Source organism: Barbus barbus (genome assembly GCF_936440315.1).
Source record: "Barbus barbus genome assembly, chromosome: 38".
Lineage (NCBI taxonomy): Eukaryota > Metazoa > Chordata > Actinopteri > Cypriniformes > Cyprinidae > Barbus > Barbus barbus.
The window spans coordinates 20,449,437-20,521,525 of record NC_136716.1 but is presented as its reverse complement, the minus strand read 5'-3'; the positions used below and the strand labels follow the sequence as shown (position 1 = coordinate 20,521,525).

Genomic DNA, 72,089 nt, shown 5'->3' with positions numbered 1-72,089 from the left:
CTTGCTCACGCCCGTATCAAAAGAACCCACACAATCAAAGTTTGATATTCTGCTCCCTCCACCAGTCAAAATCAAAAGTCACCTTACTTAGACAAGTAGCAGCGTATATGTTATATCATAACACATAACATAAGGTTCAGTGAATCTTGTGCAAACAGTTTTATAACACAGTGATCACAACACTTTCTGGGAGACAGAAAACAGCAGATCATACTGCAGTATATCAAGGAGATTCAAATTAAACAATCATAACCTTTGCAAAATGGAAATGTAACCATTTGGGAATGTTACTGTTTTAATAGCACTATCACAATTGAGGAATCTCCTGTGGCTTCACTGTCTCCATGGAAACACTTTCCTCAAAACCTGAAAGGACTGTTCAGGTTAAAGGGCTTTGTTGATGTAAATACATTTTAACCCCCATTTTCCAAAAGAAGAGGACAAATGTGCCCATATGTAAAAAAATTACCTGTTTCCATGTGATACATAGGAAAAATAGTGAAGGTCTTGCTCTTCACAGTTTGACGACCTGGTATACAGTATAATAATTTATTATATTAATTTTTTTGTGATTTTCATTTTATTTATTATATTTAGAATTTTTCATGACTATGTATTTTTTAAATGTATTTTTGGTGTCTTTTTGGTGCACACAAATAAATTAGGAATGTGAACTAGCTTTTATGCTTTTCCTCTTTCAGGCTGTCAGTATCGGTTCTGTTTGCTCCAAGCCAAGTCAGAGTGAAAACCCTGTTACGCTGCAAGTCTAAATCAATGACCGTTATCTCTTGGCATGAATCGAATGGCAAATTCGATTCAAATGAGGAACAATTTAAGATCCAGATGTGGGCTCCCTGATGAACATCTTTGCATGTGAGCTTTGCCTCTATTTCTTCATTTACTGGTGGCAATAAACCTTTATGAGTGCAGTCAGGACTGCCGTGGCTTTAATGGCATGTGGCATCCTCTAAAATGGGCATCTGTTAATTTAGAAACGACGGAGGGGACTGCGTGGGTTGCTTCGGCCCATAATAAGCACACCTTTAGAAGCCTTCGTTGTATTGCCTGATCCATTTCACTGCTGGTTATACTCTGTATAATTGTGTATGTGACGAATAAAAATCTTGAATCTTGAATCCATTATTTTCTTCACTATTTTAATTTTGCTCTTAATGATTTTCTAGAACCCCTTTTCCAATTTTAGCATGCTGAGAGTCATAATGGATTTGAACAAGGTGTGTTTGGTGCGCGCTAATCATCCTGAGCCATTTTCGATGGGTCTGTCGCCAGGTGTGGTGTCAGAATGTGCTGACCTTCCACTAACGACCCGTTCGTGATGTAATTATAACACCAACTGTCCATGCCACCACTTGTTACTTTCATTCTGAGCCTCCTTGTCCCAGCAGGTTACTGCTTGGTCTGTTCATTCCCACTCTGAATTGAACAATTCTAATCCTGTTCTGCTCGCCAGCAGTGTGGAAAGCACTGGATCATTACACCTGTTTAGAACAAACGTGCGATGTGGGCTGGGTGACCTGATGTAGTCTGTTTCTCCAACTCTTTCTTTCAAAAGTAACATTATCGCAATGAGGGTGGTGGGTATTTTCTTTTCTCGTCTTTGCTTTGCACAAAGATCCAGCATTGGGCAGGTGACTTCAGTGGAGAATTACATCTTGATAGCCCCTCTAGGTGGTCGGTTTTGTAGTAGTAGACATCAACAGGTATGCACATGCATGCACTGACCACACACACATTTTGTTATCAACTGAGTACAAACCCCAAGGGATAAACACACACATATTGTGGTGTTGGGGGTGGGGGGTTGGGTTGGTGTGAAGCTCCAATGGAAAAAAATGCCTTTTGAAGGACCTAGCGAGGACACCTTTGGAAAGACACGATCTACTTAATTTTGGCTCTTTTAATTGATGATCTGGATTCTTGAGTAAACAACGCTTTGATTTACAGCTGTTTTTGAAAAATGTCTGATGACAGTGGAGCCAGAGGGTTGTAAACTGTTCTGAAGTTCTGAAGAAATTCTAACCCCCCCCCCCTATCAGACAATCAATCAGGAACAGCGGGCATGCCGAAGGAGGCTGGCAGCAAAGCCCTAAGCAACCGTCTTGCGCATTCAGAAACTCATACGATAGACCCCCCACACCTCCCCCTTGAGTTTCAGCCAAAACCATGCTGGCGAGAATCAAAACTTTCAGTTATTGACTTTTGCCATGGTTTGTTGAATATGTACATATACACCCACCTCACACAAATTTCCATGGAAGTCATACGTTTTCGTAAAATAAGCAGCCTGAACCCTGAACCTATGCAAATAGGCATGTAAAAAGCACTAACTTTGCCGATCTATGCGCGAGTTAGATATCAGAAGAAAATGACAATTGCAAACGGCTACGTGAGTTTTTTCACAAGGCCGTTTTGGCCTGCAGCGTAATGTGAGAGATGATATGCACAGGAGGCCGTGAAAGGTCTCTGTGTGCTCCGTTTATGCAGGGCGCATAACGATTGATTTGCAGTATGTTTGGAGTTTCTAAATCTGCAACATGGTGTGTTTTATAACCCATGGAATGAGCAGTGAGACTACTCTGAACCGAGGAACTTACTGTATTACGAAAAATTGATGAAACTCCGAATTTCATATGGAAATGTGCTAACTTGGCTGATTGATTTCTTTATAGATCCATTAGAGGTGATGATTTATGATCATCTTGGAAGATCTCACAAATTTAAAAAAATGTAGCCATGGACAACTGATAAATTGATATTCAAAGTAATAAAACAACAACAAATAATGTTTATTTAATATTGGCAACCTGATGGAATCAAATAACAAGTGTCAAGGTTGTCCTGCGGGACAGCTGTGTACTATTCCGGGTAAAGTGAATTGAAATTAACACGCAGTGCTGGGCTCTTGCTCAAGGCGACTATTCTCCTTCAGCAGCACTGTAGATGACAAACAGAAGGAAGTAGTATCAGGAGCAGACATTGTCAATGCAAAGAAACCCTGACACTGCCTCCAATCAAAGCGAGAGGAAAAGTCATACTTAGCATGGACGGATTTGTCCCGTTTTCTGCAAATCCCTCGGCAGCGTGGCGTAATTGAAAACAGGGGTGAATAATCAGTGAAACAACTCTGTTGAAAAGCTAATTGATCTCATATGCAAACAGAATTAAGTTAAAAGCTGTTGGGCTGTGTCTGGTGCTCTGTTACCCTCGATTCTGAGCCTTCACTTTCTCACTTTTCCAGACAGAGAGGGAAGGAAATGTTCAAGATTCTGGACGAGGGACAGAGCGGATGGAGAATGGGAAAGGCTGGATGGATACAAAGGGAGCGAGAGGTAAATCCACCCCAAATGATACATTTATTCAATTCAAGATTTCACAAAGCTTGAAGAAAGGGGGTGTCTCATAATAGAATCACTTCATCAGGAACTCAAGTGCTTGAACGCAGGATCCATCTGTTCGGTGCATCGTCTGATTTCCCACTCCCAGCACCCTCCTCCTTCTCTTTTCCTCCCTCACCTCCCATTTGCACCACGTAGGCCTGATTTATCAAGAATTGGCTCTCAGGTATGTGTGTGTGTGTGTGTGTTTGTGTGTGTGTTTCTTAACAGAACTGAGGGAACGTATAACTGTGTTTCATTACCGCTGTAAGAGACGTTAAGATAATCATTCAAATCGCTCAGAGTCGAACCCCACCCGGCTGCTAATTCAATCTGCCCACAGCAAAACATGCCAAACAACATCCATTATGGTCACACAGTTAATTGGCAGAGGGTGGGTGCTCAGGCTTGAGTCAGGGGGGGAAGCATTGCAGCGGACAAAAGCAATCTTGTCTTTTCACCGATTTGAGATGGCGGAACACAGCAATGCTCTTCCAATGCTTCGTATTGTCATTAGACAACAGACAAAGACACACAGGACAATAATATAAACAGCTGGTGGGATGATGTTAGAAATATGTTTCTGCAGTTCATTATGCTGTTTTTGTACTTGCATCAATATATCAAATAAGTCTTAAATAAGACTGAAAAGGTCCCTACACCGCATTTTTAGAATGACAAATATAGTACTTTTTATATATAAAGGATTTATTTTTAATTATGTTCTACAATTTTATATATTTAAAGGGTTAGTTCACCCAAAAATGAAAATTATGTCATTAATTACTCACCCTGTCATTCCAAACCCGTAAGACCTCCGTTCATCGTCGGAACACAAATTAAAATATTTTTGTTTGAATCTGAGAGCTCTCAGACCCTCCATAGACAGCAATACAACTGAAATGTTCCCATGTCCAGAAACGTAGCAAGGATATTGGTAAAATAATCCATGTAACATCGGGGGTTCAACCGTATTTTTACAAACCCACAAGAATACTTTTTGCGCAAAGAAAACAAAAATAATGATTTTATTCCACATTTTCGTCTCTACTGTTTCTGTTGTGGACGTGTGTTCACGACAGTACATGACTCAAGCGCGAGGTGGCGCAAGCGCTGATCCAGATCCAGCGTGATGACGTTGAACACAATTGTCATCACGCCATGTGTTCAACGTCATCTTGCTGGATCCGGTATCACCCCGCTCTACATGTGTGTTCCTGGATATCTTGTCAAATAAAGACTGTGAATGTGAATCTCCCACGTCTCAGCGCTCCTTTGTCTCCTCGTTCATGCACTTTAGCAGCCGAAACGTGACAGAATACCGGACCTTAACCGAAAGTGAGCGGTGCGTTTTTTCCCCCGTTTTGTTTCCGTTTGTTTTTGAACGTTTTTTTTTTTTTTGTTTCTCTTTTTGTTCTCCTTGCAGCATGTAAACCGCCGCTCGGTTCATCGCCCTAGCCCGTAGAGATCTCCCCTTCGAGTATGCTGGGAATTCTGCGGGCTCACTGCTGGACGACGCCACGCTCAACTCGCTGTTCTGGCACGGGGCCAACTACCATCTCCCCGTGGACTTCCCAGACACCACCGGGGAATGTTCGGTCCTGAGCCAGAACCAGCCCGCCGTCAGTCCCAGCTACAGTTCTTCAGTCAAATTCACAGCCGTTCGCGGTGAAGTCAAGCTCGCCGCCATCCGCGGCTCACTCCAGTCTGCCGACTGTTCCAAAGTCAAGTTCGCCGGCTGTTCATCTGTCCAGCCCACGGCTGCGGCTAACCCAAGCCCGCCGGCTGCCGCTGACTCAAGCCTGCTGGCCACGGCTCACTCCAGCCCAGAGCACGCTCCAGTGCCAGCCCCTCGAAAGCACCTGCCAGAGCGCCCTCCAATGCCTGCTCCTCGAAAGCGCACTCCTATGATGGCTCTAGCCCCTGACCAAAGTCAAGTCACGTCCCCAGAAGTCTTGTCGTGTCCCCAGGAACAGATCTTGTCTGTCTTGTCATGTCTTGTCTGTTGGGGTCCCTCAGAAGCTGACAGCTTCTCTTGTCATGGCGTCATGACCCTCTTCTCTTCTCACGGAGGCCATTCCCAAGCTACTTACTTCTCCAGCTGCCTCAATAGAAGCAGTTCTTGAATTTACCCCTGAAACGGCCCCGGTCACCACGTTCAGCCCAAGGAGGGCAGTTGGTCTTATGTCCGGCCCAGTAGGGACCTCAGATTCCGAGCCTCGCTCTGAGAGGGCTCCTGTTCCTGTGGATAGCCCTGAGAAGGCTCCAGTTCCCAAGTTAAGCCCACGGAGGGCTCCTGTTCCTGTGGATAGCCCTGAGAAGGCTCCAGTTCCCAAGTTAAGCCCACGGAGGGCTCCTGTTCCTGTGGATAGCCCTGAGAAGGCTCCAGTTCCCGAGTATGGCCCACAGAGGGCCTCTGAGCCTTTAATTTCCCCCAAGGTATTTGGGGGGGGGGGGGGTTTAGGGCTCCGGCCGGAGAGGCCAGGCTGAAGGATGAGGCCAAGGCCACGGAGGCCGCCCAGCCAGGGCCTCCTGAGCTCCCTACACCGCCATGGCCTCCTGAACTCCCTGCACCGCCATGGCCTCCTGAACTCCCCGCAACGCCATGGCCTCCTGAACTGCCTGATCCGCCATGGCACCCCAAACTGTCTGTTCCGCCCTGAAGGCCTCCCATTCTGCAAGTCTATCCGTGTCTGTCCTGATGGGCATCCAGAGTGCCCACCCTATTTATGTTGCATGGCGCGAGGACGCGCCTTCTGGAGGGGGGCGTCATGTCAGGCTTGTGTTTGTTGTGTCTTGTGTTTTGTTCCCCTCATGCCCATATTTAGTCCTTCCTGTTTCCTGTCCTTGTTTAGTTTGATTATCAGTTAATTTGGTTCCAGGTGTGTCTAGTCATCCCCTCGTTATGTTCAGTATTTCTAGAAGTCTGTTCTGCCCTGTGTTTCCTGTCCGGTATTGAATTGTCTTCACCCCGCTCTACATGTGTGTTTCTTGCTGTCTTGTCAAATAAAGACTGTGAATGTGAATCTCCCACGTCTCAGCACTCCTTCGTCTCCTCGTTCACGCACTGTAGCAGCCGAAACGTGATAGACAGGACTTAAATTCCATTTAAATTAACTTGTGAACTAACTGTCTAAATTGTATCAATTTAAAACAAGTATATGCAAATTGTTCCCAATATTCATAGTATCAATTTGCTACATTTTATTTGCTTCATGTCTTTTTTTTTCAACCCATTTTTAAAGGCTTGTTTGAACATTAATTCAACTCACCTGTTATGTTTGTTTATTTGACTAAACATTAATTGTAATTGAATGCATGGAGATAGAAGTACCCGTGTTCCTGAAAGTTTGTTCAAAATGGTAAGTAAACCAAAACACCCTTAAACATAAGTTAATCCTTGGTTATTTTTTTAGCATTATTTATTTAATCTGTGTATGTGTGTTTTACACACTCTGACCCTCAAGCACACAGCACATGCTGCAGGTTTCCATCTCTATTTGATCCTGGGCACATGGCCAGCTCTCTCCTAGGTCCACAGCTAAAAACAAACAAACCTCAGTGTGCCATACACAGCTACGAGCAGCCGCCATCACAACCTGTTCGCCTTCCCCACCAGATAGTCTAGTGTGCTCCAGCCCCATCAAAACGTCCTGCTTTTAATGGCCATCCAACACTCTAATTCAATCAGTCTTCTGACTTCTAATTTCTGCTCTTGTTCTCTCTCACTTCCCCACCCTCTCATGTGTCGGAGTGACAGAGGCCTTTGAACGAGGTTCTTAAATGTGAAACACTCCGTCATACAAAGCCAGTGACGATGTGGCAGTGTAATGCAGGTACAGCCGTAACGAGCGGACCGAGGATGACAATTAAGACCAAACAAAAATAAAAATAGCGTCACTGCTGCCATGGTATTAAAAACTGTGACATTTACAGACCTGTATGTAATTACCAGCTCATGCTGTTCGCCAGGTACCCCATTACACCATGTGATAAATCTTTTATAGCTGGAAGTGAATGTGTGTGCGTGTTATTTTGGGTGGTGTTCTACACTGATGAATGTATATAGGCATTGATCAGCTAAATAAATACATGTATAGGAAGAAAGAAAGACAAATATTTGGGTAAGGAGCAGGGAGCCCCTTGAAAGGTGCATGAATGCTAAGAGTGTTTGTTTTTGCATGGTGGTGTGGCCTATTGAGGGACTGTAGCTGGCGGCTATTCACTGTCAGTAGACTTTCTGTAGATACTGCTTTTCAGCACTGTAGTTCTGTTCAATGGAAGTGGGGTGGATCTCGTCTTCACTGTTTTTTGTGCCAGGGCCAAAAGCATGGAGAACATTTTAAGCGTATTCATAGGCTATCATCACCCATATGCTTGTGGTCTTGAATGGCACGAGCATGTCAGCTGCGGCAAGTGCTGGAATTCATTCAAGCTTCTCAGCACTTGCGCATCTTGCTCAGGACAGCAGATGGAAAAAGTATAAACACAAAAATGACATGCATGCATTTCTCTCTCATTCCTGTCATTTTACTAAATGGTGGTTCTAAATTCTTAATAGTTCAGTTCTTTTTAATAAAATATTGTATGTCTGATTTCCACACAGCACCTGAGATGCGTATCCAATGAACAGATGTTTTTGTAAAACATATAAAATTGTGAGATATTTAGTCATAATTATTTGAGAAAATCTCAAATGTATATTTATAAAAATTAAAAAAAACATGTACATCATGTACAGTCATATACTATGGAAGCTGTCTACTATGGAAACTGATAATTGTGACTTTAAAATTAGACATTAAATTACAATTGAGAGATATAAAGTCACAGTTATGAGAAATAAAGCTACAATTACTTTTTTCTGATATAATTACAAGCTTTTTTAACCAAATAAAATCTTTTCAGTGATGTAAAAAACTCATGTGTGTCAAAAAAAACGGCTGTTCATTTCTTTGCATTATTTCTTCTATCACCCTTTTTCCTCATTATTATCTGTTGAATTCTTAGGGAGCGTCCCTCCTGCTGTACCCACCTGCCCCCCTGCAAATGCCGGGAAAATGAGAATAGATTGGCCCATCCATGGATGGTGCCAGGTGGCATTTAGACCCCCGAGAAGATACGAGTGCAGTCTATCTACCTCACAGTGACAGACGCTGGGCGTGGAGAGAGAGGAACAGAAAAGAAAAGCAAGTCGGAAAGGATGAAAACGGAGGAGGGGGAAAGCAGCAAAACCCTAGTAGGTTCAAGCAAATGTGTTGTCCTGCTGAAGGCACGCTTGTTTTCTTGTCATTATCTCAAGCTGCTGTTGCACAGCGAGCCAGATGTACATGTGGGAGTACGCAAACGGGCTAGTGATGATAGGAATGCGCTTTTTTGCATTGCCATGTAATCTTAGCCTTTTCCTTGTTTTGAAACTGTACTTGAGCTGGATTTGAAATCCTGTTATATGGATTAGTGAACACTTAAACATTCCGGAAAATAAAAATCAGGGAGCACAGATGTGATTTTGCAACACACACATGCCTAAAGGAAGATTTCAGATTTAATACAAGTTAAATTCAATCAAGAACATTTGTGGTATAATGTTCATTACCACAAAAAATTGTTTCGACTTCTTCATTTTTTTTTCAACTACATCATTTTCTTTATTAAGAATTTCGGGTTAAATTAAGAATATTTCAGGTTAAGTTCAGTCAACAGCATACATGGTGTAATGTTGGTAATCACAAAAAATACTCAAACTTTTTCTTCTTTTTTTTAAAGCAAAAATCAAGGCTATTGAGGTACTTATAATTGATGTGAAGAGATGTGAAGTATTGCAATTTTATAAAAGCACACACTTTTGTTAACATTTGAGTTTTATTTGAGCTGCAAAACTATTTAGATCATAATTTTTACAGTGATTTTGGGACATTACCTTGTCATGGCAATTGTATATAACTTTACAAAGAAAAGGTTAGTAAGCGATTTTTCCATACTTAAATAGCATTACCATGCATATTGTTCATATCTTGTGGATATACTTTTGAAAGAGCAAATATTTCATTCATGTGTTAAAAAAAAGGAAATACATTTTTGTGGTAATTAACATCATGCCACAATGGCTGTCGCTTGTATCTTGTACTGTACCCAGAATGTTCCTTGAATTTTGATGCTTTGTCAACAGGACAGCATTGGACGTCCTGCTACATTCTGAGCAAGTCAGCTCTTGCAGTGTGTGTTGCAAAAGAATATTAATCATGCAGGGAGGATGGTGAAAGATTGACATGTCATTGTTTCCATTGTTGGGAAATACCTGTTTTTCATGTTCTGCAATCCGTTTTCCTCATTCAGAGCAAAAGCCATGACTTCCTGCCATCTGGGTAAGCAGTTTTTATTGTTTGAGCATGATAACAAGAACTCTAATTATAGCGTCGGGATTATGCTACAGTATGCCAATGACCATGATACCCCTGGCACAGGAATGGAACTGTTTCTACAGGCCCAGAATGACCCTTTAGTGGCTAATGTTATTTGATGGGGCTTTTTCAGTGTGATTAATGAAAAGGATGGGGAGGACAAGAGATGGAGATATAGAAAGCGAGGGAATGGGGGAAGGGTGATCGTGACAAATCGTTTGGGGGTTCTTCAAAACAACACTGGGAGATAGATGGTGGCAGTGTGTGTCTTTCATTATCAGTGACCCCCTGTTCAATCAACGCCAGAGAAAGACGGCCACAGTCCAGAGAACAGGGCTACAGGACAAAGTATCATCCCATCATCACTCAAGTCCCCCTGTCTTAACACATACGCACACACATATCTTCTCAAACACTCGCCTCTACCCCTCAAATGACCCCACACACATTGATGAGATGTGAGGGTTCTGACCCCAGACTGGATATGCCCTCTTACCCCTCAGGACCCAAAGAAAGGGTGCCATCCATGCAGGTGCCATGGTAACACTGTCATGGCAGGTCGAGTCTCATGAACGATGATGCTGGTGATGTCATCAACCCAGTGGGAGGAGCATCCCACCAGTTTTCCCATAATCACCAGCTGCCTCTTTCCATTAGCATTCAATGCAAATCCTATAGCTTTACTTCCTACCGTATTTACCAATTTTTTTTTTTTTTTACCCAACTTTCATCCTCTGCTCTCATCTAAGAGTGAAACCCCTTGTGGCAATTTTGTAGCAATATTTCACTGTACTGTGCTTTAAGAATGCACTGTGAAAAAAATGTTAGTTGCTGCCTTAAATTTTTAAGTAGAATCAAATTGGCTGTACAAATCATTTCAACTTAAATTATGTTAAACTGACTTTAAATATCAAGTGAATTCTCATATAACGTCAAGAAAATTAAGTTGAAATTGGTTAAATTAATTTGAGTTAAAGTAATGGAAAACCTTATGTTGCCATGACTAATTGATCATAGAATTTTTACAGTGTGTCCTTTGTGGTTTAAAACAGTGGTTTTCAAACTGGGGTCCACCAGGGGGCTGCAAGATGGGTTATATTTAAAAGATATATGCATGTTAATTTAAAAGAAAATAATAGTAATAATAACAATAATAAGTGTATTGTTGTCTATTATTATTTTCTGCTTTCTGAAGACTCTGCTTTCAAAAGTCATTATTATCATCACAATTATTTTATTCTTCTGACAAAAAAATAAATACATTTTTAAGGTGAATACATGTAACATTACTCTTACAGTGGGTAGAAAAATTACACTGTCAGCTTAATACAAGATAAATATTCTCCAGATAATATGTTAATATGGATACAATGTTTGCTTTGGCTTCAGAACAGTGACAACATAAAAGCCAACTATTTAATAAGGATCCTTATATCTTGCTTAACATTTATCTCAGAGACAAGATAAATAGGTCTATAATCACTCTCTCTCTCTCTGTGTGTGTATATATGTATATATATATATATATATATATATATCTGTGTGTGTACACATATATGCCCTGGCACCAAAAAGTTTGAAAACCCCTGTTTTAACAAACCAAGATGAGGAGGAACAAGCAATGAAGAGACAAATGTTGATGAAGGTGGAAATGTTGCAGGCCAGAGAGCTTCTCTGATGTCATCACCAGCCTCAATCGACCACATTAAAGCTGATAGGATGGTTGATTTGTAGTCAAATAACTTTCCGCTTGGCTAAATATAAATTAATATTAAGGGAGCTTATATTAGCAATGTACAATAAGTGGAACAAGGGCCAAATAGTGGAAATGGTTTGAGGCAGAAAACGCACACAAACAGGCACGGGAGGAGGAGAACATTTGTGGGCTAGTGCTGACTAGATAGGGTGATAGATTAAGCACTGTGCCACCCTCTGAAGCAGGTATCATTATTCAGAGTGGCAGCCATTCGGTGAGCAATATAGGACTACCTGCTGAGGATCCTGCAGTAATACAGCTGCTCCACATAATCATAATCTACACAACACCGCTAAAACAGCCAAAGAAAAGAATAAAATACATTGAGAACAGCAGACAGAGTTTGTCAGACAAAATGGAACGTCCAGAGAATTAGGTACAACATTTTGCAAACACCAAAATTTTACAGATTTTGCGTAAAGCAAATGCAAGAGGAGGAAATGTACGAGAGTAGAAAGATGGAGCTCTCTTCCTCTCAATCTCTTAGAGAAGCTGTGAAACAGATGCTAGCAGAAGCATTAACAAAAGAGTGGAGTTTCTGACCGCGAGCCCCCGCGCTTGGCAAGTCCTAGAGGTAATAATGGTTAGCAACCTGAAAAATGTTCTTATCTGAAAAAAGCCCCAGACAGTAATAAATGAAATAATTGTACTAAACACATTAATCCATGTCGGCAGCCCCAGGGGGAGGGTCTGTGAGTGTTAGAGGTAGTGAATGGCACTAACCTGCCAACAAAAAGAGTCTCTGTCTCTCATTCTCTCTCCCTCTCCTTCTCGACCCTCTGCAAACAGTGTATTTTTTGCCCTGCCTTTCGGGAGGCAGGGGTCGTTATTAATCTTGCTGGCTTGCTTAGCTTCAGGCATCACAGCAGGGCAGCATCTGGGAGTGTGTGTGCGAGTGTGTGTGTGATGAGAGTGTCTGAGCCAGGATATGGATAATGCATGGGCAAAGACTGTGTATGTGTTTATGTGTGTGTGCCTGCAGTAGTCTGACTCAGAATGAGATCTTAAGTCATGTGTATCTCTTAATGGATGTTTAAATGTAAATTACACCAGTGTGCATGCATTCTCATCAGTGTTATGCTGTGCAAGTCACAGGATCGTGCATGTGTGTGAAAAAGAATACAATTCAGGACATTTGACTATGATGAATCGCAAAACCATCCTTATTGCATGCATACTTGCTTAGGACAGTGGGCAAACTGAGAGAGAATGCATGAATGCATTTGATATAATCGAGTGTTCTGCATCTGCATGCAGCAAGGTCCATTTCCACTGGGTGGACGTGATGTAAAGTCTGGTACCCAGTGGGACCTGGTAAGAAAAGAACACAATCACCACAGCAACCATTGCAGGAAACATCACCTTGCACTATGGACCTTAGGCCTTGCATCCCACCAGCAATGTAAATATAATATTGTAATTTTATTGGAAGCTGAAATGGACTCTATAATGAACAGGCATGTATGGGAAAACTAAGGCCCTCTTTGCATCTGTTAGAAATGGAACAATAGTAAATACAGGTGTGAACAAGTCTAAAATCTTTTGAGGTTCATCCTCTTGCACCTGAAAATGCATGTGACGTTATTGTATTTTTAGTGTAAATTTGTCCTGTGTGTTACTGAAAGACCGTCCTAATGCCACAGTTTGCCAGCTGCTTTGAAAGTAATCATCCAATTGAAACAGTTTGGAAAAGGTCATTCAAATATATCCAAGTATGTTAATAAAAAAAAAAAAAAAAGTACATTAATTGTAGATATTTTAAAGTTTTTGATTTGTTTTTAAAGACTCCTGAAAATGTGAAATTAAATGTTTTATTTTTTTGGACAAGTGCCATCATCCAATGTTTTTGATATTTGTTTGTCACATGGCAAATTCAGATGATTTATGTAAAAACGACATGATTTTTGCCAAAAGAACTGCATGCTTACAGTGTCGTTCACCAGTTGAGCAAGTGCCATTGAGATGCATGGGAATATTAATTGATAGCTTTTCTAGGTATTATATGACCTGAACTACATGCATTTATACTTGGCTGATTTGTGTCTCAGACTGATCAGTGATCAGATTACTATCAGTCTCAAATACATCTTATAGGGCATTTACACTGGTTTGTCAAGTCTGTAAAAAACGCATTCAGTACCCATGTGTAAATACCCCCTAACAGTTATGCACCTTTCTGATTCTGGTCTGATCAAGCTACTTTATATGGCCAACGTGTAATTGCAGGCGCACGTCAGTTTGATGCATTCTATAATGTCCCATCTAATTTGTATGTTGCCAGCAAAATATAACCTGTAACTGGCCGAGAATGAACGGGATGCATGAGACGAGAGCAGCACTGAGGGAGAGAATCTGACTCCAGTAATTCCTTGCAGCACAAGCAGGATGAAATAAAACACCCCGGGCTACACGTGTGGTGTTTCCAGACAGGCAAAGGCGAAAAATATAGAGTTAAATATCATATCTAATAATCATGTTTTTAAAGGAAATCATATTAAGGTTGTTAAGAGGTACGGCACCAAATGTCAGAACCGTGTTAGTTTCACGCGCTCTCTGATAGATGCGAAGCGACGAGCCGAAGGCGCTCGCGCTGACTCCCAACTCGCGCAGGGGTATTTCCGCCGACGGAGAACAAGAGAGGGAGAGAAGTGTGAAGCCAATCACGTGGCGGGGGAGGGGCTTCGCGAAGTCCTTTCAGCCAATGGCAGCTCCTCAACGGTAACGCGGCCCACGTGGGCCAGGAATCTTGTACTTATCAACGAACATGCATTGAATCCGCTCTAGCCAATCATCTGGGTCTGAAGTGTTAATCTCAATACGGATTGGCTGGCAGTTTCATACAGTTCTTTATTCAACTCCGTTGTTAACTCATTCCTGTGACTGCCTCATGAAGCATTTCTCATCCAAGTCCCTTTTTGGGAAGCATTTTCTTGTCAGCAAAATAAATGGCCCGAAGTTTAGGTGCAAATTGTATATAAAACATCCATCCTCTTTTTATAATCTGCATCCATTAGGCCATAAACCATTAGCTTGATTACATTAGGATGAAATTTACATGGGTCCTGTTGATATGGATGTCAATTAGCCCACACACAAAATGAAATGTTCTTAAATAAACTGTCTGATTGAATAGACGGATGTGAGATCTAAAAATACCTCACTACTGAGGGGGAAGCATAGGTCTATTCTAGGTTGTAATAATAAGGCCACAGACCAAATTGTTGAGGGCAATATTTAGCGCCAAGCCTCCCTAGCGTCTTGACTATAAATTCAACAGAGTCGTGGGAAAATGCCTGTTGATTATAAAAGCGTCCGAAATCGTGTTGTAGGCTACACTGATGACTTTTAAAGGTGCATTCAGTTAGTTTACATTTACTTTCAGCATCACACTCAAAAATTAAAAAACATTGAGTGCTTCAAGACTTTATACTGACACCTACTGGTCTGGATGCATGAAGTTTGTTTGCTAAACACGGCTTCATACTCTGTTTTTGTATCTGTAGTTTTGTTGTTTCTTCAGCACTGGATTAGTTCTCGATATAGAGTTAACACAATACTAATAGTTGTAGTAGTAGTAGTAGGCCTAATAGTAATCTGGCCAATTGCATGACACAATATGAAGTGAAGTGAAGTGACATTCAGCCAAGTATGGTGACCCATACTCGGAATTCGTGCTCTGCATTTAACCCATCCAACGTGCACACACACAGCAGTGAACACACACACACCGTGAACACACACCCGGAGCAGTGGGCAGCCATTTTTTTATGCTGCAGCGCCCGGGGAGCAGTTGGGGGTTCGGTGCCTTGCTCAAGGGCACCTCAGTCGTGGTATTGAGGGTGGAGAGAGCGCTGGACATTCACTCCCCCCACCTACAATTCCTGCCGGCCGGAGACTCGAACCCGCAACCTTCGGATTACAAGTCCGACTCTCTAACCATTAGGCCACGACTTCCCCAATATGGTGGCATCCATGAAGAAGCAACCCACTCCATGCAGAATAAAACAGCTTTTTTCTAAATGACTGACATGACTGAAGTCTTCTCATGTGGGTGTACATCATTTTAATGGTATTTCTTTACATGTAAAACTTAGTGCACCTTTAATTGCTGTTAAGATGTAGAAACTGTTTGACTCCGGTTTCATACCTTTCTTTGACTGGAAGGTCCCGTTTGCAGAGGGGGGCTATAAAACAAAGATTAAAAATAGTCAAGTGAGTATAATCCCATCATGCTCACAGTCACAGAGGCACCAAGTCTGACAAACCGAGCATTAATCTCTTATTTTCTTAAGAAGGAACTCTGGTGGGCCCTTCAAGTCAACGTGTAAAGCAATAGTGACACCTAGAGGTCAGCACAAGAACTGCATTTGATGGAAGGTGCTCTTTTCCGTTTACCCCTAATGAATTATGCAGCAGACATACAATTTAGCTGCTCCCGTGGTGGACAAGGAGGTCACCCACAGACGCATGGCTACTGCAGCTGTACTCTAAAGCTCTGGTGGCATCTTCAGCCATCAGCCCTGTGCTGATTTGGTCTAGATTTCTCCATCTTTGTTCAGATGATTCATGCTAAAAGAAGAAGTAGAATACATTAAATTTACATTTAATCATTTAGCACACATTTTCTCCAAAGCGAATTATAAAACAGAATAACAAAGCAGAAGAGCTTAATGCAAGAGAGAAATAAAAATTAAAATGTGTAGATAAACAAAGAAAAATTACATTAAATTTACATTTATTCATTTAAGAGATTTTTTAATGAAAAACATCACAGTAATACAAGCAGAAGCAATTAATTCAATTGAAGAAAAACAAATGCAAGTCATTCTAAAATACCTCATTTCAATGGAGCACTAGTGTAGATAAAAAAAGGGAACAAACTACCTCAGCCACATTTTAACTGAAACATGGTATTGTTGCTCTGATGACAGGATAAAACAAGGTTACAGAGCCAAAGATGCAGAATTCAGAGCTGAGCAGATGAGGGTGGGAAAAAATTGAGCATGGGGTGTGGAAAGGGTGAGATGGAGGAGAGAAGAAGGGGAAGAGAAGATCACAGGTTAAGGGGAGTGCGGGAGACAGGATAAAAATGAAAGGGATGATGAAGAGGCTGGGTAGAGTGAGAGAAAAGAAGAAGGAGAGCAAGAAAGAATGGTGTTACGTATATTGGTGGGATTGGGGATGGCAGGGTTGCTCCCGACAGAGCAGGGGAATAGCAGCATTGCGGTTAATAGGGTAGAAAAAGCTGGGGGGCTGTTAACTCTGAAATGTTCATTTTTAAACTCAAGCTTTTTTCTCCTTCCACCCCCTCCACTCCTTTCTCTCTCTCTCTCTCTCCCTCACAATTGTACTCCCTCCCCAGGCTGCGTAGTAATGATAGCTATTTGACTGCCATCAGAGGAGCTGGGTAATGGTCTCTAAAGAACCATTTCAGACACAACCTGGCAGGGTTGGCCTCCCAAAAACATCTGCTTGCCTATCAAGAGGTACTACCGCACCAGACACACTACACACACGTAAGCACACTCATGCACACACTCATGCGTGGACACGCACAATACTATGTTGCATAGAGTCATGCCTGACTTAGGTAATGGACCACGGGAATACACTTGTGAGCTGAATACCAACAAAAATAAAAGAGGTGGTAATAGTGTTGTTGTGCTTAGAGGTGTTTTCAATGGCGACTGGGGGCTGAAATACTACTGTCAGAATTACTTGTGGTAATTAAATGTAAAAATGACACTAAGGGGCCCAAACAAGGACTTCAGGGGATTAGTAACCAGATATATAATGTTATATACTTTTTGTTCATATTGTTTGGATGGTTCTCTATTGCAGTTAGGACTTCCCAACATGCAAACTTGACTGCATTTTTTGTCCCTGTTGAATATATTGTGGTTAATTCTTACAGGATTATAAGCTTCCTAATTGACCCCGGGAACATTGCAGGAAAGAAAAGCAGACATTCCCATGTTAAAAAAATAAAAAATAAAAATCTGATTACTGTACTAAACCTTATAATGCTAAACTTTCCTCCTGTCTCTGGTAAATTTCTGCTACTCTGCCTCCCTCTGGTGGCACACTCTAGTACTTTCCTTTCATTCAGAGAATTTTGGTTAGATACTCTGAAATGTGCTTTCCAATATAAGGCATATTGTCAACCATTCATTTTTATTTTTCTTCCACTGAAGAAAAGTTTATATATCTGGAAATCTCCTATCTCTTCAGCCATAATTCATATTTTCATTCAGACATGTGGAAAAAGATATGGTCAGTTTGCAGTCAGGAGAATTAACCTGGCTCACAGGTCATGATAGCTTTTCTCTTTGAAAGTGCAAAGCTCCCAAATGTCAGTCAGGCTGTTAAGGGGATTGCTTGCTATTGACTAGCTTTCGGCCCATTGAAGAAAGCCTAAGTAAAGAGAGATTTGATTATGGTGACAAGGTTAAAGATGCTTCCCATCATTACTGAATTTTGATAATATATAAACACTTCTTTTTGTGTGTGATAATTCAGATTTTATTCTGAACCAAATGGGACGTTATTTTTGACTCAGTCTTTATAGTACTCAATTGACAGCACATCAGTTGCAATGAGGTACTGTGTTCTGCTTGACTGGATTTTGCGGTTAAATCCTTAGCTACTCACTGTAACATAATGAATGCAATTTCTTCTACTTTTTGTTTTGTCATGTCAAAGCATCTGACAACAACGTAAAAGTGTAAATTTAAATGCAAGGGTCAGTGCATGTCTAAGGTTAACATCTCTGCTTAAGAGTTTCTCGAACAAATGTAAACAAAGAGTAGATTTGCCAAAGCCAATAATGGTTAATGGATGTCTTATTGTTCCTGTGCTTCGAAGAGTGTGTATATATGTGTGTGTGGTTCAGGCTTACCCGTCCCATACGTGGTCAGTCCCCGACAGATGGAAGGTTCTGTGTCCAAGACACGCCCAAGGAGAGGAGGAGGGGTTTGGGGCTGCTGTGGATTAGATTGGTCTAATAAAAGAGTTGGATCATTGAAAGGCAGATTAGGGGCCTGTGGAGGAGACTGTTTTTCGAACAAACATGCTTGGGATTTGAAATGGATCGACAATATGTGTAGCATTATGCAAACATGAGGCAACACGGCCAGTGAAATGCTAAGCAAACAACTTATGTGACTGGAAATGAGCTAGAGAGATGTGTTCAGTCACAGTAAATTGGTCTTCAATGGCTACATGTCAGGCATCTTTGAATAAGCATCTGTTTGTTACCTCCAAGTACACTCTCACACCCATGCACACATTGCCGTAATAAAGATGACCCACCAAGCTCGGAATCAGAGAAGTCGTGTAACTGTATCCTGAGTGTACACTGGAAAGCCGATCCCCCTCTCAGGCCACTACCACGGGTGCTGGGGGAGGGCTCTGGTTACCCAGCTTTGTGTCAAAGCGCCATCAGCAAAGAGTTAGAGACTGGGGAGGAGGACAAAAGCAGGAGCACTATAGAACGGGTGGAACTGGGCCTCCATAAATGGTCTCTAGTGTAAGAATACATCCAATATAGCGAGAAAGGAGAAAGGACGTAGAAAAAGAAAGATAAGAGGCTAGGACAACAGGTGAAAGGGAGGTAGAAAAGGTGTTGAAGTACACCAGAAAAGCTGCACTGTACTTCAGGTGGCGTTTGTTGACATGGCACAAGCTGGCCTGGCAAATAGTGGGCACCTTGCACAGTGAAATGCTGCAATTTCTCGAGGTCTCGGAGGAGAACGATTTGTCTATTTAAGGCACGCACAAGTTCTGAGGATGTGACTCAAGTAAAGTGACTTAGAAGAGGACAAGGAGGTGACAAACTAATGAGATGTAAACCTGATGGACTGAGACGAGTCAAGCATCGAGAAGAAGAAGTAAAACAGTGCGACTCAGTCTTGAGCATCTCTTTAAGAGATCAGCCGTCCCACAGTCCCAGAGGCAGCCACTGGAGAGGACAGAAAAACGCAGGTAAATTGAGAAGGAAAAGGAATGAGACCGGGGAAGCGAGTGAAAGAGGCACAGAGGAAAAGGAACCGTTGGGATCAGGGTGACGTCAGCAGCTCTCTGGATTGTGGTGTTGAGTCCTCCTGATTATAATCTGATCTGATTAGGAAACACAGGGAAAAAAATCTCCAGAGCCTCTGCAAGCTCTCCGGGGAGCAAGACGCTGTTTTTACTGAGCGGAGAGGCCAAGGACCAAGAACAAAACCAAAAGAGGAATTTAGGAGCAGTCTACTAAAAAAAGTTAAGGCCGGTAGCTGAAAAGAGTCCGTTACACTAAGTGGATTTCACTTTACTCTTTTACAATAGGAAGCAAATTAATCAGGACAAGTAGGGGAGTTAACATTGTAAGTCTGCAGGCTCTTCAGCTTCTTCTCTGGACTTTCAATACTCTCTGGCTTCCATCTGGGTTATAAGCCAGGATGCCCTCCAATGGTAGTAAAGCCCTCAAGCTACAATTCGGGCTTATTAATTATGAGAATCGCTATCTAACAGCGGAGGCCTTTGGCTTCAAGATGAACGCTTCAGCTCCGAGTCTAAAGAAGAAGCAGATCTGGACTCTGGAACAGGATGAGCATGATGGTCAGGTGGTTTACCTGCACAGTCACCTGGGGCGCTACTTGGCTTCCGACAAAGATGGCAAGGTAAGCTGTGAAGCTGAAACCAAAGAGAACGACTGCCGCTTTCTGATTGTAGCACAGTCAGACGGGCGCTGGGCCCTGCAGTCTGAGCCATATATGCGCTTCTTTGGAGGTTCAGAGGACTACTTGTCCTGCTTTGCTCAGACCATTGGCGAGACAGAACTATGGGCCATGCACCTGGCCCTGCACCCACAGGCCAATCTGCTCAGCGTGGCCCGCAAACGCTATGCCCATCTAGCATCTCCAGAGGGAGAGATTGCTGTGGACAGTAACATCCCTTGGGGTGTGGATGCTCTTCTAACTCTTGTGTACATGGATGGCAAATATTGTCTTAAAACCAGTGACAGCCGGTTTCTGAGCAATGATGGGAAACTGTCCTCTGAAAATGGCCGTGGGACAGGCTACACTTTGGAACTGAAATCAGGCAAGTTGGCCTTCAAGGACTGTGAGGGGAAGTACTTGACCCCCATGGGGCCCACTGGAACTCTGCGCTCTGGACGCTGCTCCAAACCCGGCAAAGACGAGCTGTTTGATCTTGAGGAAAGCCATCCGCAAGTGGTGTTTCAGGCCGCCAACAACAGATTTGTTTCTATCCGACAAGGTAAGTGGTGCTACTTGAATTTCTTTTGACGTTCCCCTTTAGGAGGTCCACATGCTTCAGCGACTAGCCTCATTTTTGCTATAGAATTGAATGAATACAATCTTTAAAATTAACTTCTGTCTCTATTTACTCACCTGTCGTTTTCAAACATGTGTGGCTAAGTCTTTTTTGTCTGTACAATGAAAGTCGGTAGGGTCTAATGTTGTTTTGGACAATATTGAGTTTTGTTGTATGGACAAAAACAGTTGAAACGTTCTTCAAAATGTTGTCTTTTATGTTCCATAGAAGAAAGCAAGTCATACAGGTTCACGAGAGTGAGTAAATGATGGCAGAATTTACTTTTTTAATTTACTATCCCTTCAAAGAAGATTCAAGGGAACTCTCAAAATAAGGTTTTTCCCTGTCCCTTAGCACTCCTGTGGAGTCTTGTGTAACAGATGTGAGTCCTCATTACATCTATTAAGTACCTCTAATACCTGTTGGGTAACCAGATATAGAAATCTAGAGTATGGAGTTAAAGCATGTAAATGTTGATTGTAATGGAAATGTTTTGTGAAAAATTTGATTTTCAGACTGAATAATATGCTAAACAAATTGATTAGATTTTAGTAGTCTGAGAATAATTTGCACTGTTGCGCTGTCCGTTTCGGTCCTCATTAGTGTTTTTATACGCAAGCACACCAGTGCATGAAAATAACCTTCATGCAAAATTGCAGCTGCATTGCAAACTATGCATACATAGTCAAATATATGAAAACTAGCCTGGAGAGCAGGTGAACACGCCCATGAGCGTGACCTCACAGAAATAATATACAGCAGCTGTCTTTTCAGCTGAGTAGGCAAATATTAATCTGCGAGACATGGCCGATTTTTATTCGCTGGCAATGTGCTCTGCTAACAAACATGCTGCATTATTGTAGCTTCCTGTCTTGACTGAGCTACTAAGTTCTATAATGTAAATCTTGCATGCTGTAACATTATCCATTATCTCCAGCGCAGAGCTCCTGGTAAGCATTTTGAGCCACCTGCAATAGATAAATTACTGGAGAAACTGAATGGCTTTGAATATCCACCATAGGAAGCTGGGTCAGTAACAGATCCTGTCCTCTCCAGTACACTCATCCATCTCTCTCTCTCTCGTTTTCATTCTCACAGATGTGCACATATTTGCGCAGAATTTTTCAAAGAGTGATACACTTTTAGTTAGTTTATTTATATAACAAAATAGGAAGAATATGCTCTGATATACTCACATGCACATGTCCACATGCATGCACACACTAGTGGCAAGGTGTGCTAAATAATTGAGTGGACAGGGGCATTTCAATGATGGTGGAGTCCGCTTTCAGAAACACAAGCCTTCCGCCGCATTTCTTTATCTGGGGACCATGCAATGTGCTGGGCTACAATGGGGACGCAAATCAGAGAGTCCTTCGGGAGCAGTTGGGGTTTGGCCCGACAGGCAGAAAAACCCAATAGGGGGAAAAGAGACAATGGAAAGTGTGAAAGTATACAGCAGAAAAGAGAACAAGACAGACAGGAGGAAGAAGAAAGATCAGGCACAAAATCACAATGAATAGAGACATAATGCATTATGGGTGTGGATAGGTGGACGGTATGGCTTTTTTTGTCATTGTCACTGTTAAAAGATCATAAATCAAAGACTTTAGCAGCAGTACCCCTGAGGAGGACATGATGTTGTATTGTCAGTTTAGTTTACTCATGGGATAGAGTCATTTAAGGCCATTCAAAAAGTTAGTTTCTGGTAGAAAAACATGTGCACCAGCACAAAGAATTTTAATTAATTTTACCAGCTAAGTAGGTTGCAGGGCAGGTATTATACAAATCCTCCGAAAAATTGTGAGGCCTTCAATATTAGCAGCTGAAGCCATAGTCAAAAGCTCTGGATTGTAATCAAAATTAAGATGTGAGATGTTTGAGTCATGCATTAAGATTCCTGCAATGGTGTGTTTCTCTTGCTTCAAATGGTTCAGTGTCGATTCAACATTAGGAAATATCAAGTATCAACATATTACCAAAAAAAAAAAATCTAGGCATTTCATTATGGGTGAAAAAAGACAGGGAAAATGACACAGGCCAGATGGAACATTTGTTCTTAATGAACGAGAAGCATCTCTCCCCATCTATTGCACATTCATTCTGTGCAAAAAAGCAATTAGGTAAAGTAATTTTGCTAATGGATGAAGCAGTTCATTTCTTTTAGAGAGTCTCTACATGATGAAGGGAACCAGAGATGCCTTCAGACAGGGCTGCCAATCAGCTCTGCAGGTCTGACGTTCATTAAGCCCCAGGCCTCTCGCCCTGGGATGCAACACAAACTCACAGATGATCTTTTAATCAATAATGAGTAGTGACATTGCATGGTCGTTTTTCAGAAATATCGCTATTATTGGCTGAGATATAACGTTTTATTCTCTTGCTTTTGTTGTGGTGTACTTTTTTGCAGCAGCTATGGCACATTTTGTGTGGCACACATACTTGAGTTGGAAAGATGGCATGCACTCAGACGGGGTGATCTGTTACCATGTTCTTCATCACCTCCACAGTGTTCACCTGGAGCATTCTAATCCGGCCCGGAAGGTGAAAAAGAGATGAGCACAAAGGAAGAGATATAGAGAAAGAAAAGAAAAGAAAAAAAAAGAAGCTAACAAAATGTGAGACAGTGGATTGTGGCATCACTTAACCATTAAAAATTAATCTCAGACTGTCTTGGCACATTTGGAGATCACAGCTTTAGTTTTGGGCCAAATATTTCTAAGTAAACACCTTCACATAGAATGGGATTCAAATGTCTGGGACCACTAGTGGAAATTTATATTTTGCATTTTTACAATTTAATCTTTTTTTTTCATGACAAATTGTATTATCATCATGAGTGAAAGTTGAATTGAAAAATTAACATGAGTTTCAGAATGTCTTTAGTTTGTCCCCTTTCTGCTTTGGTGACAGCAGCACTCAAGCAGTATGCACTCCTGATGTGCTTATTGTATTTTTTTTCCCAGAATTCCAATGTAGCCCCAGACTTTTGAACCCCACTGTATACATGCATGTTAAACCAAAATCTATGCAGACTGTAGTCACGTTTTGTAGTGTTCTCCCATACCTCTTGTGCTCTCCAATAAGTATTTGACCTGGCACGCATGCAGCGATCTACTTGCCCCAGTTTTGAGAAGGCCCTCTCACTGTCTCTGTCTCTGGGTACTGTTACCATACAACAGAAATGGGTTGGTAAATTGAGAGGTAGCATTCTGTGATGGGAGTGAGGTCATTCACAGGAGTTCAGGATTGAGATCAGTAATCACAATGCCGTGGATGAGGAATGATCAACAGAGGAGATAGAGTGTCCTGCCCCAGCTGGCCTCTCTTCTTCTATCTTTGGTGCAAAACTAAAGCAGAGTCAGACGTGAAATTGGAAAATAAAGTGTAACGGGCCGCAGAAATGAAAACCGCTGCAGCAGAGTGATGTCTGATCTGAGAAAGAGAAACATCTGAAGCTGTTTCTTTTTCATTATCCCTGATTTTGTCTTGATTAGAAATGAGACTTTGTTTTTGGCAACTTTGGCTGGTAGTTGTACTCAGGTTCCAACAAAAACAATGCACTAACACTGCAAACCACATGTTTCTATCATTTAATGCCATTAGGAATTATATATATATATATACGGATTATAGAACCCAATTCCAAAGTAAGACCAGGTAGTGTCTATTGATGGGCCAAGATGATTTGTAAAAATAGTCCACGCAGTGTGAGAGAAAATTATAGGCAGAGGGAGAAACACAGGCTCACAGTAAACCTAAATCATAGCAAAAAAAAAAAAAACATTCCATGGTGGAGTGATCGATGGCAGCAGATTCTGCTGATAGGCCTGGTTTCTTTCCCAGCATGTCTCAGGCACCCTGCAGAGTCCCGTTGAAACAATAGTATTACTTCAGCCCCCCGACTGGTTTTCCTCGGAGCTGGAGGATTGTACATACGCTACTCCAAAAAGCTGCTTACTGGGCCCTACAGTGCAGCTTTGTGTCTCTTTGCATGCTGAGAATTAGGAGAGGTTACAGCATTAGAAGGGGAGGGGCAGGAAGGATGACAGGGTGGAGGGAGAAGGATGCTAGGGTGCAGGATCTGGGTGCAGGATCTGGCCTGTTAAAGGCTTAAGAAAATGATCAAGGGATATTTTCGGATACATCCACTTTGTGCCTTAGCCACGACAATCTGTTTGATGCATCTTGCACGATGCTGTCGGTTTTGTTTGATTATGCAGTTGAATCATTTATTTGCCCTACCAGACAAAAGTTATTATCTTCAAAAGCATTTGAAGACCTCTTAAAGTTGGTTGGCTGCCATCTTTGAAGAAGCTCAAATAATACGATAGTTTTATTGATTTATTTACCAATTTTATGATAATTAATTTAGATATTTTTAAATATGGCTCATGATTTTAAATTACTTGCATTACCAAAAGTTTTAAATAAGGTTTTTAAATGTTTTTGAAATAAGTCTTTTATGCTCACCAAGGCTACATTTATTTGATCAAAAATACAGTTAAAAAGTAATATTTTGAAATTAAACCAGAATATTAAATTGTACCACATTAAACCAATATATTATATTGATTATAAATAGCTTTTGCTGTCTAATAAATTTGTGGAATCCATGACACATTTTTCAGGATTCTTTGATAAACAGAAAGTAAAAAAAACAGCATTTATTTTCAAAAGAATCTTTTGTAACAAATGTTTTACTGTCATTTTTGATCAGTTGAATGCGTCCTTGGGGAACAAAAGTAAGAATTTCTTCTTTTTTAAAACTCTTACTTGCCTCAAACTTTTGAATGGTAGTGTATCACAAAACAAATATCAAGCAAAAGTTGTTTAAACATTGATGATAATAAGTATAAGATGTTTCTTGAGCACCAAATCAGCATATTAGAATAATTTAAGGATCATGTGACATTGAAGACTGGAGTAATGTCGGCTGAAAATTAAGCTTTACATCACAGGAATAAATTACATTTTAAAGTATATTCAAATAGAAAATTGTAATAATATTTGAGAATAGTACTGTTTTTACATTTTTTAGGAGACTTCTTTCAAAAACATTATAAAATCTTAATTATTATTAATTATTTGAATAGTAGTGTACATACATGTTTAATTTTAAATAATACTTTTAATAAATAGCAAATAACATTTGAAAACTTGACCTTAAACTATTAAACCTATTATTAGGTCTCTTAACCTAAACAAAATTGTGAATTGATTGATCATACTTTTGCCACTTGCAAGTAAAGCACTCTTTTGGTTCATTTGTGTCCTGTTTTTAAGATGTTTAAGATGAATGCCATGACAAAGTCCCAGAACTAATTAGCATAGAAACCCAGCAGGGTGCAGCGAGGCCTCTGACCCTGCCAAGGTCGCGGTTTCTATGCCAAGGTTTTATCAGTGCAAAGATACAATCACAAGTGGTTTTGCCCTACTGCACTGAATGGTAATGTAGATGCATACAGAAATGTTGTTTGCCAATAGGAATGCATGAATGAACTGTAGATACATAGTTTTTTTTATAGAAACACACAAAGTCTACATCTGTTAAACAACCAAATCAAGATGAATGGCTTGGATATAAATAATGTTTCAGACCACAGCCAGTGGATTATGTTGTGTAAATGTTAATGTTACAAATAATACAGTGACTCGGAATGAATCTGTCATGACTGAATGAGTAAACCTAATTTCAAAACATCAGTGATCTTGCATTGAAATAAAGGATGCTTATAGACAGCAGAGTGACATGTTTGGGCTCCATTAACTATAGATGTGATTCTTAAATAAACATGGTCCGCTGTAGACGTTGCGCTAGAATAGGGCTCAGAGTCAGGTTGATGCCTGTTGTGCGTGGCAGTGAAGTTAATCATGCTGGTGCTTTGTCTCCCTTCAGGATTCCAAACTAGGGGAAAGTTCAGGACAAACACATGCTATATTGTTTAAGCAGATGTATTTGAAACGTCCTCGGAATAGCATGTTGCATATTGTTCTAACAGTCAGTGTTAATCTGTGTGATTGTATTGGGGCATAGTAATAAGAGTGACTTTTGTGTGTTTGAATGTTTTATTTAAGAAAGTTTCAGCAATTTTAGGTGGGTTTACACTTTATTATTTCGAATTTGCTGTGTGTTCACATAATGTCACTGTTAAGGCTGAGTTTCATAATCATATGCTGTTGTTTTGAACGTTCTATTCATCAAAGAGTCTTACAAATAGTTTTCAGCATTTAAATCATTATATAATTTTTTTTTTCTAGCAAGGTTTTTGAATGTGACACTGAAGACCGGAGTAATGATTGATGAAAATTCAGCTTTTCCATCACAGGAATAAAGGACATTTTAAAATATATTCAAATAGGAAACAGTTTTTTTTTTATTGTGATGTTTCATAATATTACTGTTTTTACTATAAATGTAGCATCAGTGACTTCTTTCAAATCATTAAAAATTCTTACTGACACCAAACTTCTGAATAGTAGTGTATGTTCACACAAAATATATAAATTGAAGGTCTTTTTCAGGTGTTTATTATAGTTATACAGCCTTCATGAACTTATAGTTAAACTGAATCTGACTTAATTCATTTAGAAATGTTTTAACTTATAAAATATCAAATAAAACTGTTAATGTTTGAGGTACAATTCCAAAGCTTTATTCTGAACATTATTTAAATAATTAAGCAAAATTGCCCTGCTCTCCCATATATGCCTGTTTTAAATTAAAAGCAATGAATAACAGTTTTGTCTTATGTTCTGTTTCTCTGTGTTTCACCAGGAGTGAGTGTCTCAGCCAATCAGGATGATGAGACAGACATGGAGACATTTCAAATGGAAATTGATAAAGACACAAGAAAGTGCAAATTCAGAACTAACGAAGGGAATTACTGGACGCTTGTCACTCATGGAGGCATCCAGTCAACAGCCACAGAAGTGTAAGATTTAGTTTTACTTTCAAAATTTTCAAAATAAATGATTCTTTTCCACTTATATGAGATATGACATGAGGGCAAGCAACATTACTATTATGTAACTATGATTAAATGCATCCATAACATCTGGAACACGGCAGTAATATAACAGAAATTGTAAAGCCATTTCATTTACTCCTGTTCTCTGTGGGTGTACATGTTTTATTAACACTTATGTATACAATCTCCCACTGTGTGCAGCGGTGCCAACACCATGTTTGACATAGTGTGGCTCGGTCGACGGGTGGCACTGCAAGCCAGCAATGGAAAATACATATGCACCAAGAAAAATGGCCAGCTTGCTGCAGTCAGTGACTCTGTGGGTGAGTTCATACTGATACTACTCACAAACAAAATCAAAACATCTAAATCAAATCTAATGTTATTTGAGAAATATACAAGAATATAATATGTCACCCTGTTTTTTCCTCCAGGTGAGGACGAGCAGTTGATTCTGAAGCTGATCAATAGGCCCATTCTGATCCTGAGGGGAGAGAATGGTTATGTTTGCCACCACAAGAACTCTAATACACTGGATGCCAATCGTTCAGTCTATGACATATTTACACTGCAGTTCAATGATGGCACATATCACATTAAAGGTGAGTTTTAATCCGACCACATTGTCAATAATTTTTGTGCTGTAATAAATCCTAAAGCAGGTTTCTGGAAAGCAAATAACAGCTTTTATTTCCTGGAATTGATTTATGTTGTAATTAGATGACAGAAGTGTCAAAAAATGTATCTGCTGAAATTGATTTTCAAGGGAACTAGTTACCTGTAAGAGGGCATACGGTACTGTCTTTTAACCGTAAAACTGCAATAAATGATGCATTATGAACATTATGATGCATACCAAATGTTCGATAATAAAAAAAGAGAAATATAGATTTTTTTTTAGGTATTGTTACAGTTTTACACACTTCTAGAATCTGACTTGATTAAGTCATTATTAAATGTAATTTTATGACAATAAAACAAGAATACATTATGATATACAGCAAATGTTAGATGATGGAAAAATAGGTATATAGAACTTTTCCAGGCAATGTTAGTAGTAGCTATACAACGATTGTGAACTTCTAGTGAAACTGACTCGATTATGTTATTATTAAATGTAATCTATGTCAGAAATGTCCAAATGTATTTAATTAATTTACCAGGTGGAAATGATTTTCATGGTAACTGATTTATCTACTTATAGTATTTTCTTACAACCATAAAAGAATAATACAATATTATGAAATATAATAAATGTTAGGTGACCAAAAAGTGAATTTCAACATTCAACATTTTATATATGCAAAAAATATTTAAATATAATTTTTAGCACTTTGTCACTTTTTTTTGTGCTAATGAAATTAACCAGGGTTCAAGTCATGTATGTTATGAAGCTGACCGGTATTGAATTCCTATAGGTGTTGGTGGAAAATTCTGGTACGTGTCCAACAGTGGCTTGGTGTGCACTGATGGAGACACACCTGAAGATTTCTGCTTTGAGTTCTTAGAGCATGGACGGATAGCTATAAGGGGCAAAAATGGCAAATATCTACGTGGAGACCAAGGAGGCAATCTGAAAGGCGATGGAGAGAATGCAGACAGCTCTTCCCTCTGGGAATACTGACACTATGTGGACATTTAAGGAACTGTCACTCACCTGTGTTAAACTCTTGGATTTACAGATGTGAGAAAATAAATTGGTACGATTAAGGTTTAATATTTGGACATCTGTTTTCCCATCAGTCAGCATTTGATGTAGAGTCAGTATTCAGCATTACGCATGTATTATTTACCATTTCTGGTTTATAGTCCTATACAAAATGAGCCTGTATAAACAGAATACAAACATGACATGAACCTTTATCGTATCAGCTCACTATTGCACACTGTTAGGCAAAATGTGTGAGGTAATGATCTTACATAAAACTCGCAAAGCATGCTATTACTATGGCAAATCACTTTTATCATCTCTGTTCATTTTCAAATTGACACATTATCATTGCATGATAAGATATCAGTTTTAAACCCAATAATTCTTGAATGCTATTGTTAACCATTACTGTTGTTGTTTTTTTAATTACTTTTTTTTTTACTTTAATTACCCATTATTGTCTTGTCTTTCATGCTATTATTCATTATCATGTCAATGTTTGTCAGTTCCAGTGAGGCTTGTTTTACTCTCTGGGGTTACAGACTGCTGTGTTTGCAACACATGGACATACGTGGCATTTATATATACTTAGGCCTGGTAAATTAACTCTTCTTGTTGTGTCTTTAAGCTAACTAGGGAAGCCAAGCAACCAAAATAGAACAGGATTCACAGTAATTACTCTGTCTCACCAAAATGAAAGGTACCAGGATTAAATTCATTTTATTTCCTATTGTGATTTATTTGCTTTCTCTTTCTTAAGACCACCTGGAAAGGTTTTACAGTTATTACAATAAAATCCTGTCTCTTAATTCTGGAGGAATGCATCTCATTTACTGTAACGTGGTTTTAGATGAAACAAATGGATTGGTTCTGTTCTGAATTTAATTGGCTGCCAAGGCATCAGAACTGAGTCCTATGCAAGCAGTATTTGCTGTTGCTGTGTGCTTTACACATTTCGCATTATTACAGAGAGAACCAGCATTGTTTGTAAAGAAGACTTGCATGATAAGATATCAGTTTTAAACCCAATAATTCTTAATGCTATTGTTAACCAGTTTCAGAACAGCAGTCTTACAGAGATTAATGTTGCAACTTTAGAGAAAACTTTTGGTAAAGATACAACCTAATCCTACTGAAACGCCATTCATTATTGTGAACAGTTTCTAAAACACATGAAAAGGTCTCATGTGCCTTATAAACGTTTAATGAGCAAGACACAAAAACCAAAGAGCTCTAATAAACCACAGTACAATCTCTCTGCAAAAAAGAGTAAATTACGATTTCCATAAAATGAAAGTTACTTTATTATGAATATCATATTATTAATAACATTATAATGTTATATATGCAGTTGTATAGGATATTCTCGATCTGCGCATGCGTGGGATCTGTAGCCAATCAAAACTCGCGCTCAAAATTTTAAACTTTAACCGGAAGAACAGACAACAACAAGCAAGCCGAGCGTGTGCCTGGGTCCTTTATCATATTATTTTATTATATTATTCCAGAAAATGGATCGTAGTAGTGACGACCAGACTAAAATGTACTTTTATGAGAACAGACTTCAAACATTCGTTGGTTGGCCGTTTGAAGAGGGCTGCGTTTGCACTCCAGAAAACGTGAGGAAACCCTTTGATCCGTCAAGATGGGAAAAATGGTTTTGTAGTTGCTGAAATGCAGTTTTTTCATCTTTTATGCTGCTTTATTGTTCTATAGATGGCCAAAGCTGGATTTATTCACACCCCGTGGGAGAATAGTCCAGATACAGCGCAGTGTTTCTTCTGTCTGAAAGAGTTGGAGGGATGGGAACCTGAGGATGACCCTGAGTGAGTCTGTGTCTGTTAAACTTTATACTATTAGAGAGCTGAGAGAGGCTTTGTCTGTGTACCTTAATGGGATTAAAGTCAGGGTTATTTGATTTATTAAATGTCATCAGTTCTCTTGTTATGATGTTGTTCCTGATGCGCTGTGGTTTTCTTGCATTATCAGGAAAGAGCATAAGACACATTCTCCTGCCTGTGATTTTATCTTGCTGAAGAAGACTGTGGATAGTCTGACAGTGGAGGAGTTTCTGAAACTTCAGAAAGAGAGACAGAAGTTTATCATCGTAAGTATGAGCTCACTGACAAATAATGTAGTCGCTTTTACACGAGCTTTATACAATACATTCAGTTTCAAAGCTGCTTCATATTAGTAAGCAGGAACATAAAAGTTAAATTCACCAATTATGAAACAAATTCAGTTTTTAGCTGCAAAGCAGCTCTACAAAACAAATAAGTGTCATTATTCATCTCAAATTAGTTTGTTGTTTCAGTTCGATATGTGTCATTTTAGTGTTTTATAGAAAACTATAACCATAAAACAATTTGTTACTTGAAATTGAAATAAATTTGAACTGTGTATAATTTTGTACTAAAATAAATAACATTTAATATTTCTTAGAAAATGACAATCACACAACAAAATGACTAAAACAGAAAATATAAAATAAAAACTAATTCAAAATATCAATAACTATAATAGTGTTTAAATTATACTAAAATAACCCTGTCAATTTTGCAAAATTCATCAATTGAAACTAGTTAAATTCAGCTATAAGCCCCTCTACAGAAGGCAATGGTGTCATTTGTAAGGCAATAATTATCATTCATCTCATTGTTGATTCAGTTCAGTATTTCGAAGTTAGTGTAATTATCCAGCTTAATTCAGTTCAAATTTTGTTATAATCAGGTAATGTCACTGCAGTTAAATCAATGAATATTAATTTATCTTAAAACCACAACTCAGCAAGCCAAAAGTGACTTGGGCAAAGAATAAAGTCTATAAGGTGACAGTATTTGGCAATATTAATATATATATATATATATATATATATATGTGTGTGTATGTATGAAGAGTTCATTTGCAAAAACGGATAACTCAATTTTTTAACAATTCTCAGAAATCATGTTTTTTCATTGTGCATTCCAATTAATCTCAATTAAACTGCAGTTGAGTTATTTTGACTAGGTTAAAAAAAAACAGCTAACTAACACAATAAATACATAACATAATTTTTTTTTAAATATATATTTTTTCATAATTTTAAGTTATGTTTTTGCAGTGTGTATATATGTGTGTGTGTGTGTGTATAATATATATATATATATATGTATATGTATATATACAGTATCTCACAGAAGTGAGTACACCCCTCACGTTTTTGTAAATATTTTATTATATCTTTTCATGTGAAAACACTGAAGAAATGACACTTTGCTACAATGTAAAGTAGTGAGTGTACAGCTTGTATAACAGTTTAAATATGCTGTCCCCTCAAAATAACTCAACACACAGTCATTAATGTCTAAACCACTGGCCACAAAAGTGAGTACACCCCTAAGTGAAAATGTCCAAATTGGGCCCAAAGTGTCAATATTTTGTGTGGCCACCATTATTTTCCAGCACTGCCTTAACCCTCTTGGGCATGGAGTTCACCAGAGCGTCACAGGTTGCCACTGGAGTCCTCTTCCACTCCTCCATGACTACATCACGGAGCTGGTGGATGTTAGAGACCTTGCGCTCCTCCACCTTCCATTTGAGGATGCCCCACAGATGCTCAATAGGGTTTAGGTCTGGAGACATGCTTGGCCAGTCCCTTTAACCTCAGCTTCTTTAGCAAGGCAGTGGTCGTCTTGGAGGTGTGTTTGGGATGTTGGAATACTACCCTGCGGCCCAGCCTCTGCTTCAGTATGTCACAGTACATGTTGGCATTCATGGTTCCCTCAATGAACTGTAGCTCCCCAGTGCTGGCAGCACTCATGCAGCCCCAGACCATGACACTCCCACCACCATGCTTGACTGTAGACAAGACACACTTGTCTTTGTACTCCTCATCTGGTTGTCACCACACACGCTTGACGCCATCTGAACCAAATAAATTTATCTTGGTCTCATCAGACCACAGGACATGGTTCTAGTAATCCATGTCCTTAGTCTGCTTGTCTTCAGCAAACTGTTTGTCAGGGACGACAGCCATGCAGACCAATTTGATGCAGTGTGCAGCGTATGGTCTGAGCACTGACAGGCTGACCCCCCACTTCTTCAACATCTGCAGCAATGCTGGCAGTACTCATACAACAACCTCTGGATATGCCGTGAGCACGTGCACTCAACTTCTTTGGTCGACCATGGCGAGGCCTTTTCTGAGTGGAACCTGTCCTGTTAAACCGCTGTATGGTCTTGGCCACCGTGCTGCAGCTCAGTTTCAGGGTCTTGGCAATCTTCTTATAGCCTACGCCAACTTTATGTAGAGCAAAAAAAAAAATTTTTCAGATCCTCAGAGAGTTCTTTGCCATGAGGTGCCATGTTGAACTTCCAGTGACCAGTATGAGAGAGAGAACACCAAATTTAACACACCTGCTCCCCATTCAAACCTGAGACCTTGAAACACTAACGAGTCACATGACACTGGGGAGAGAAAATGGCTAATTGGGCCCAATTTGGACCTTTTCACTTTACTGTACTCACTTTTGTGGCCAGCGGTTTAGACATTAATGGCTGTGTGTTGAGTTATTTTGAGGGGACAGCAAATTTACACTGTTATACAAGCTGTACACTCACTACTTTACATTGTAGCAAGTCTTCAGTGTTGTCACATGAAAAGATATAATAAAATATTTATAAAAAATGTGAGGGGTGAGATACTGTGTGTGTGTGTGTGTGTGTGTGTGTGTGTATATATATATATATATATATATATATATATATATATATATATATATATATTAAAGTATAATAATTAATTTATTATACTTTAAAATGTTTTTTTGCAACAGAACTGTATATTTTACTTGATTTTGTCATTTACATGCTAAGAGTATAAATTAAGTAACATGTTTTGTAATCTTTCAGAAAAAATCGTGTAAACAGGCGATTGATAAATTTGAAGAGGTGGTGAAGATCAAGAAGGCTCAGATCATCCAGACTGCGATGGGGGAGGAGTAAAGAGTTTCATTTTGCTGTGGTCTAATTTTTTTGTGGACCTCACTTTCTACTTTTCTTTCTTTTGTACGTCATGGAACGCTGTATGTTTTATAAATGTTACCTTGAGATTACATTTCTGTCATGTCACCTGTTCCTCCTTTTATAGTATTTATTTTAAAATGATCATAATAAAAATACTCTCCTGTAAAATGTTTAAGGGACATTTTTCAGTCTTATCTCTTGTTCTTTAAGTCTTTTTGTTCGTTTGTCTGTTATAAAAACTGAAATAAAAAGTAAATATTGTACCTGTAACAAGAGTTTTCTTGGGAATCATGGGAAAACCTGGAAATGTTCAGGTCATGAGGAATCAATAATAGTTATTAAGATAGCTCAGCTCTAAAATATTACATTGTCTAAATTGCTTTTGCAGTGAGACTAAAAAATCATGGGAAATTAGTGTGAAAAGACTTATATTTACAAATAGATACATACTTGTATGCATTTGATATATATTTTGTTGCCTTTGCATTTCGTATGTATTTTTGTTTTATGATTACAAAAAGGATGGATGGTTGAATAATGTCATGAAGGGTGTTGGTTATGCACTCTGCGTCATGTGTCCTCTGTACCAGTCATGCGTAATCTTGCGCTCAGTGTTGGTTGGACACGGACTGCGCACACCGGTGAGAAATAAATGTCCAAGCAACCCACCTTTTTTCTTAACACCACAAACTTTTACATCTTTCATGTCATCTTACGTTGTCCGCATCTTGGATGGACAGCCAGCATCACTTATTCCAGCTGTTGGGAAGCGCGTGTGATTTATTCCATGAGCTCCTGAGACCCTTCGGTTTAGCATCTGATCGCGTCGCGCAGCCAAATGGTATGGTTTTCTGTTTAGCTTTTGGGTTGTTCTGAAGCGGAATCGCATATGGTCTGACCAATATGAAAATTACATTCGGTCTCGTGGTCGTCTGCGGGGGTTTAACGGGTGTTCTCAGTTTCATCTCTTTAGCACTTGCCATAGGAACTGAATACTGGTACATCATCGAGGACAAGCGCACGAACCACACCGACCCGGCGCGCACTAACTCTGGACTTTGGGGAGTTACAGATGGTATGACGCTCATTTTCATTCTCAAGTCTTTACTCGTGAGGATCTGTGTGTTGCCTCTGATCATTTTATTCATTGGCAATATCTTGGGCTTTAACTGGTGTGCGTACTGTTCATTTGACCAATAGATTTACAGGACTTTTCCTGGCATAGTTGGATAAGTATTAAAAAATAATTGAATAGATATTGCACCCACAATACAACATCTAGCCCAATAATACGTTTAAAACTGACCATTTAAATTACATATTTAAAAAAAATCTGCATTTAAATCTCTATAACTTTCTTGGCGCTTGAAGGTTCGTCTTCTTATGCAAGTGCAACCCAAATTGTCTTTTGGCGCCTCAGCTATCTGAAACGCCTTTTAAACAACACACTAGCTGCTTTTCAGTTATATTTGTGATGTGCAATTTTTATCGATGTACGATCTTCTAGTCCCTGATCGAGCAGATGCTGCTATGGTTACCTCCTCACGCAAAATCGAATTTTGTTAGTTCTGAGCAGAAATATAGCGCTATGTAGACCTTATTTGCTCACTGAAACGTTTGAAAAAGCTGCTGAATAGGAACTATTTAGCCTACAAAAATAATATTTTGAAGGGTTCGAGCTTTACAAGAATTCATAATTTTCACCCTGGTGATTTGCTTTGTGTTTTTGTAGATGTCCAAAATCATGCAGAAGGCACTGGATATTCAGAATCAGAAAGGCAGATGGAAAGTGAGTGCTGTAAACCCTTTTCATAAACACAACAAATCTGGCTATAAATGTATCACTGAGCCATAATTTTGTACATTTGTATGGATGTTAGTTGGTTTAGTTATACAAGTCATTTCTGTGTAGATAAACATCTATGATTTACTTCATTCAGTCATGCATAGCGTGATTGCCATCTTGCTGCCCTTGAGTCTGGTGATGCTGGTGTTTGGAGGTATCTGTGGTCTCGTCAGTTCCCTGGCCAGAAGCTGGACACTCCTGATCGGATCTGCTTCTTATTTCCTCCTGTGCAGTAAGTTTGACCCACTGAATGCCATGGTTACCTCAGTAAACCTCTACTGTTATAAAATCAAAGATATATGTTGCCTGCAAAAAAGTTTGTCAGCAGAAAACATAAACTTCTGAAATGCATTCATGGGTGAACATACAATACAATTCATAGCTTTCAGTCAAGTGACCGGTTCAAAGAACCAGAGGTTAAAACGTCCATAGAACTGCAGCATAAGCCTGTCAATTTTCCAAGCCGCAAATATTTAGCCTGTACAAAGTATGCATCAGGTGTGCACTGAATTCCGCCTTTTAATATCAGCATTTTACTACATTACTACTAAATGCACACCACATTAAAAATAACTGGCGGTCAATGGAGCAAAGCCTCGTGGGTGTTCCTATAAGGGTGTGAAGTTGCGTGAAAACTATCAATACAGTTGTAATTCATTTTGAAAATAGTCCGAAATGTCCTTTCCTTGTCTCCACTACTTTTTGAAAGCTATTGTTCTGTTAAAATAGCTTGAAATAGGGTTGTTTCACATAAATACAATCCTAATTAAATGATATATACATTCACTTGTCGCCACCTACTGGAGTAGCATATTTATTTTTCGCCACCACTAATGGCTATAACGTTAGATTCTCTGTAGAAAAAGGAACTGCAGAAATTGAGATAACAGTGACCATGCTCATACAGCACAATATTTACAATAATTATCACACAGTATGAAGTAACTTACTATAGCCGTTTGCTTTCAATGAAGAGCAAGCAGTAGAGGCCTCCGCATTCTGGTTGCTTCGACTAATGCACAAGTTCTAATCCCATTGACTAGTGCTCACCTTACACTGAACGTATCACTTTTAGCAAACTCTGACAAAGTGATTAATATTAGGAAACCCATAGCGCGTCATGCACTGACAGACAATTTGTAATCTACCTGAGGGAAGAATTAAATGAGCAAGAGATAAGTCGACATATGTAATTTTTTTATTTATTTTTTGTTAAATAGAACAAAATATTTTATATTTGCATATTTTTTAGCATGGGGTACAACAAAGATAAACAAAGTTCAAGTTCAAAAAGTTGGCTTTGCAGTTCTCTGAATGACATTGAAAAAGTGGAAGACTGGATAATAGAGAAGACCCCCCAGCTATTTCTGTGATTGAAATGGGCAATCTTAAGGGGAAAGGGAAAGGTGAAACCAAAAAATATCCGGGTTGTTTTACGTAAGGAATAATACAGCCCTCAGTAATTCTGACCATGCATCAGTCTCTCATTTAAATGTGATTTTATTGCCTTTGTTCTTTCATGAACGCATACATGAGCAGAAGAAAATAAAAACAGAATAATAATGCATGCTGAGTACAACCAGAGCTCATTTCCTGAGACCCCGTAAGAAATCCCAAAGCAACTTAAGTATCACAGGCAGGAGAATTTTCCTTTGATCTTCAAAAATACACACACAGGCAGTGTTGAGACATGTCTGGCTTGCTCTTTACCCCCCCCCCCCCCCCCCCCACGCCAAACAACATCTCAAAGCCAGTATCTGAGAGCGTTCTCTCTCTATGTTGCCTGAAGACATATGACTTGAATAAAGGTTTCCTTAAAGGAGTCAGCCAATGAACCCCAGCATTTATCACCGTGGTAATAAGGAGCACATGGCAAGTGTTTAACACCGTGAAGCTTGGAATATAAATGCGAGGGTAATATTTTGGCATCTGCCTTGTTACTTATACTGTCTTCATTTGTTTTTTTATTTGTTTTTTTTCAGACGAGAATGTATAGTGAAATATGGATGCAATTTTGAAGGAATATTTTTACATGAGAGAATTTCACATGGGCTTTATTTAATCAATGTTCATTCTCCCATAAAATAATACTTTTAAAGTGATAGTTCACCCAAAAATGAAAATCTGCTGAAAATGTACTTATATTCAGGCCATCCAAGATGTAGATGAGTTGGTTTCTTCATTTGGAGAAATTTACATTACATCACTTGCTTCACCAGTGGATCCTCTGCAGCGAATGGGTGCCGTCATATGAGAGTCCAAACAGCTGATAAGTGAGATCAGGAACCGTGATTATGGATTATGTACATGTATTTTGGCCAGAAGTCACAGTTTAAAATTAAAAACACAATGGATTTGATTAGAAATACGCAGCTTTTCACTTCAGAGGACATTAATTAATGGAATAGAGTCCTGTGTATTATTGTGATGCTTTTATCAGTTGCTTGAACCCTCATTCTTATGGCACCCATTCACTGCAGACGATCCATTGCAAGTGATGTAATGCTAAATTTCTCCAAATCTGTAGCAATGAATAAACCAACTCATCTACATATTGGATCCTTGTGTGTGAGTAAATTTCAGCAAAATTACTCCTTTAAGAATATCAGTGAATTACTCCATTCACCATGTTGTGATTTGTGATTGTGTCATACACACACAGTGCTGTATAAAATAATCAGTAGTTCCTGGATTGTACAAACTGTTCTAAAGAAACCGTTGTAAGATCAGAAACAAGTCAGTTTGTTCCTGTCTACTCTTGGCCATGCTAATTAGAAACTGTGCTACACTCTCTGTTTATTGGCTTATATCTCTGTTTATGATCCATTCTCATTTTGTCAGTGTTTAATTAGATGTGATTTCTGCTGCTGTTTATCCACATCAGCACATTCTGTTTTAATGAAGATTTGGTAATAATGGCTCTCGTCTTGGAATCATCGGGCACCGTAGGATGCCACAGGAAGCTAGTTTGACTTCCTCCCTGTTTACATAGCTGATGCTTCTCTTAATTCTGAGAGCGGATGTCGTAGACTAGTCATGTGTGTTTATGGCTCTCTGCACTTTCAGTAAGATCAGTCTTTATGGAGACAAACTCTGTGCATCTGGAGAATGTTTTTGTATTCAGTTCTGGTTCAGTTGATTACAGAAAAAGATGAGTAGTTTTTGGCAGCTGAAAATATGGGTTTATTAAAATAAATCACTTAGATAATGCAAACATTAAGTTGGGAGCTTTATAAGTAAAATATGAGCTTGACTGAATGGGAATAAGATCACTGGATCCAGACAATTTAGCACAATTGCAAAACATTTTACCAGCATTTAACAACAGAAGGAGAAGTGTACTATTAAAGACCTGAATCACTAAAGTGAGGCAGCCTTGGTTTTTTTACAGAAAGTATTTGGAGACTTCTGTCACACTTAAAAGAATAGTTCACCTAAAAAAAAGAAAATTTATTGAAATGTACTTAAACCATCCAAGATGTAGATGAGTTTGTTTCTTCAGGTTTTGACAAATTTTGTGTTACATCACTTGCTCACCATAGATTCTCTGCAGGGAATGGGTGCCATCAGAATTTGTTTTGTGAAGTTAAAAGCTGCATGTTTGTAATAAATCCATCGTTAAAGCATTTTAACTTTAAACCATCACCAAAATACCATAATCTATAATAACACTTTCTTCAGAGAAAAAGTCCATCCCCTGTTGTTTTCTTACATCAAAATCACATCTTGTTCTGTCCAGGCTGGACTATTGCAATGCTCTCTTGGCAGGTCTTCCAGTTCTATCAAACCTTTACAATTAATGTCAGCAAGATTAATTTTTAATTAGCCAAAAAGAATGCACGCCACTCCTCTGTTTATCAATTTGCACTGGTTACCAATAACTGCTCGCATAAAATGTAAGGCATTAATGTGGCCTACAATACCACCACTGGCTCTGCACCCCTTTACCTAAATTCATTACTTCAGACTTATGTGCCTCTGGAAGCTTGCGTTCTGCAAGTGAAAGTTGCTTTATTGTACCATCCCAAAGAGGCACAAAATCACTTTCAGACTTTTAAATTAAATATTCCCTCCTGGTGGAATGACCTGCCCAACTCAATCCGAGCAGCTGAGTCTGTCAGGGTTCTCCCCTGACAGCCCTGTCTGTTTTGTCACTGTTTAATGTTTCCTTGTTTGTGTTGTGTGTGAGCACATGGCTCTGTCTTTGTTGTTGTCTGCCATGTGCTCCTCAGGTCCCGCCTCCTTGTTACCTGCTACCTCGCCCCCTTGTTTAGTCCTTGTAGAGTCCTCGTTTGTTTGAGTGTTGTCACCTGTCCCTCATGTCTCTGATCTCGTTTGTCTGAGTGTCGTCACCTGTCCCTCTCGTTCTCTCCTTGTTTGTCTGAGCGTTTCCACCTGTTCCTCATGTTCGCCTCTCCTTAATATTGCGCTCCCTTTCTCTCTTGTGTTGTCGATTCGTTGTTCTATCTCTCTGTGTTGCAAGTTCTTCTTTCTACCGTAAGCTACTGAGTGCTCCCCATCTATTTACTTATTGAGTTTTGTTCCAGTCACTTGTCTGTCTTCAGCCAGTCCTGTCCTGCAAGCTGAGCTACCAGTCTTCTCCCTGGGTCTCCCTGGGTATTTTTTTTAATACTAACACTAGCTTTTCTTTTTGTAATCTATTTTTCTTTTTATTATACAATTAACAAAAGCAAACAAGGCTTCTAACACTAGCTTGCTCTATTCTTTTTTTTTTTCTTTTTATTATATAATTAAAAACAACCTTGCTACGTGTACTGCATTAAGCTCATTGAGATTTGTGATAGCACTTGCATATCATTGCTCTTTTGTTGATTTTGATTTTTGGTCAGTGATGTAATGCTAAGTTTCTTTAAAGTACAGTACAGTCGTGACGTATTGTCAAGTATGGTGACCCATACTTGAAATTGGTGCTCTGCGTTTAACCCATCCAAGTGCACACACACAGCAGTGAGTAGTGAACAAATGCGCACACACACACCGTGAACACACACCCGGAGCAGTGGGCAGCCAGTGGAGCAGGCGCCCGGGGAGCAGTTGGGGGTTCGGTGCCTTGCTCAAGGGCACCTCAGTCGTGGTATTGAGGGTGGAGAGAGCGCTGGACATTCACTCCCCCCACCTACAATCCCTGCCGGCCGGGGACTCGAACCCGCAACCTTCCGATTATGAGTCCAATTCTCTAACCATTAGGCCACGAGCACGACTTCCCCCTTAAATCTTCCCACTTAAATCTGTTCCGATGAAGAAACAAATTCATCTACCTTTTGGATGGCAATTAAGCTGCACTTATATGAATGTAATTGCATTAAACAATATCAAACCATGTTTTAAAAAAAATTTTTTTTTTTTATAAAAGCAATATAGCACAAATACGTTTTTCATACAAAACATTTAGCAAAAGTTGTTATAGGTTCAAAATACCAGTCTTAATGCAAAGGAAAATGCTGCCTGCATTTAGGCTTCAGTGCTCGTGACTGAATACAGAAATGATTATGAATGTGGCATTGAAGACATCAAATCCATCACAGCCCATGTACATCCAATGTTCTATTAACTACTTGCCATTGAATAAAATAAATTGCCAAGCATAATAAGAGCAACTAGATTTTAAGGTCAAATTAGATCTACTGAATTAAGACTTCTTAATGTTTTTAGCCCACATCTAAATATGTAACTGTCTTTTTAAAATCCATCTATCTATCTAGAGTACACCACAAAGTGAAAAATATCTTGTAACCTCTGATAGAACAACAAGGTGAAGTCTAAGTGACGCTTAATTGGTTTTATTTGTGTGCGTGCATTCATGCGTGCTTGTGCATGTATTTTCTCAGGTCTTCTCACTCTCTCTGGGGTGAGTCTGTACATCAGGTACTCTCAGAAGGCTCTGGAAGAAACTGAAAGGCGGATGGGCCGTGAGCAAATGGCTCAAGTGCACACATCATTCGGCTGGTCTATGGGCATGGCCTGGATCTCCTTTCTTCTGGAGGTGATCACTGGTCTTCTCCTACTGCTGGCTGTCAAGCTGGTGCCTTTAACCCAGTATGAAGAGTCTGTCACTTCCATATAGAAACTCACCACCTCCTTGAACCATACATGTCCATTTCAGGCAAGGTAGTCAGTATTTGTCAAGGTAAGGTCTCCTCTCTATCTTACATTGTTAGCAAAAACACAGATGTACATTAGTGGTCCAAAGTTTGGACGCATCTATTCATTTCTATGTTGATTGTTTCCACATTTTAGAATAATAGTAAAGTCATCAACACCATAAAATAACACAAATGGAAATAAATTGAAATGGAAAAAAGACATTCATACAAAAAGCATGTTTTTATATTCAAGACTAGTTTCATACGCTTAAGATCATGAAACAAATTTCTTTTGACTAGTAGTGTAGAAATGGACAAGTAAATTGCCCTTTGTAATATGCAAAAATATATAAATATAACTCTTATGTAAATTTCATTCAATCATTTTTTTTCTGTAAGTGGTCATTCTGTGTCTTTCTGAGCTCTTTTACATCTTATAGCCTATAGATCTATTCAAGGGCCAACTGTCTGGCTCATTTTCATATCTTTTGTTGATTGCTACTGTAATTGCTTGTAAATTTCTGTGTGTTTGCGCATCTGTAATGTATTATCTTTTATGCTGAGCTTCTGCTTTCCAGTTATAGTGTTTCACTGTTTTTCTTAACTTGCTGTTATTATCCTTGATTTTACATTATGTACGGACCAGCAGGAAGTGTGACCGTATATGTTTTACAGCCATCCATTGTTCATTAAATGTGTAGTTTATCAAAATACGTTTCTGAACAAAATTCCTTTGAATTCTACAATTTGATTTGCTTTATATTTATCTTTGATGTTACTCAGGCTTCTGAAACTTCACATTTCATGATTGTGTGCTATGAATGTTTTAACTTTGATATTTTTATGAGTCAGACTGTCCCTTTTAGAAAATGTGTGCTAAGATGGATCATATCTAATCATAGTTCTTTGTCTTCTCACATTTCTATCCATTAAACCCAAACAAACAGCTTTAATTTGCAATGCCAAGAGACATCTCAAAATCCCTGCAAGCTGAATGTCTTGTGAATGTTGCTCTTAAAAGGCTGTTCTCGTTAACAATATTTTGCTTTTAATACAATCTTTTCATTTTAAATGTATGTTTGAGTGCTTTGCACTTTTTACTTGATTAGCTGTTGTTGTTGTTACAGCTTTAAGGGATATTACTTTATGGAAATATCTTGGGTTGACTTTATTCAAATTTGTATTATTCTGATTTTGGTTTATGGCAACAGTGAGGAACATTATGCTTTTAGATATTCATCTAGATTAAAGCTGAACTGAATTCTCTGCATGAAAGTTTTCTTGTTTTGAGCTTTTTTTAGACTTTTGTTTTACAAAGATGTATGAAGAATAACATATGTGTGTACCAAAAGGCTGGACAAATGTGACTAACAGACAAATAATAATAATCAGGGACAACTATAATATTTCTAATTCTTAGTATACACTCTGTTCATACGTGGAAACACAGCTTCAACAGATCAACAAACAACAGAAGAAATGTGACTCTCAGTAGTGACTCCAAAGGTGCTTTTGGCACACTTGGATGAATTTATGAATCATGAAGAATGTATTGTTGATGAGACTGCCTTTTTTAAATTCAAAAACTTCCAAACTAAAATGTATTATTAATTTGTCTATTATTTGTGTAAATTACAGCCATTTCATTTAAAGACTAGGTCTGAAAGCACAGATTACCAAATGCTGCATCCCAAACATATGTAGATGTTTTTTTGTTGAATTATTCACAAACTATAAATTATGCTTTGTTGCCATCCCTATTTTTGACATCTTTTAGATGAATACATCGAGTCCAGTAATAGCACTCAAGCCCTCACTGAATAATTTTGAATTTCTGTTGGAGCCAATCTGCTTTTGTGGCCTCCGCCATAAGTAGCTGATTAGTCCACCCCATCAATCGTACACGGCCCCATCAGAGCGTTAGTGGACCACACAAGGCTGAAATTAATGTTCCTTTGGGCTGGCCTTGTGGCTCACTCCTTAATGGCACATGGCAGTATTTTTCCATCATGAGATGTTTCACCCATATATGCAGTCTATCAATGTGCCTATCGATTCTCTGGTATTTATGCAACCACATGCAGCATACATTTTTCTATATTAAATACAACCAATAATTAATCCCAATAAGATAAGTCAACAGTTTTACTATAAGTTTTTAAATATTTAAATTACTTTTCATTCTGTGGTGTAATTTTATGTGCACATTTATTATAAGAGACTTCACGCAGAAAATAGATACTGCAAACAGGCCAATCTTACAAAGCCACTCAAATGTCCACATTTCACTATAGAAATTAAGCCTATATTTATGAGCATACAATATTTTGCATTGTAATATTATTTTTAGGACAATTTCCTTTTTTTTTTTTTTTACCCCTTATTCTTTCTTTACCATAATGCACTTAACATTTTACTATTTCCATTAATGACAAATATCTGGCTGTATAGTAATTATTACTACTTTAAATTTTTCAAAATAATACATCTAAATTTGCATAAATTCTAATCGCTACAACGAATACTTCCATTATGTATAAATAACTTTTTAATTTAATATATGGTAATGATTAATTAATAATTTTAAAATTGCCATATAACCTGGACATTTTCCTGACAGGTTTTGTGAGAATCGCTCACACATTCTATGAATGTTATGCACAAGATTCTGCATAATTTCTGTAATTTCTGCAAGGCAAAGCAAGATATTGGCTTGTCAGCCGTGACGCTGTTTACAATGTCTTAACGGTAAATTTCGAGGGCTATTGGAAACGGCAAATAAGCAGCAGAATAAATGAATATGCCCAAAACCAGTTTAGGGATATGTCATTTAAAAAATGATGTAGATCCAGCCAATTCATTCCTCGCACATGCTATAGCAATAAAGTTAACTGCATTATCAGTCAAGACTAGACATTGGCCCTAAGCTCCTTCCGATATCAACAGCAGTAAATCTTTGCATTGTCGTCATGACGATCCTTCTCTACACGACTACATCTTATCCTTATGGGGAATACCTATATAACACTAAATGATAAACAATAAAACTAGCCATAATGTAGCTTTTTAAAAGGCCTCAAGCTGCTTATGCTGCTTAAAGAATGCATTTAAACAAGATTCAAATGTCATTCACGATAGTTTATTGTGAGAAACCATTAAATGTGTGTGTGTACAATATGTACACACCAAGTGGGTGTACTATACGTCTCCCCACTGAATTAAGTGGGTAAGTCTTGGCAGTCCAACTGGAGTGCAAAGTAGCGAATATAATTATGCTTCGTTTTGCAGTTACAGTTTTAAAATGGTCCCTGGGACCAAAACATTGGTGTGAAGACACATCTGATTGGTCAAGGACTCTTTTCATGCTGCATTAATAGACCTGGACTTGTGCTGTTGGGCCACAAACTGAGCCTTCAGTATAGCCAGCTGAGTGTCTTCCTCGCTGATACCCAGATGCCACACAGCCCTGACTGTTCCCCCGACGTGGGGGAACATCAGAACCTGGACCCCCTGGCCCAGAGCCTTCACCTCTTCTTCATCTACGCCTGCCATCCGCTCGCAGAACTCTGCGGGGCTCATTTGGGTGTCCCGCAGACAGAACCTCAAAATGTTGGTTTCCACAGTGTTCCGATCCAACTGATACAGAGGAGGGTCACACTGTAACAGTGCTACAAGGCAAAAGACATTCCATCAGAATCTTGAAATGTAACTTTGGATATTTAAATTTGGCTCAGTGGAACACAAAAGGAGAAATTTAAATCAAATTTTAAATGCACTGAATGGGGACTGAAACTTTCAAGCTTCAAAAAGGGCACTATGTCTATATAACTTATATTTGCATTATATTCCAAGGCTTCTGGAGTCATACAATTGCTTGTGTGAATAGCAAACTATCATTGTGTTGAACTCAAGGACCAAATCTGTTCCGATTTGTCAACAGTATCATTAAAATTATCTTTTTTTGCTCATTGAAGCTTGAGAAAGCCCTCTGTCTGAAACTGAAAAGAGGAAAAAAAAGTCACCTTTTGTCATCCTTGGAAGAAAGAATGTTAAATGGGTTTCTAAGTATATGAGGGTGACAAAATAATGACTTTTATTTTTGACTGAACTGTTCCATTGAGTTTATTTTAAAAGCTTCAGTTCTGACTAACTTGTATTTTCTTTTAATTATTTAATTTAGTTTCTGATTTCTGAGAGACCCACTGAGGTGAAAATCAAGTTTGTAACATTGTTTAAGTGTCATTTCATCAGTCAACATCATTGCTGAGCAAACTACAATGGTACGTACATAAAAGACCGTTTTAAAAATATGGTTTTAATCAGCCCCAGTTTCCCTCCATCACAAACATGCAACCAATGCCATCAGCATATGGGGTAGGGCTTTTCATATCATTAGCCAAGTGTTTCTACCCAAGGATGTTGAATTTTAGAAGGCAGCTGTCTGAGATGGCAAATGGAACATCAGCTGTGTCCCAAACAACACACTATACACTATACTATGCAACTGTGTGAATTATAGAAGGTTATTTTTTCATTCATAATTGGAGTCTGATAGTCCCTCCTCCTCCACTATGTGATTACATCTGTGACAGCCGAGTGCATGAAGTGTCCAACATTTGTTTTTTCCAGTTATTTAAATGCATCATCCTGGTATTTAAAGTACACTTTCTTTTTAGAATTTTCCGTGTGAACACTCTACTCACACCATTATACACAGCACAGAATAGTGCATAAGAATGTGAATTGGGACGCACCTATGGTTTATGTAACATTAGCAACACATTATTAGCTGTTTGATAGTGTAGTCAAGCCAAAGGCTAATCATATCAGTTTCCATTATGTGTCTGATTCTGTAGCAAACGATACGTAAAATGTATCAGGCCCTACCATTCAGATACATTCGCTTACAGACAACCATGTATAATTCCCTCTTCCTCATCAGAATCAGTTTCAAACATATGGCTGAATCATTGCAACTTGTCATTGTGTTGTATTTACTACTTCAGATAAACGAGTGAAAGTGGAGCAGGTAGTTTTAAGGTATTTTTAAGGCATTTAGAAATTACTTTCATGAGAAAAAACTTGATCAAAGATGGGTTTCAAGGTTTAAAATTAGTGACGGCAGGGAGACTGCCGTCACTAATAATCTAAGTTCAGTCGTACAGGTTTACTAAGCATTATGGCCAAATGTGAATAAGCGTAATTAGATGACTAACAAAACGGTGGTGCTAATGAACTAATTCCAGCTACTGAATATGAGATTTTATATGCTTAATATATTCCTTTAATTCTTTTATAGTCAGTATGGTCTAAGAAAAGGTCTTACTCATGCAAAGGCTAACTAAAGCATTATACCTACAGTGCTTGTGCAGTGTTGTGCTGAGAGTGGAAGGAAATCTATCGGGTTCTGTCACCTTGAGCAAAGCTTCTGGCGTTCCTGTGGTCCTCCTCCAGTCTGCCAATCATGTCTGACAGGGCAATCTTACCAGCTGCTGCCAAGACACCCGACTGGCGCATTCCGCCGCCAAGTGCCTTGCGGGCACGTACTGCTCTCTGTATGAAATCTTTTGACCCACCTAGCATGGTGCCTACAGGTGCCCCGAGTCCCTGCCAAAGAGAAAATCAGATCAGATTTCCAGCTCTTCACATGAAATTTAATAGAAAGGATAGAGAAAGCAAAGAAAGAAACCATTCAGTACAGTACAGTTCAGATATAATTATAGTATTAAATGGATGCATGTTTACTCACCATCCACCGTAATGCACTTAATAGGGGTCTTTCACACAGAACATCTTTTTTTGTTAAAAAATAATAATTTTCCTAAAAGGTTAATCTCATAATTTTTACATTTTATTATCTGCACTCATGCAGTGTTATTTTATTATCTTTTATATATTATTGCAGTATTTATTAGTATTTGAATTACATTTACTTTACATTCAGTCATTTAGCAGACGCTTTTATCCAAAGTGACTTACAAATGAGGACAATGGAAGCAATCAAAATCAACAAAAGAGCAATGATATGCAAGTGCTATGACAAGTCACAGTTTGCCTAACGCAGCACACGTAGCAAGGTTTTTTAAAATTATATAATAAAAAGAAAACAAAATAGAAAAAGATTAGAATAGAGCAAGCTAGTGTTAGAGGCATTTTTATGCTTTTTGTTAATTGTATAGAAAACAAATAGAAATAAATAATATAAGAAAACAAATAGATAGAATAAGAATACAAAAATCATAGAGAAGCTAGTGATATTTTTATTTTTTTTAGTAAATAGAGTACAAGTCTAAAAGGGGCAAGTTTTTTTAAAGAATATAATTAGAATAGAGAGTGCTAGAGTTAGAGGTTAGGTTTTATTTAAAGGTAAAAATACAACCCGAATTCCGGAAATGTTAGGACATTTTTTTTTATTTGAATAAAATGAAAACTAAAAGAATTTCAAATCACATGAGCCAATGTTTTATTCACAATAGAACATAGATAGCATAACAAATGTTTAAACTGAGAAATGTTACAATTTTATGCACAAAATGAGCTCATTTCAAATTTGATGGCTGCTACAGGTCTCAAAATAGTTGGGACGGGGGCATGTTTACCATTGTGTAGCATCTTCTCTTTTTTTCAAAACAATTTGAAGACGTCTGGGCATCGAGGTTATGAGTTTCTGGAGTTTTGGTGTTGGATTTTGGTCCCATTTTTGCCTGATAAGGTTTTCGGCTGCTGAAGAGTTTGTGGTCGTCTTTGACATTTTTCTTTTAATGATGTGCCAAATGTTCTCTATAGGTGAAAGACCTGGACTGCAGGCAGGCCAATTCAGCACCTGAACTCTTCTACTACGAAGTCATGCTTTTGTAATAGCTACAGTATGTGGTTTTGCATTGTCCTGCTGAAATATACAAGGCCTTCCCTGAAATAGATGTCGTCTGGAGGGGAGCATATGTTGCTCTAAAACCTTTATATACCTTTCAGCATTCATAGTGCCTGCCAAAACATGCAAGCTGCCCATACCGTATGCACTTATGCACCCCCATACCATCAGAGATGATGGCTTTTGAACTGAATGCTGATAACACACTGGAAGGTCTCCCTCCTCTTTAGCCCAGAGGACACGGCGTCCGTGATTTCCAACAAGAATGTCAAATTTGGACTCGTCTGACCATAGAACACTTTTCCACTTTGAAACAGTCCATTTTAAATGAGCCTTGGCCAACAGGACACGACGGCGCTTCTGTACCATGTTCACATATGGCTTCCTTTTTGCATGATAGAGCTTTAGTTGGCATCTGCAGATGGGACGGCGGCTTGTGTTTACTGACAGTGGTTTCTGGAAGTATTCCTGGGCCCATTTAGTAATGTCAATGACAGAATCATGCCGATGAGTGATAGTGTCGTCTGAGGGCACGAAGAGTACGGGCATCCAACAAAGGTCTTCGGCCTTGTCCCTTACGCACAGAGATTTCTCCAGTTTCTCTGAATCTTTTGATGATGTTATGCACTGTAGATGATGAGACGTTGAGGAACATTGTTTTTAAAGTATTCCACAATCTTTTTACGCACTCTTTCACAGATTAGAGAGCCTCTGCCCATCTTTACTTCTGAGAGAATCTGCCTCTCTAAGACATCCCTTTTATAGCTAATCATGATACACACCTGATGTCAATTAACGTAATTAGTTGCTAGATGCTCTCCCAGCTGAATCATTTCAAACTTTCTTGCTTTTTCAGCCCTTTGTTGCCCTGTACCAACTTTTTTGAGACCTATAGCAGGCATCAAATTTGAAATGAGCTCATTTAGTGGATAAGTGTAAAATTTCTCCGTTTAAACATTTATGTTCTCTATGTTCTATTATGAATAAAATACGGGCTCATGTGATTTTAAAGTCTTTTAGTTTTCATTTTATTCCAATTTAAAAAAATCGTACCAACATTTCCAGAATTCGGGTTGTAACAACATTGCCCTGAGGAAATTGTTTTCATGCCAAAAACAGTCAATTTGGTTTTTCATTTCCACCCTTTCTCTGAATTTTAAACTTTAAAAACTTTTTTTTTTAAAAGAAGCAACATTTGATTAGTCATGTGATCTTAACATGTTGGTTTTTATAAGGCAACCTGCTCCATGTAAAATAAAACCTGTCCTGTGTGAACATCCCAATATGTCAAACAATCATATTTGTATTTATGAATAAAGTATGAAGTACATTGCACAACAAAAATGAAAACTTGCAAATCACTCAAATATAAATGCATCAAGTATAATCAAACAGCTGTTATAATATATGAGCAGGCACATGTTTATAAATGACACCTGGAATACAGATGGTTACTTTGTCTCTGAACGTCTGTAGTCAGGACAGGCAGAAGTGATATGATATTCATATCGGTGGTCTTTGTCTATAAGCCCCAATTACATTTAATGTCTTTCAGGGAGAGGGAAAGAGGAAAGTTCGGTGAGGGGAGTGTAGCCTATTTCCAGCTAGATGCAAACAAGTTCTGTAATTAAAATGCAAATACGCTTGTTGACATCTACTCCAAGGATTTTGTTGAGTGATTAGGTTTTACTTCAGGGTTTCTTCAACTGACTTTGTGTGTATGTGATGATCTGAGTTGTGATGTTGAGTTCATTCCGCGGGGAGTAATGAGGAGGACATTTCAAATCCTAGATGATACGATGCGATTACAGGTGTGTTATCAGAGGAAAGTACCATCACACTTTGATGATATGAATGAAATAAGACTTGATAATCTGGATGTGTGAGACACCTTCAGGGTGCAGGTTATAAAGCATATGAGCACTGACTTTAACAAGGTTATTTTCAATGCCTCTCACCTAAACTGATTTCTCCTGCTTTTGGTGGAAACTCTACAGATTCTGTTTCTCACTGCCCGGAGTTGTTTTGTTCAAAATTACTGTGCTCTGGAAAAGCAATTTCTAGAGCATGAAAACTACTGCTGGGTTTTAATAAGTAAATTGTTCTATTACGAAAATCTCACTACTGTTCAAGGTGAATTTGTTGCTGCATTTTTCTGTGCAGTTTCAATTTCAAAGAATTTAGAATAAGAATTTAAAATGGGGGGGAAATATCATTATGAAATAAATGTTTTTCTCTAATACACAAATTTGGTGCTCAAGAAACATTTCTTATTATTATCAATGATGAAAACAGTTGTGCTTCTTAATATTTCTGTGAAAGCTGTTTTTAAAATTAAAATATATTTTTTTTGTAACAAAGGTAAGTTTTTGTAACTTTCAACTGTCAAACTTGATCATTTCAATGCATCCTTACTAAATAAATGTCTTTAAAAATAGTACTGACCCCAAACACTTACATTAGTATATTTTTAAATAATGAATTGTACTAAATGAACATGTTGAATTAACATCTGTCCTATTAATATTCAATTAGATTTATATCAGACATACAATGTCATATGAAGCAGATCTGAATGAATTAGAACAGCTATCTGAGCTTTTTATATAAAAACAGCCATACTAGAATAACAATAATTGTTTTATCATACAGTGGACCATAAACAAGCACGGTCAGAAAGTGTGAGTGCTCACCTTGGACAGACACACACTGACAGAGTGGCAGTGCTGCAGTATAGCAGAGGGTTGGACGCCCAGAGCCACCGCTGCATTCATCACCCTCGCTCCATCCATATGCACAGCCAAACCAAACTTATCAGCCACAGACCGAAGCTTTGAGTGAGAAACATATACGGTTATGCATGTCCAATGCTTCTACATTTTTTTTTTTTACATAAAAGTGTAAAGTGGATTTGCCTCATTTGTCAAATCTGATTAATAAATCAGTTTATGTGATATCACTAAATTTACTAATGAACATCACCAGGAGGTGTAAATGGAGGGACTGTGTCCTATTGCTCAAAGTTTAGCCTTAGTTTAACATATTCTCTCTCTCACGTTTAATGAACCAATGTTTAACCAATATCTAACCTCCTGCAGGAAGGAGAGTGGGAGGACGCGGCCTCCCTGAATGTTGTGCGTGTTTTCCACACAAACCAGACGGGAGCGTGGGTAGTGTGGGTCAGGGTAACCGTGACGGATCTTGGAGATCAGCTGATTGAGGTCAAAGGTCCCATCACCAAGGGTATTGACTATTGCAGAATGGATGCCTGCAAGCTATGAACAAAAACAAAAGCACATTGTATTTCAGCCTACAGATAATGTGGTATATGGGTGCTTCTTCAACTGAGGGCACATTTGGACTTTTCAAAAATAAACACTTTTAAAACACACATTTCATACCCCCACTAGTTAATTTAGTTAGTCTGCCAACAAAGTTCAACAGTAAAAAAAACTCTACCATTGAAAAGTTTGAGGTCAGTAAGTTTTTTTTTTTTTTTTTCAAGAAATTAATACTTCTATTCAGCAAGGACCCATTAAACTGATCAAAAGTGACAGTAACAACTTTTATAAAATGTGTTACAAAAATGTTTCTCTATTTCAAACAAATGGAAAAAATGCATCACAGTTTCTGCAAAACAGCATAATTATTTTCAATATTGATAATAAAAACCTTTTTCTTGAGCACTAAAGCAGCATATTAGAATGATTTCTGATGATGGCTAGTGAAAATTCAGTTTTATCATCACAGGAATAAATTACATTTTAAAATATACTAACAAAGACAATTATTATTTTAAATTGTAATATTTCTAAATATGTATGTAAAATATATAAAATAAAATAAATGTAAAATAACCTTTGGGGTGATGGGTCAAGGGCCTTCAATTGGAGTAAATAAATGAATAAATAAAACAGGACAGAAAAGATAGATATTACTGAATTCACGACAAAAGCAACATACTAAATGCATTTTTGTCACATAGAAAAGCACTTGACTGTAAAGCATTGATTTTGAGCTAGACTGCTGGAAAGTTACTGCTAATAAATTCTGTCATCATTTCCTCACCCTCATGTTGTTCCAAATGACTTTCTTCTGTTGAACACAAAAGAAGATTTTGTAGAATATTACCAAACCATTTTGGTTACCCTTTATTTCTACTGTATTGACAAACATTTCTTGAATTTCTCAAATTATGTTCCACAGAAGAAAGAAATTCATACAGGTTTGGAATAACATGATGTTGAGTAAATGATGACAATTTTCATTTTTGGTTGAATCTCCCTTTAAGAACTTTATTATTTGTAAATAAGAAGCCGTGCGACTCCACCATGCAGGGACACTGGCAAAGGATATACAGGTACATCTCAAAAAATTACAATATCGTGAAAAATGTCAATATTTTTTGTCACTCATTTCAGAAAGTGAAACCCATATATTATATAGATTCATTACACATAGAGTGAAATATTTCAAGCCTTTATTTCTTGAAATTTTGATGATTATGGCTTACAGATAATGAAATCCCAAAATTCAGTGTGTCAGAAAATTAGAATATTAAATAAGATCAATTAAAAAAAAGGATATTTTAAACAGAAATGTCAGGCTTCTGAAAAGTATGTTCATTTCTATGCACTCAATACTTGGTTGGGCCTCCTTTTGCATGAATTACTGCATCAATGCGGCGTGGCATGGAGGCAATCAGCCTGTGGCACTGCTCAGGTGTAACGGAAGCCCAGGTTGCTTTGACCTTCAGGTCATCTGCATTGTTGGGTCTGGTGACTCTCATCTTCCTCTTGACAATACCCCATAGATGCTCTATGGGGTTCAGGTCAGGCGAGTTTGCAGGCCAATCAAGCACAGTAACACCATGGTCATTGAACCAGCTTTTGGTACCCTTGGCAGTGTGGGCAGGTGCCAAGTCCTGCTGAAAAATGAAATCAGCATCTCCATAAAGCTTGTCAGCAGATCGAAGCATGAAGTGCTCTAAAATTTCCTGTAGATGGCTGCGTTGACTGTGGACTTCAGAAAACACTGTGGACCAACACCAGCAGATGACATGGCAGCCCAAATCATCACTGACTGTGGAAACTTCACACTGGACTTCAAGCAACATGGATTCTGTGCCTCTCCACTCTTCCTCCAGACTCTGGGACCTTGATTTCCAAATGAAATGCAAAATTTACTTTCATCTGAAAAGAGGACTTTGGACCACTGAGCAACAGTCCGGTTCTTTTTCTCCTTAGCTCAGGTAAGACGCTTCTGACGTTGTCTCTGGTTCAGAAGTGGCTTGGTAGCCCTTTTCCTGAAGACATCTGAGCGTGGTGACTCTTGATGCACTCACTCCAGCTTCAGTCCACTCCTTGTGAAGCTCTGCTAAGTGTTTGAATCAGCTTTGCTTGACAGTATTCTCAAGCTTGCGGTCATCCCTGTTGCTTGTGCACCTTTTCCTACCCAAATTCTTCCTTCCAGTCAACTTTGCATTTAATATGCTTTGATACAGCACTCTGTGAACAGCCACTCCTTTCAGTAATGACCCTCTGTGACTTACCCTCTTTGTGGAGGGTGTCAATGATTGTCTTCTGGACCATTGCCAAGTCAGCAGTGTTCCCCATGATTAGAGTTTCAAAGAACAAGAGATACCCAGAATTTATACTGTAGGGATGGTCATTTATTGAAACTCAAATGTAAATATTCTAATATTTTGAGATACTGATTTTTGACTTCATTAGCTGTAAGCTCTAATTATCAAAATTAAAAACAAAAAAACTTTTGAAATGTTTTACTTTACATGTAATGAATCTAAAATATATGAAAGTTTCACTTTTTGAAATAGGTTACAAGAAAAAAATGAACTTTTTCACGATATTCTAATTTGTTTTAGATGTACCTGTAAGTATCGCTTTTTATTTCTCCTCTTTCCTACTACTTGTTTCTTGTCTGTTTCAGTTTTTATAACCATTTCTTGCTATGTTGTGGTCTTTTAGCATGTGTGTTTGGCAGTGTTATTTTTAAGGATTACTGATAAACTACTGTCATTTGATTTGTATTTATTTAAAATTTAGTGAAATTATGTCTGAATTTATAATGTCTGTATAGGTCTTTTATTAAGTTTTAGTTTTAATTTTAATATTAATTTTAGTACTTCAACAAACTAAATGGAAATGAAATAATATATATATTGAATTCATAAATGTGTGTGTATATATATATATATATATTTATATATATATATATATATATATATGTGTGTGTGTGGTTGTACATACACATATAACCTTTTTTTTTTTTTTTCATTTAAATTTTAAGTTTTGAAATTTTGTTGTATGCATTTGTCATTTTTATTTAATTTCTTTATTTAAAAAAAATAACGTTGTATTTGGCGCGCACACCCAAGCGAACTTGCGGACGCCTCAAGTATAAATCATCCTTGCTCCCGCTCTGCTTCGACTCGCGGCTGGCGGATGCATTCGCTGCTTCGCTTTTGGAGTATTTACTTTATGTGGTTTTGCATGCTCTTAATTTAAAAACAGCGCCTAATATCGGGGAGGTCCCTTCGTTTCAGCGATCGGCCCACTATTTGAATGAAATGTCCCGGTGTTCCCAATGTTGCAGCCCCCCAGACCTCTGGACCCTATGCACTCTGTCACCCCCCCCCACTAGCGCCACCCCTGTATACAGGATTACAAGAATAACAAATGGAATAACATGAGAGACAAAGAACATATAATATGTAAGAGACAAATGCGGCAATGCCCCGCATTTGTTCATACCTGTGCACTTCCTCCCTGTTCGTAAACGTGAATATGAGAGAGATCACCTACTATCATCTCATCACCTCTTTCTCTGCAGTGCACCATAACTGAGACAAAAAAAGAGAAAAGAAATATGAGGGCAACATATGTGTTGGGAAGAACAGCTCTGCTATGCGTGACTGCAACATCTGGTCACTAACAAGAACAAAATTCCAAGAATAGTGAGCTATTTCTGTGAGCTAAAGCACAAATCAATATCATTTTTGAAATATCAGATTTTAATAGCCAGAAGCAGCTCTCAGGCAGTGACAGAGACCACAATGATGCTGAAAAACAGCATTATACGTGTTAATTTTACCTCAAAGCTTTTACCAAGTGACAACTGTAAACAAGTTTTATTAATAACCCTGGGCACCATCCTGCAATCTCACCTGCAATCAGGTTACTCATCGTTCCTGTGGGGACATACAAAGCCGCTTCCATGCCAAACATATCAGCAGCTATTTTCTGCAGTTCTATCGAAAGAATGGGGAAAAAATATCATGTATAAATTACCTAATGCAACATATGTAAACAACCGTTTTGCGTATAGTATATATAAACACAACTAGTCAAAAGCCTGGACTTGCAAACTCCTTTTTTTAAATATATTTAAAAGTACAGTGATCAAACTATAAAAAATAAGAAAGAAAATTATGTATTTACAATAAATAAATAAATAAAAGTATCTTATATTTGATCATATTCAAAGCAGTTAAGTACTAATAGATTGTACTAATAGTGTACTAATACTTTTTTGTAACTAATACTTTACTAATACTAGTACTAATACTTTAGTACTAATAGATTTGAACAATAAGAGATGAAACCTACGTTCTTTCAGTCTAATTTGTCAAATTAAAAAATAAGTTTAAGTTCAAGCATTACTGTGAATAAAATCCAACTTTCGAGAAGTTCTAAAAAGTAGTGAACAAAGAATTTCTAGTAGATGCCAGTTACATTTTTTGTGTGAACCGAACCAAAATACTCATATCGCTAGCAAAAGTTGTTTTGTTTACCTTACTTAGATACTCAAGTATCTGTTCACAAAATATCCAAATGTTCTCCCAACTTTTCAAATTGAGTCATCTGAACAAACAATTTTACATTAAACAATATTGCACAAGTTCTCAGCATATATTGCAGCTTGAAATTCTTTTGTTAATTATTATTCAAATATTATCATTGTTTTATATTTTACTGGCTTAATTTATGCTCTACCGCTGTCAGTTAGCTGTCATGTGGATCAGAGTTCATATTTGACTGATTTAACATTTGTTGATCCTCACCATTGAGAATCGTGTGCTGAGGTAAATGCTACCCATATTATCTAGTGGGCTTTGCAAATAAACATACATCTAAAAGAAAGAGAACTGTTAAAAAGATTAGCATTGCTAAATGCTAAAAAAAAATATTTGGTTGATCTGACAGATCTTTTAAAACTCAATAGACTGACTTTTAGTCTCTATCCTTTTTTCTCTCTCTCCTTAATACAATTTAAAATAACTACTCTCTATTGTAATACATTTTAAAATGTCATTTATTCCTGTGATGGATGAATTTTCATTTGGTGCTCAAGAAACATTTATTATTAATGTTGAAAAACAGTTGTGCTAATATTTTCATGGAAAATGTCCTTTTTCTCAGGATATACTTTGATGAATGTAAATGTCAAAAGAACATTTGCAATATCAAAAATGCATTTACTGTCACTTACATCCCTTTTGAATAAAAAGTATTGGTTCCTTTTTTTATAAATATATAAATAAAATAAATAATACAATTTTACTGATACTTGTGAAAGCCAGTGCATGTACAGCCAAAGTATAACAGAATAAAAATGTGGTTAACATCGTGCAATTCTGAGAAACATTGTATTATTAGCTGAAGAAATGTAAGTCATTATTATTTAACAGAATATGCAAAGCATAGCCTATATTGTCTGTGACCGTTTTACAGTGTAACGGATGTGTATAGGAACAGCAGGTAAAATGCAGACCATAGGGGAACAATGTTGCATCTACCACATCTGTTTTTATGTATTTAACACGTGAATCACAAATAAGCACGACTGGAGCCTTTGAACTGATCAGAATAAGAGTCTGACACAGCAGAAGCACGCAACTGACTGTATGTCAGTCAATCTCTAACCGTTAACCGTAGGGTCTTCTCCGAAAACATCGTCTCCGACCTCTGCCTCGGCCATGGCTCGGCGCATGGCTGCTCCGGGTTTGGTGACTGTGTCGCTGCGGAGGTCCACGGTGCGAACGGCGGATCCCGTGACCACCTGCGGGGACCCATAGTACAACCGCACCGGATCCACGTCAAAAACCCGACGAGGTTTGTGGAAACAATGTCTGAGTAAACGAGCTGGACCCGTTAGTGTTTTGGAGCTCATGTCTTCTACTTTGCACTGTAATGTAACGTTATAGCCCGCAACAGTGCATCAGTTCACAGGCCTTACACTGAACTTTGCTTTACTGTATTCGATAATCATTGATGTAAGCGGCCTTAAGCATATAGACATGAATAATAGAAACTCGATGGCATCGATCAGTTAACAGTAATCCTCTACAAAACTAGTCGAGGTTGTTGAGTCAACAGAAAGAAACCACTTGCAAATAATATTGATCCCGGTGAAAAAATCCTGTAGCCTGACCCATACTGAGTGATGGACAAGAAAAAACTTTGTATTTATAACGTTGACTAAAGTTATATTATTTTTGTCCACTTGTGAGCGCTCGAGTATAACATTTGTAGAGGCTTAGCGCTATCAACAGTTACTGAGGACTAAACTACTTTAGCTTGTGGATTTGAACGTGTCTGAACTGCATTTTGTTTGTAGTATACTACATTTTCGTTTGCTATGTATCTAATTTATCATATAGTGACCTCAAAAAGTATTTGGGTACACTCAAAATGGCACTGCATTCAATTAAAATGAAATGCCATCACATTTTGTGTAAATAGAGTTAAAGTGATGAACTACATCTATGGTTACTTTACACCTCTCTGTGAACTTGAGGAAACTAACTTATTTCTAGGAAAAGCTCTCAGGTCGTTTGTTTGCAGATGCCATATTGTCATATTTTGTAGGATCTTATGCAATGACATCCTTCAATGACATTTAGATGTGACTTTTGGAATAATATTTATTTTTAAAAATGCTCACCAAGGCTTTTTTTTTTTTTGATGAAAAAAATACAGTGAAAACTGTTATAAAATATTATGATCACAATTTAAAATGTAATTCATTGCTGTGATGGCAAGTTTCATTTAAAGTGTGCGTTCGGATATTATCTATCATATATATATATATGAAGAGTTCAGATGCAAATGCCTCTAAGTGCCGTCTGAAATTTTCTTCTAAAATGAGCATTTTCATCAGGCTCCTATATTTATGTTCAGTTATTTCACTTTAATTGCATAGAAAGGGACCTATACATTGCCATTACAGTAAAATTACTGAACCTCGACAAAGGAGCCTGATAAAAAAATGCTCATTTTAGGTGAAAATTTTAGATGGCACTTTGAGGATTTTGCATCTGGACTCTTCATATATAGACCTATATGCACACACACACACACACACACCACAATTACATGTTTTCAACAACTTTTCTATTGTTTCAACAAGTTCTACTGTTTCAACAAGATTTTCATTGTTTAAAGTAGCAAACAAGTTTATTGTTTAATATTAGAATGTAATTTGAACATAATGCATAACATATTAGCACGTAATACACTTAGAAGACAGGGACGTTTAACAATTTGGATATCTTGACTGCATATCATGCTTCTAACTCATATGTAACTACAAACAGTTAGACTTAATAGTGCATCCACCTACAGATGTGTAGCAATCTCATTTAGTCACGACCTGCATATTTGCTGAGTGACTGCATGACTTATTGAAAATGCTCTCTGTTTGACTGTTATATGTGGCCACTAAAATATCCACATCCCATTAATAGCTCTTAATTGCAAATAAAAAATAACATCACAACCGGTATGTCAGCAAGGCTCATAATTCCGCTTGATGCTCGAGTGTCACGCTCACATGCTCAGTGCCGTGAGTAACACGATCTTATTTACACTCGCTGCACTCAGACCTGAAAGGCCTGTCCACCCGCTGCAGTGATGTCATACGGTCAGCAGTGGAGGTTTCCTGGCCTTTACTGGCTGTGTTTCCAGCAGCTGAGCTCTGCCAGGCCGACTCTAATAAAACCCTGCGGGAGGTGTGAGGAGAGGTTGGGAAAGTGAGTCGAGCAGCTGTCTGGATTTCCAGTAAGAGGCAGGAGGGTGGGGGCAGGTGAGGGCTTGGGTGTGCCACATGGCACCCGATTCTTACATTATATTCAAATGAGAGCATTTGTCATCCATCTCATGCCAGACTGCTCTGGCTGTAGGGCATGACTTGTGGTGCAACGGAGAGATCTGTGTGCGAGAAAACTCCCATCATGATTTCTTGTGCATTCCCTATGTTTGAATTACTTCTTAGTTTGATTTAACATAACCTTTGATGTTAGTAAAAGGATTTTTGACACATGAGGAAATTGTTTGGAGAGTTGTGCTTCACAGGCTGATGTATTGTTGTTTGATGGCGGTAAAAACGGATGCATGATATATCACAGAGTGTCCACTTAAAAGTGCTAAATAAACATGCTAAGTGGGATTGTTTTTAGGCACAGCACGTTGTACCTTAATGTATCAGCGTGTGTCTTTATATTTGTCTTTTACTGCAGCTGCTGGATTAGTGCCTGTAAATGAGCTGTATATGATTTTTTTCTAGTGTGTCTGAAGAAACAGCTCCCTGTTGTGAGAGAAACCGTTGCAGTAAGAGGAGGGTTTACTGGAAGTCAGTTTGAAAGAGTTCCCTTCATTCTTCTATTTTTTTTTTTTTTTACCACGCTAAGATTCTCCTGCTGATTGCATTGCATAATTCCCCAACCAAAAGTATGCGCGCACAGACTGTATGTTATTGTAAATGCTGCATATTTACTCTAGTGGAGTGGGTTGGGAAGATGTTTCTCAGAAAAACTCGAGCAAGTGTTTAGATCAGCAATTTGTGTATTTCATGATTTTTATATACAGTTCATGTTCTGGGGTTTTTGTGGCCATTTTCAGTTCTGTGCTGATAAGCCCCGTGCATGCTGGGATTAGCTTTGTGTAAATATTGAAATTGTTTCCTTTTAGGAGTAGAGGCCAGCTTATCTGGGTTCCTTCATAACAATGTCTGTCAGGAACAAAAAATGTGTTTTCAAATTAATTTTCAAATATTGTTAGGTTTTTTCATTTTACAAATGTATTTATAAGTCAGTTGTTTTTGTCATGTGATTTTTTTTTCAGCTAGTTTTGTTTTTTTCGTTTTTTTACTTTTCAGATTTTATGAAAATATCTTTTATATGAATAATTTCATTGCAGCTTTTTTTCGGTGTAGTTTAGTTTTTTATTTACATTGGATACTTTCTTTCAGGTTAGGAAATTGTTTTCATATGAAACATTTCATCATATTTTTGTTTTGATTAGGTTTTTTTTGTTTACTTTGCATTACAAATGTTTTCGTATGAACTGTTTCATCGTAGTTTTTGTTTACTTTGGATCTTTTCTTTTAGGTTAGGAAAATGTTGTCATATGAATCATTTCTACTTAGTTTTGTTTTGATTAGTTTTTTTGTTTGTTTGTTTATTTTACATATTTTCTTTCATTTTACAACAAATGTTTTCATATGAATTGTTTCATTGCAGTTTTGTTTAGCTTTTTGTTTACTTGGCCTATTTTCAGTTTTTTTGGTGGTGTTTACAGCAACAGTACAGAGCAAACACAAGCTGGATATGCTGGTCAAGTGGAACACCAAAACCAGAAGATCTGATTCAGATTCCACTTGATTCAAAACCATTGTCCCTCCTCCTTTGTTTTGAGCTATTATGTCCTAAAGTGCTTTGTCCTCGTATACACATTGTTTATGTTTCTTACGGGCTATGAAACTTTATTTTGCATGATTTTGTTATTTATTTAAAAAAATATAGATTTATAACGTTATGCTATAGGATATTTTGGGTGTTTTTTGTTCACTCTCTGTAAAGCACCTGTTCCAAAATAAAAGGCCCATTGTAATGTTGTTTCTAACTGGTTTCTAACTGTAAAATAAAGAATTCCTACACTGAATTTTTTTTAAATAAATGTAAAAAAGTATATTTAAATGAAACAAAATGAATATACCAAATTACTCAAATCAATTTTTAATCTTAATGATATACTAATAGAGAAACAGACAAAGAGAAAGCCACATGCTGATTCAAAGTAATAATGCAATCAAACATTTAACATAAAATGTCATGTACATAAATGATCACAGATATTTCTGGGAATGCCAGTTAATGTTTTATTTTTCATTGTAAATTATAAGATTACTTTTTTATTGTAAAATTACTGGAAATGTCCCATCAAATCTTCTATATTTTTTTCACCATACTTAGATACTTACTATGTATCTTTTTTTTTATTTGTTACAAGTGATAACATGTAAAGTAGAACACTTTCTCATCATTTGTCGAATGTTTTTAATATCTAATCCAAATGACTAAATGAATATTATGGCATACTAGTTTAGGATTAACAATACATATAAGACTATATACCGTACATAATGACAGATAATTATGCTTAAGCTTCCCACTTTACCAGTTATACTCGCATTCACCCTATATCATGTTACTACCAGTAAAAGCAATGCACCCACATGCTGATTTTATAACTCTCACCACTTCTGCTCCTTCAAACTGTGCTTTTATTGTTTACTCATGTTTTTTTCTTTTCTTTAAATACCATTGCTTTCTTCCTGCTTGAATATGGAATCCTACAGCAAGTGTTCCAGTAAAAGCTGGAAGGATCACATGTCACAGGCTGTTTTTATGAAACTGCATTGAAAGTCTCATGAGAACAGGTGACTGTAATTCAGAGTCATGCTTTAATCCATTATTGTTCATCTCGCTTTTATTGGCAGAACAATCAGAAGGGAAATGCTGTTCTTTGTAATTTTACTGGAATCGCGATTTGTATGTGTGTGTGTGTGTGTTTGTGTGCAGGTGTGTTTGTTTATACAGGCTGAGAGAGAGATAAAGAGAGTGAAAGCGAGCCTGTCATTTGATCTGGTGTGGTACCGTACGTGATAAGGAAGCCCGGCGTTACCACTGGACATGAATTTTCCATTTCCTCCCAGATCCTTCAGGCTCATCTCCATAATACTGATACGGCGACGTGATGCGACCATCACAAACACAGCTACTGCATCCTGCTTCTGAGTGCAGGAACTCAGGATAACAAAACGGCAGCAACAGACAAAGCGACAGACAATAGAAGCCACATTCAAGAAGAATTGCCTGTCAACCTGCATTCGCTCTCAGCTGAGGAGGCACAGCTGCTGTGTGTGTATGTGTGTGCACATGTATATATATGCACTGCCCTATATGTCTAGAAATATGCCATTCTGCTCTCAGCTGGACCGTTTTTCTGACATTAAATTGGATTAGCCGTGAATGGAGGGAGAGACAGAGAAATATTGACTCCTTCTCGGAAAGGAGAGAGAGGGCAACGCCTTTCCAATAACCATAAACCCTGGGGCTGAAAATAGACCATACAAATGTGTATATCACAAATGAGCTGCTGTTGTTTGCGGATGGTGGGTGGTGTTCTTCCACTTTCTCTTTCAAGGGTGCAGTCTGTCTCTCTTAAGTCAACACACTCTTAGTAATGACCTCAATCAAAAGAGAATGCAGTAAATGAGGTGTTACTCTCATTACTTGGCACCAGAGTAATGTTTGCAACACACACCTCCAATAAAGTTCGCTCTTATCTTTGGAATTGCCATGTGGCCTGATGTTTGTTGTGATCTGTGGATGGCATTAAAGATTTCCTAATTAGTCAGAAGACATTGCATAATGATGCATGTGGTCAGAGGTCAGGCCTTCTTAACAACCATATACATGCACAAGCACAATTATGTGATAATATAATATACACTACTCAAAAGTTTAAGGTCAGTACTTTTATTTATTTTATTTTTTGGATGGAATTAATACTTTCAAGTTCAAGTTTATTTGTATAGCGTTTTTTACGATACAAATCGTTGCAAAGCAGCTCTACAGGAAATTAAGTTTCCACAATATATTTATATATTGCAGAAACATAATATATTTAACTTATGGCAAAATTTGATAATTCTTTATGTTGTCTGAGCGTTGGCATCCTCTGAGGGGTTGGCATCATCTTTTCTCAGGTGTTCGGTCATCTCAGATCATTTAAGGGATGGATCCAGACTGAAGCTTATAGTTACCATGGGATGTTAATCCCGTGACAGAAACAGAGAAACAAATAGAGACATAATTAGCGTAGCTGCTGTTCCATCTAAGCAAAAATTATTTGTTCAACCCAAGCTAAAGAAGAATAATAATAATAATGTACATTTAATCAGATATAACTGCAGTACAAGATTATAAAATGCATTATGTGAATGCTTGGCTAAAGAGATGTGTCTTTAATCTAGATTTAAACAGAGAGAGTGTGTCTGAACCCCGAACGTTATCAGGAAGGCTATTCCAGAGTTTGGGAGCCAAATGTGAAAAAGCTCTACCTCCTTTAGTGGACTTTGCTATCCTAGGTCCTACCAAAGGTCCAGAGTTTTGCGACCTTAGGGAGCGGGTTGGATTGTAGCGTGGTAGAAGACGAGTTAGGTACGCAGGAGCTAAACCATTTAGGGTTTACAGGCAAGTAATAATATTTTGTAAATGATACGGAACTTACTAGGTAGCCAGTGCAGAGACTGTAAAATTGGGGTAATATGATCATATTTTCTTGACCTGGTGAGAACTCTAGCCGCTGCATTTTGGACTATCTGTAGCTTGTTTATTGAAGATGCAGGACAACCACCTAGCAGTGCATTACAATAGTCCAGTCTAGAGGTCATGAATGCATGAACTAGCTTTTCTGCATCAGAAACAGGTAGCATGTTTCGAAGCTTGGCAATGTTTCTAAGATGCTGTTTTTGTAACATGGGAAATATGATTTTCAAAGGACAAGTTGCTGTCTAATATAACACCCAGATTTTTGACTTTAGAGGACGTAACGGTACATCCGTCTAGTTTGTAAATTGTAATCCAAGAGATTCTGTGTAATGTTTTTTGGTCCAATAAGTAATATTTCTGTCTTATCTGAATTTAATAGGAGGAAATTATTGGTCATCCAATCTTTTACATTTTTTACACAATCTATTAGCTTAGATAGTTGAGAAGTTTCATCTGGTCTTGTTGAGATATATAGTTGAGTATCATCAGCATAACAATGAAAACTAATCCCGTATTTTCTAATAATATTACCAAGAGGCAACATGTATATTGAAAATAGCAGAGGACCTAGGACAGATCCTTGTGGTACTCCATATTTTACTGGTGATAATTGAAATGACTCCCCATTTAAATCGGACAGGTAGGATCTAAACCATCTTAAAGCCTGCCCTTGAATACCAGTATAGTTTTGTAATCGATCTATGATGGTCTAGTGTCGAACGCAGCACTAAGATCAAGTAATACTAGCAATGAGATGCAGCCTTGGTCTGAAGCAAGAAGCAAGTTTATAATTTTAACAAGTGCAGTTTCTATGCTAAGGTGAGGCCTGAAACCTGACTGAAATTCTTCATAGAGATAATTTTTTTGAAAGTAGGAACACAATTGAGCACACACAACTTTTTCTAAAATTTTAGACATAAACGGAAGATTTGAAATAAGTCTGTAATTTGCCAGTTCATTAGAATCTAGTTGTGGTTTCTTAATAAGAGGCTTAATAACCGCCAGCTTGAATGGTTTTGGGACGTGACCTAAAGATAACGATGAGTTAATAATATTGAGAAGTGGTTCTTCTGCTACAGGTAACAACTCTTTCAGTAGTGTAGTGGGTAAAGGATCTAATAAACATGTTGTTGGTTTAGATGCACTGATAAGTTTATTTAGCTCTTCCTGTCCTATAGTTGTAAAGCACTGCAGTTTTTCTTTGGGTGCGATGAATGAAGCTGAAATACTAGACGCAGTAGAATCTAAATTTCTTTCAACCAAGATGGCGCCGCTGATGGCAGCTATTGTGCGTTGCTCTTCAGTGTTTGTACTATTTTGTTTGTTTTTCCTGTTTTTTGTTTTTCAAATACAATCGGTTTTACCAGGGATGACTTTGAACCGTGACCGTGAATGAACATTCAGCAGAACACACCACAAAATCTTTTACTGGATTAGTTGGTGGAGCGTAGCTCTGGTCAAACTCTACAGGTGGCGCAGGCGGGGGAAGAGAGCCTATGAATCCCATAGAATACACAGATATTCTATGGGATCGTGCCCAATAGACCTAGCCCGGCCCTGGCCCGAGACGCTCAGGCCCTAGCCCGGCCCGTGTCCGACAGCTTATCAGAATTACCGGCCCGAGCCCGTCTTTTTTCCCCCCTTCTCCTAAAACAGTTTACACTACTGTTTCGGCTATTAAAATAGTTCAGTTTTGTGTGAAATGGCAAAATTATTATATTTCGTTTAGTTTTTTTATTAAGTTAATTTAGAAAAACATTTGGAGCATTTTTGTTCGTTAAATAGCCTATAAGTTTTAGTTTTTTTAAAGTAACGACCAAGCGGCCAGCGGCATGAGCTAATCATAGCCTATGTTTGATCAATTTAGTCTTCTCATATCATCACGACTTGCCTAAAATAAAATCTATAGATATACTAAAACAGTTCAAGTATATAACAATGTTTAAACGTTAAACCTGTGCTATAATAATAATGTGCGCTATATTAAGTTTGTGCGGAGAGTGGAAGCTAAAGCGCGCTCTGCAGGACATGGAGGCACCAGCAAACACTTGGATTCTTTTCAGTGGAAACAAATTAAAATAGCCTACGCCTTCATTTTTTATTTTTAGTTCTTATTTTTTGATAAAGGTAAGAGTGATGCATCATTTGGAACTGTAAAGGGTCTACTTGTATTTGTGTGCACTCACAATACCTACAAAAGGTAGTTCTTTTATAAAACAAAGAAAACAAACATGATGCACTTTCTGCCGTCTTGAACAGGAGCGCTTCACAAAAATGAACCGAAGCTGAGCGAATACATGCCTCACAGACATGATAAATATATCTATAGAAAGCTTTAAATTATCATTTAACGAAATAAAAAGATTGAAAGCAAAAACTATTTTATTATAATCTTAATCATAATCAATAAAGATGCATTTCTCTCTAAAGGCGCGTCTAATGAGGAGATAGCGAGTCAGGATCAGCAACTTCAAAACATTAGTTTATTAGTAAATAATTAAAATATCTCCTTACTATTTCCCGCAGACACATTCATTGTTATGTTTGCTGGGGGTTTGCAGCAAGCTTTAGCCTATTGCGTGCATTTGAACGCAGAACTATTCCGCTGCGCTGAAGTCACTTGCGCACCTGCTGCTGCGGGACACTAAACACCATCGAGCTGCTCTCAGTCGCGCCAGGACGGTCTCGTGTTGTTTCCACCAGCGCGGCAATTTTTTTATCACTAATCGATGGATGTCTACAATATAAAAATAAGGAGAAACCCAAAACAGGCCGAGGCCCGGCCCGCGTCTGAACTATGACGTGAAAATTAGCCCAAAGCCCAGCCCTAGAGGCGTAAAAAAGTCGGGGCCGTCGGGCCCGGGCCGAAATGCAGGGCTCTACAATGACTTACTTCTTGCGTTGTCATCCCGGCGGGAGGTGTGCTAACAGGGCTTGCAGCAGGTGATTCGGTCGTGCCATTAAACTGCCTTGTGTTCTTTTTGCCATGGTGGCTGTATGATGCTAACTGTAGAATGGATTTCAAGGACTGCGCGCACAGATCTACAGCCAATGTTGAATCCAACGTTTATATTTTTCCTACGAATCTTTGAGTTAATGTAGGCTACTAAACATGAGTGGAATGAATTTGCACTCATGTTTAGTATGTTAACACCCCCCCCCCCCCACACACACACACACACCTTTATGCTTATGAAAGGAAAAGCATGTATAGGTATCTTTATTAAATTTGAATTAGGTTTAAATCGCCGTCATGCATGAATGAATTATATTTTTGCAATTTTACACATAATAATCCAAGATGATCACATTACACAAAACTGAAATTGCACGTCAAAATAACACATTGTCAATATTTTTTGAGACCCCACAAAATTTCACAAATCACGTTTTCAGGGGAGCCCATGTCATATTAAGGGGAGCCGAGCTCCCCAGTAGTTCGCACCCTGTGTTTAGATCTAGAAACACTCTTCATTAATTGCAAGCCGTTCTGTTCGCCGCGGGAGTTCTGCTCATTCATTCTCGTGAGTGTCTACATTCCACCGCAAGCGCACGTGAGTACAGCTTTACAGAAATCGCTGGTCTGATCACAGAGAGTGAGCAACAACACCCGGACTCTGTTTTAATCATTCTAGGGGACTTTAATAAAGCAAATCTCTCCCGCGAACTGCCAAAATACAGACTGCACATCACATGTCCCACCAGAGACAGTAATATATTGGACCACTGTTACACAGCGATAAAGGATCATATCACTCTGTCCCACGAGCAGCTTTAGGACTCTCTGATCACTGTTTGGTTCATCTTATACCGTTCTACAGGCAGAAACTTAAATCTGCAAAGCCTGTATTAAGAACTGTTAAAAGATGGACTAATGAAACAGAGCAGGATCTACAAGTCTGTTTCTCTCTCACAGATTGGACTGTTTTTGAAGCTGCTGCCATCGATCTGGATGAGCTCACAGAGACTGTAACATCATATATCAGTTTCTGTGAGGATATGTGCATTCCAGGACTCATCTAATCTACAACAATGACAAACCATGGTTCACTGCAAAACTCAGACAGCTCCGTCAGGCCAAAGAAGATGCTTACAGAAAGGGGGATAAAGTTTTGTATAAACAGACCAAATACACACTGGAAAAGGAGATCAGAGTGGCAAAGAGGAATTATTCTGACAAGCTCAGGAAAAAATTCTCTTCCAGTGATCCTGCTTCAGTGTGGAAAGGAATGAAGGATATCACCAGTTACAAGTCACCATCCCCCAGCACTCTGGAGAATCAACACCTGGCAGACGACTTGAACGAGTTTTATTGTCGTTTTGAAAAATCAACAGACTTCTGATTTGTTATTGTATTTCTGATGTTATCTATTTTATCAGTAAAGAAATTCATAATGTCATTACTATTAAACTGTGAGGGAATATTTAGATCGGGTGGTGTCTGTTTATTTGTTAATCTAGCCACTGTGCTAAATAAAAACCTTGGATTGTTTTGGTTATTATCTATGAGTTTGCAGATATGCTCTGCCCTGGCAGCTTTTAGAGCCTGTCTATAGCTGGACATACTGTTTTTCCACGCAATTCTAAAAACCTCCAAGTTAGTTTTTCTCCATTTGCGCTCAAGATTACGAGTTTCTTTCTTGAGAGAATGGGTATGGATGGAGCTCAAACTCAAAACACGCAGTCACAAATCAGTGCATGCGTTATCCATTTATTCAGCAAGGACACATTATATAGATCAAAAGTGACAGTAAAGACATTTATAAAGTTACAAAGATTTATAAAGATTATATAAACATTTCACAAAAATATTAAGCTGCACAACCATTTTCAACACTAATAATAATATAAATGTTTCTTGAGTGACAAATCAGCATATTAGAATGATTTCTAAAGGATCATGTGACAATGAAGACTAAAATATATATTTCACAATATTGCACTTTTAAAAAAAAAAATTGATGACTTGTTTAAAAGAAAAAAATCAGCCAAAAATTTGGAATGTTTTTTTTTTAATTGTATTATATCTTGTACTTGTTCTTTATTTATTTGCATCCCTGAAGGGCAAATAGCTAATATGAATTTGTTGCATTATTCTGTATTTTTCATATTAAAGCTGAAGTGTGTCATTTCTGTTTAACTAGTGTAACCAGTGAACAAGCAAAATGTGTAAACTTGCACAAATAATAGCCGTGTATTTTGGGAAGTTACCTTAAAAATTGTATATTTATAGTTAACTCTTAATATTAACTTTAAAAAGGTTATTTTTGTGATAATAAATATGACAACTTTTTTGTCAGTGTCCTTCTCAGTGTAGGTGTTTATGGAAATTCTTAAGTCTTTTAATATATTTTGCTTAAAAAATCCAAATTAAACCCTAAATCTAATTGCTGTTTAATGTACGGAAAGCTCCACTGTTTTTGGATGTTTGCATTCATTAAGACAAAACACCTACATTAGTCTAGAAACATTAAAGGTGTACCACCTCCCCTGTAAGCTACCCAGGATCAACTTTGTGACCTAACATCCATCACAGACATCCTGAGGCTTGTGGTACCTTTGTTTTCAGTTCCGTAGAGGAAGTCAAATCTCAAGGATTTTGGTAATGCTCAAAAATGCCTTTGTTTTGCTCACTCTTTTACGGTTAGGACATTCTGTCGAGAAACTATGATTATGGCCCGCTTACAGTCACGTGACTTCTTGGCTAATGAATGCTTGTTGCACATGAGTACAGTTTTTTTTTGCAACAGACCAGATATTGTGGTGTAAAGCTGCTTCATATCCCAAAAGTGACTGTAATATTTTGAGGTCCAAACGAAACTGCTTACATGTAATCTGCACATTTTACGAATAATCTACACGGCTGACTTGGCGTTTCGTTTCCTGTCAAAAAGGCTTTGTAGTGTGTGCCAAATTTCACCAAGTTTGCTGGCTAATTTTAACCTAAAGTGACAATGTGATGGGATTATGCTATTTCCTTAGTTTTCGTTAGCATGTGTTCTCAAGGCCGTGCCACAAAGTACATTTTACTTCCCCAGAGTTGGTCTGAAATTTAGGGCCGGCAATACAATGCTTGGCGCCTTTGAAACTCTCTAGAGTCTGAACAGCACTGCTAAAACAGGCTTTATGTATGGATGGATTACATAAACATTGACAATCCAGTAAAATTGGCAAAAGTAACTCTGACTTGGCATAATTTTTATTGCCTTATAAAGTTTAAGTTACCTGTATGGTTTTATTTAGTGAGTTTGGGATCTTGGGATCAAGTTCTATATATATTTTTTTTTGTTTTGTTTTTATATATCCTTTAAAAATCTCTTTATTCAGTGTGATATCTAATCATGCAGATCTCTTATTTAGAGATTCTATGCTCCATTTTGCTCAGACTTTTATATGTACTCTCCTTTATTCTTACCTTTCTCCGCTCATGTGTTCTTTTGCCAAGAAATCCATCTTCAAATATCCCTTTCTGACCCTATTCCTCTTGACCCTCCCCACTGTCTTTCTCCTTCTCCCTCCCCCCTTTTCTCTCTCTCCCCCTCTCTGGAAAGTCACATGGTTTCCCTGAAGTGGAGCACCATAAAGCGTGGAGCGCAGGGGGCTCACTGCCCTCATTTATTTTCATGCTTTGCTTGTGCAGTCCCCTCATTGGTCGAGACAGTGTCATGTGACATTTTGTGTCTGCCTGAGGTAAAGTTGCCAGGTACATTTATGCAGCACGTATCAAAACTTTCAGGGTATGTTCTGTATCGCACTGCAGATTATTTGGCATTGAATGGAGGATACTGCATTTTCTGAGGTGTGTGTGCCAGGTAACTTGTGCATCTGTGATTTGCTGGCAAGGAAGAGGAAGTTGCATAGGGGTGTTAGTATTCAAATAGCATGCAGTTGTAGTGCCCTAAAAAAGACTAGAGGTACACAATTTGTCCACAACATCAAGCAGCCTGTATGCTAGGAGTCAAAATATGCTTTACAAAGGCAAATAAATGGAACATTCCAGGAAACTGCAACAATCCTTCCATAGAATAGAGATTAAAACCAGTTTGTCTGTTGTTCAGCCTGTCATTATGCTATTTGTGCCACTGAATGTAGCTTGACTCACTCCTGCTAATTGCTTCTGAGAAAAATAGTTCTC

At 38.2% G+C, this 72,089-nt stretch overlaps 4 protein-coding genes across 4 annotated transcripts; 3 read left to right on the top strand and 1 right to left on the bottom strand.

The window, feature by feature from the left end:
• The first annotated feature begins 19,005 nt into the window (after window positions 1-19,005).
• LOC306857421 (fascin-2-like) lies at window positions 19,006-30,297 on the top strand. Its single transcript, XM_079397360.1, has 5 exons — window positions 19,006-20,810; window positions 27,646-27,802; window positions 28,040-28,161; window positions 28,273-28,440; window positions 29,257-30,297. Exons 1-5 carry the CDS (start codon window positions 19,991-19,993, stop codon window positions 29,460-29,462), a joined length of 1,473 nt encoding a protein of 490 aa, XP_079253486.1. The 5' UTR covers window positions 19,006-19,990; the 3' UTR covers window positions 29,463-30,297.
• Window positions 30,298-30,910: 613 nt separating this feature from the next.
• LOC306857549 (baculoviral IAP repeat-containing protein 5-like) lies at window positions 30,911-34,764 on the top strand. Its single transcript, XM_079397534.1, has 4 exons — window positions 30,911-31,108; window positions 31,206-31,315; window positions 31,479-31,596; window positions 34,383-34,764. Exons 1-4 carry the CDS (start codon window positions 31,001-31,003, stop codon window positions 34,473-34,475), a joined length of 429 nt encoding a protein of 142 aa, XP_079253660.1. The 5' UTR covers window positions 30,911-31,000; the 3' UTR covers window positions 34,476-34,764.
• Window positions 34,765-35,106: 342 nt separating this feature from the next.
• Window positions 35,107-43,153, top strand: LOC306857450 (transmembrane protein 235-like). Its single transcript, XM_079397401.1, has 4 exons — window positions 35,107-35,571; window positions 36,229-36,285; window positions 36,437-36,574; window positions 42,192-43,153. The coding sequence occupies exons 1-4, from the start codon at window positions 35,400-35,402 to the stop codon at window positions 42,425-42,427; spliced, it is 603 nt and encodes a 200-aa protein (XP_079253527.1). The 5' UTR covers window positions 35,107-35,399; the 3' UTR covers window positions 42,428-43,153.
• Window positions 43,154-45,264: 2,111 nt separating this feature from the next.
• On the bottom strand, window positions 45,265-58,781 carry tha1 (threonine aldolase 1). Its single transcript, XM_079398379.1, has 7 exons — window positions 58,263-58,781; window positions 56,504-56,587; window positions 56,091-56,179; window positions 52,407-52,592; window positions 52,011-52,148; window positions 47,861-48,053; window positions 45,265-46,114 (listed from the first exon to the last, which is right to left on the bottom strand). The coding sequence occupies exons 1-7, from the start codon at window positions 58,507-58,509 to the stop codon at window positions 45,807-45,809; spliced, it is 1,245 nt and encodes a 414-aa protein (XP_079254505.1). The 5' UTR covers window positions 58,510-58,781; the 3' UTR covers window positions 45,265-45,806.
• Window positions 58,782-72,089: the final 13,308 nt, after the last annotated feature.

Bases quoted from the DNA above. Each gene is read 5' to 3' on its own strand.
- LOC306857421 (XM_079397360.1), top strand. From the start codon at position 19,991: ATGCCCTCCAATGGTAGTAAAGCCCTCAAGCTACAATTCGGGCTTATT. The intron at 20,811-27,645 runs GTAAGTGGTGCT...GTGTTTCACCAG, and splicing joins ATTTGTTTCTATCCGACAAG to GAGTGAGTGTCTCAGCCAAT. The intron at 28,441-29,256 runs GTGAGTTTTAAT...GAATTCCTATAG, and splicing joins TGGCACATATCACATTAAAG to GTGTTGGTGGAAAATTCTGG.
- LOC306857549 (XM_079397534.1), top strand. From the start codon at position 31,001: ATGGATCGTAGTAGTGACGACCAGACTAAAATGTACTTTTATGAGAAC. The intron at 31,109-31,205 runs GTGAGGAAACCC...ATTGTTCTATAG, and splicing joins GCGTTTGCACTCCAGAAAAC to ATGGCCAAAGCTGGATTTAT. The intron at 31,597-34,382 runs GTAAGTATGAGC...GTAATCTTTCAG, and splicing joins AGAGACAGAAGTTTATCATC to AAAAAATCGTGTAAACAGGC.
- LOC306857450 (XM_079397401.1), top strand. From the start codon at position 35,400: ATGAAAATTACATTCGGTCTCGTGGTCGTCTGCGGGGGTTTAACGGGT. The intron at 35,572-36,228 runs GTATGACGCTCA...GTGTTTTTGTAG, and splicing joins ACTTTGGGGAGTTACAGATG to ATGTCCAAAATCATGCAGAA. The intron at 36,575-42,191 runs GTAAGTTTGACC...GTATTTTCTCAG, and splicing joins TTCTTATTTCCTCCTGTGCA to GTCTTCTCACTCTCTCTGGG.
- tha1 (XM_079398379.1), bottom strand. From the start codon at position 58,509: ATGAGCTCCAAAACACTAACGGGTCCAGCTCGTTTACTCAGACATTGT. The intron at 56,588-58,262 runs GTTAGAGATTGA...TTCTTTCGATAG, and splicing joins AGAAGACCCTACGGTTAACG to AACTGCAGAAAATAGCTGCT. The intron at 56,180-56,503 runs GTGAGATTGCAG...TTTTTGTCTCAG, and splicing joins GATGAGTAACCTGATTGCAG to TTATGGTGCACTGCAGAGAA.